Genomic DNA, 64602 nt, shown 5'->3' with positions numbered 1-64602 from the left:
AAAATGAATTCAGTTACAATATTCTTGCACCACCGTTTAAGGTTAATTTAGCCTCTAAATCATAAATCTTGGTCATGATTTTCCGGATATTTCTGGGTCTGATTTATATTTCTTTGTAGTAAGTTACGTTGGCTGATAGGGTAAATGCTAGGATAGGCAACATTAGTTTTAACTTCGGAAGTTTGCGCGGCACTGGAATTTGATCACCACCTTCTATAGGTATATGTCTTCCCTCAGAATACATTTGATTGCAAAAATGATAAAATCATTAATACACACAACACTATTAGTCCTATGATTTGGTTCGAAGTTTTCCTTACGAATGCTCTTAACCCAATTTTGCCTTAATACCGGTACTAGGTCTTTTGGAAACGGGAACACTGAGCTCTTACTTACATCAGGCACACAGCACGTTGAACTATAAACATATTGCATAGGTAACTAAAAATAAAGAAAGTACTTTCGGAGAAGGACACGAGAATCAAAATTAACCTAATCACCACCGACATTTTTGGAATAAATAAGCTCTTTGAGAACAAATAGCTTCTTACGGCACTGAAAGAGGATCTATAATCTTCTTAACACCATAAATAAATATAATGCACGATTAATAATATTCAAATTTCCGTATATATTTGGTAACAACACGGCTTACACAAATCAAAACAAACGCATGCTAGCACTCCAGCTGCCACCATTATGGACAGTTCGATAGGTCGGTTAAGGTCTGAGATATTGTAGTTGGTCTTGTGTCCACTGACTTCAACTCAGACGGCACATTGTCTTCTCTATGTTATTCTGTGCTCACTGGTACGTCACAGTCGAATGTTGGCAAATACTTTAATATGATAATACCGGACAGCTTGCAGTTTTCAGCGAGAAAGTCGATAGTGCTGCTACCTACATGGCTTGGTGTGACTAACTCTTCAGTAACCACGGCCGACTTGATGCGTCGCTCTAGCTAGCTCCTTACCGGCCTTGACAATCGGGTCCACGCACTGTAATCGGAGTAGTTTCACAACTCGACACGTGGCGCTGGCGGCCGACCTATTTGCGGTAGAAATGCATACTTCTTTATGGAAAATATATTGACTTTGGTTGCCGGTTTATCGTAATTTAGAGCTATGGAGAATATTACATGGGTTAATACTGTTCAAATGATTAATCTTAAAGGTTACTTTCGTTGATATTTGCCAAAATGATGTCGTGAAATGAAACTGCGTGGAGATGACTTAGTCCAGCTGACGTTCTGATATTGACTCTGATTGCCGATGTATCTTAATTTAGGGAATAAAATAGTATGTTACATTGACTAATATTGTTAAAATTATTAATCCTAAAGGCTACTTTCATTGATATGTGCCAAAACAACGTCGTGAAATGAAACTGCGGAGGATGGAGTTGTCCAACTGACGTTCCTTAATTGTGAGGAATAATAGTAATCGTTTTTATTATCATGGCATTTAGATATATAGCAGAACTTACCACAATGCTTTTGTCTTCCGATGTTAATATTGAGATTAAGAGTCATTGTTCAATTAGAGTTTTAAAATTCTTAAAGCGCTGCTCTCAGGAAGGGGGCTGGACAAAACATAAGATTCTTACCTTTTCCATATTGGTTGTATGCAGAACATAAATATTTTGACTCAAACATGTTTAAATGTTAATTTCAATATATATAGTTTCAGATTATATTTCATTCATACCTTTCACTAGAATATTAAATACCGGGCAAGCTGGCCATGCTAAATTCAGAAAATAAATTTTACTTGAAATGCAGTAGGGTGGAACAAGTTGGCCGCGCGGCGTGGAGCTGTGAGCTTGCATCCGGGAGACAGTGGGTTCGAACCCCACTGTCGGCAGCTCTGGAGATGGTTATCCGTGGTTTCCCATTTTCACATCAGGCTGTACCTCAATTAAGGCCACGGCCGATTCCTTCCCACTGCTAGCCCTTTCCTATTCCACCGGCGTCATAAGACCTATCTGTGTTGGTGCGACGTAAAACAAATAGCGAAAGAAGAAGAAGAATTTTAAATAAAAATTCAGTGAGAGAAAAGTATTTTGAGTAAATAAAATGTAAACTGTTCTCTGCTCGATGATGATGATGATGATGATGATGATGATGATGATGATGCTTGTTGTCTAAAGGGGCCTAACATCTAGGTCATCGGCCCCACTGCTCAGGTAACAACACTTCATACGCTGGCCTTACCGTCATAGCAGTAGTGATTCTTACTTGTCAGTGTTTAAATGTTAAAGTTCAGATTATCTTGAACAAAAATGTGTTGTGTTGCTGTCATATGGCAAATACGACACCGCCTAAAGGATTATTCTATGAAAGAAAATTCATGGGTAAAAATACCTGTGATTAGCGGCCACTCACGGAGGCTCGGGTTCGATTCCTGGCCCTGCCACGAAATTTCAAAAGTGGTGCGAAGGCTGGAACGGGGTCCACTCAGCCTTGGGAGGTCAACTGTGTAGAGGGTGGTATCGATTCCCACCTCAGACATCCTCGAAGTGGTTTTCCATAGTTTCCCACTTCTCCGAGCAAATGCCGGGATGGTAACTAACTTAAGGCCACGGCTGCTTCCTTCCCTCTTCCTTGGATATGCCTTCCAATCTTCCCATCCCCGACACAAGGACCCTGTTCAGCATAGAAGTTACGGCCGCCTGGGCGACGTACTGGTCATCCTTCCCAGTTGTATCCCCCGACCCGCAGTCTCACGCTCCAGGATACTACCCTGGAGGTGGTAGAGGTGGGATCCCTCACTGAGTCAGAGAGAAAAGCCAACGCTGGAGGGGTAAACAAAGTAAGAAAAGAGAAAGAACGAAGGTAAATACCCGACATAGAAACGGAAAATTAAGACGAGGGTGTAACCTGCTTTTAGCCACTCCGAAGTTTTGTCCTGGTCTACAGAGAATGCGTGAAATTATAGTGTCCCTTTGCTTTTTTTTTCCCTGTTCGGAATACAAAAAAGGCACACAGCAATATATATTCGAATATTTCCTAACACAGTTAAAAACCGGGCGAGTTGGCCGTGCGCGTAGAGGCGCGCGGCTGTGAGCTTGCATCCGGGAGATAGTAGGTTCGAATCCCACTATCGGCAGCCCTGAATATGGTTTTCCGTGGTTTCCCATTTTCACACCAGGCAAATGCTGGGGCTGTACCTTAATTAAGGCCACGGCCGCTTCCTTCCAACTCCTAGGCCTTTCCTATCCCATCGTCGCCATAAGACCTATCTGTGTCGGTGCGACGTAAAGCCCCTAGCAAAAAAAAAGCACAGTTAAAGAAAAGCAAATCAACACACCATTAAAAAACGAATTAGCACATAAATTAAAATCCTTGTTCAGGACGAAGTTACAGCGAGAAATCACTTTGTTCTTGTTTCCATAAAATTTCTGCTCGAAGTACGAAAAGGTGCACAAGAATGTCTCAAATTCCAAGATTTGTAAACACAATTTAAAAAATATAATCACCAAACTACACAATAAAAAATAAACTCACTAGCGCATAACTATCAGATTTCATTATTAAGCCAACAAGCACCTCATTGCGAACACATTGCCAACATTTACGACAGCAAAACCAAAAAATAAAACTGGAAATGCGGCAATTTGCGGTATACAGCTTCCTGTCAGTGGGTAGTAGGCCAGCGCTCCAGCGGCATTATGGTGAAACTTTCCAATTACAGCTTTATGCAGGGCTTCACAAGCGATTGTCAAGGCCGGTATAAGGAGCGCAGCGAGATATCCAGTCGGCCGTGCAGTAACATATTGCCATCTGTATGATTCTTGGCGCTTTGGCGTGTTGTGTATAATGTATCAGTGTTTGTCACTAAATAATCTTACATTGCAGTTAAGCTTATATTCCAAGAAAAGCGTTATGCGCTGAACAAATTAACGAAAATGATAATGGTATGGGAACTGATCAGGACCGCAAGTATTAGAAAAAGTAATGACCTCGCATCTATATTGACGTTACATCCTATGCCCCTTACATTAAGAAATCAATCAGATACTCTACTGAAATATTGGTGGGACGTAAAACCAATAACATTTACAAATATGGAACTCTAGTACACTCAAACTTGAGGGTCCACATTGTTAAATAGTAGGCTACCATAAATTTCACAGTTGAATACTTGTGGGCCTGTAGCGTAGTGATTATCGTGGTAGTCTTAAATTGAAGGCCATGAGTTTCGAATCCAGTCGGCTCTTTTTACTGTAAGAAAATAATAATAATAATAATAATAATAATAATAATAATAATAATAATAATAATAATAATAATAATAATAATAATAATAATAATAATAATGTCCGCCTCTGTGGTGTAGTGGTTAGCGTGATTAGCTGCCACCCCCAGAGGCCCGGGTTCGATTCCCGGCTCTGCCACGAAATTTGAAAAGTGGTACGATGGCTGGAACGGGGTCCACTCAGCCTCGGGAGGTCAATTGAGTAGAGGTCGGTTCGATTCCCACCTCAGCCATCCTGGAAGTGGTTTTCCGTGGTTTCCCACTTCTCCTCCAGGCGAATGCCGGGATGGTACCTAACTTAAGGCCACGGCCGCTTCCTTCCCTCTTTCTTGCCTATCCCTTCCAATCTTCCCATCCCTCCACAAGGCCCCTGTTCAGCATAGCAGGTGATGCCGCCTTGGCGAGGTACTGGTCATACTCCCCAGTTGTATCCCCCGACCAAGAGTCTGAAGCTCCAGGACATTGCCCTTGAGGTGGTAGAGGTGGGATCCCTCGCTCAGTCCGAGGGAAAAACCGAACCTGGAGGGTAAACAGATGATGATGATAATAATTTTCTTTACGCCCCACTAACTACTTTTTGGGATACGCCGACGTACCGGAATTCCATCCCACAAAAATCTTTTTACGTGGCAGTTAATCTGTTTCCACGAGGCAGGCGTATTTGAGCACCTACAAATACCAGCGGACTGAGCCAGGATCGAACCTGCCAAATTCGGATCAGAAGGCCAGCGCCTCAACCGTATGAGCCACTCACCCCGGCGTAAGAAAATTATTTCAGTGTATTATTTTCATAGGCTTGAGCACCACTCCAACTAATTTAATAACTATATAGGGTAATTCTTCATGCATAAATATGTAAAAGAGACTTTAGGAAATTATGAACACTTCTTAAATGTCAGGCACATGGTAGGTCACTCACGTAACCCAAATATGTATTATATATATACAGATTAGTATTTCTGTCTTCAGAGGTGAAACAGAACATTCAAAGTCCAGCAAAGGTGAGACAGCAGCTGGTGGTGAGTTCTTCTGTAGAGTTCGGGAAGATTGGCCGGGTACCGAAGAAGAAGAAGAAGGAAAATGAAAAGGGGAAGAAGAACAATGGACCAAAACTCCTGTTCCTTAATTACACCTTCTCTTTCCCGAAATCTTCATAAACCATGGATATTGTTAAGGTATCTGCCTCCTCTGGCGCTTTGGTTGAATGGTTAGCGCTTCGTGGCCCTTCTCTTTCTTTTAATGATACCTTCATTCTTCGGAGTTTTGGTCCCCTTCCATTTCCCTTCTGAGAGGATGTTTGGCCAGTTATACTTCCTCTTAAAATAATAATCACCACCACGGAATGGTCAGCGCACTGGCCTTCGTTTCAAAGGGCCCTGATACGATTCCCGGCTGAGTCGGAAATTTGAATCTCTTCTGTTAATTCGTGTAGATCGGGGCCTGCGGGTTTGTATTCGTATTCATACGCCTCTTCAAGTATATACAACATATCACACGAAAAACAACCACCGAAACACGCAATAGTAAATACATATATCCTTCCACATAGGGTTGGTGTTAGGAAAGGAATCCGGCCGAAAAATTAGGCTAAGTCTACACAAAGTGCTGCCCGAGGTAACTGGGAAAAGTCTAGAAAGAAGAGAAGAGAGTAGTAGGTGAATATTCCTCCCAGAGGCTAGGCGGATACTCAAAGAAATTCTGATTTTAATTTTTAAGACATAGCGAAACGCACGGCTAACACAGTGCTCGTTTGGAGTTTATGAAGGAGGCATTTCATATTTTAAATTTTAATTCTTAATTATTATGATTGTTCAGTTATTTTAACAAAAATATTTCCAATGTGTGTAGAGGCATTCCTCTCAACTGTAGCATAGATTAGTATGCAGTTCCTGGGCTTGTCACACCTGCAAGCTAGATGTCCACCATCGCTGTTCGCACTCCGCTCAATGCTGTTGAGATAGAGCTGCCCGGTATTGGTGTGTTGAAGTGATGTTGGCGACCCTACATATGGTAGATGCATTTAACAAAAACAAGAGAAAAACAAGTTTCGCGATTTGTACCAATATTTTGATCAACTCCAGTTTTGAATAAACATGCTTAATAATATTGTTATACGAAGTGCTGGGCTAGATGATAATGCTGATTTTTAATAAATGAGCTAACTGTCGTAGAAAAATAGTGATTAGAGTGTTGCTTTCTTATATTCTTCATAGATTGGGCTGGTGTTGTCATAGTAACCAACGATCAAACTCGTTAGCGCGCTAGGTTCATCTGTTCGTGGTTATGTGTTGAGGAACAACTGTGCTCTGTGACGAATACATATAAAAATGAAGATTGAGGAAGTAAAAAGTACTGTTAAGACGCAACGAATCTCAGCTCATAGCCACATTAAAGGACTTGGTTTAGATGAGAATGGTAACGCTCTTGCAGTTTCTGCCGGCTTGGTCGGCCAAGAGGCTGCACGCGAGGTAAGTTATAATAGTTGTTTTAACCAGTGGCGGCTGGTGGTATCTGAAGCTGGGTGTTGCACCAATATTCTCAGTGTCACATTTTAATAGCTTTCAGAAATAACAAGAAACTCTGTTATCGTTAGGGAATGAACTATTATACATTATACATTCCTACTAAAACTCAAATATATCTGGCAATTACAACCTAGGAAATTAGAGGCTAACTATACACTGCAACTGCAGTTACTCTTAATAATAATGTTATTGGCTTTAATTCCCACTAGCGACTTCTTACGGTTTTCGGAGACGCTGAGGTGCCGGAATTTAGTCCCGCAGGAGTTCTTTCACATGCCAGTATATCTGCTGACATATTTGGGCACCTTCACATACCACCGGACTGAGCCAGGATCGAACCTGCCACGTTGGAGTAACAAGGCCAATCGCCTCAACCGCGTGAGCTACTCAGCCTGGCACAGTTACTTTTGCCTGACTTGAATTGAAAATTTGCTCTCTTGTTTTTCATTGAAGCAAGATATTGGTAATATTGTGGGTAGTCTGGTATGGACCGAGCTCGATAGCTGCAGTCGCTAAAGTGCGGCCACTGTCCAGTATTCGGGAGATAGTAGGTTCGAACCCCACTGTCGGCAGCCCTGAGGATGGTTTTCCGTGCTTTCCCATTTTCACACCAGGCAAATGCTGGGGCTGTACCTTAATTAAGGCCACGGCCGCTTCCTTCCAACTCCTAGCTCTTCCTGTGTCCCATTGTCGCCATAAGACCTATCCGTGTCGGTGCGACGTAAAGCTACTAGAAAAAATAATTCTGGTATGGTGTGTGAAAGAAATTACCCAGTAAGTTGGCTGCGCCATTAGGGCCGCGTAGCTGTGAGCTAGCATTCGGTGGATAGTGGGTTCGAACACCACTGTCGGAAGCCCAGAGGATGGTTTTCCGCTTTTTCCCATTTTCACACCAAGCAAATTCTGTGCCTGTGCCTTAATTAAAGCCACGGTCGCTTCCTTCCAACTCCCAGCCCGTTCCTATCCCATCGTCACCGTAAAACCTATCTGCGTCGGTGCAACATAAAGCAAAGATTGGAAATTAAATTACTTTTGGTAGAGGAGAGAAAGTAGGAATGAAGTAATCTCCACAGAGTGGCGCAAGCTAACGTGGACATTTAGAACTGTTTCTCAATAGGGGACTTGCAGGTCTTGTGCAGCTCTCTGAGACTGATACTGGCGAGCATACTACCTGATGCTATGCAGGCTTAGGCTCGTCCCTGTTGAGGTACATTGCGCTGCACTGTCCCCTAGGGAGTTGCCGTAGGAAAGCAAACCCCCTGAGTTTTATTCGAAGCCAGCAGAGTTTATTGGCCCGTTACGAAGCATTAGTACAGCGAACGACTGAAGATGGTTGCTTTTAATATTTTTTCGAATATATGTTAGGTTTATTAAACTAAAACATTTTAAGAAAAGATTACAAATAATAATAATTTCGTGTGGCTATTTCTAGCCGGATGCAGCCCTTGTAAGGCAGACCCTCCGATGAGGGTGGGCGGCATCTGCCATGTGTAGGTAACTGCGTGTTATTGTGGTGAAGGATAGTGTAATGTGTGGTGTGTGAATTGCAGGGATGTTGGGGACAGCACAAACACCCATCCCCCGGGCCATTGGAATTAACCAATGAAGGTTAAAATCCCCGACCCGGCCGGGAATCGAACCCGGGACCCTCTGAACCGAAGGCCAGTACGCTGACCATTCAGCCAACGAGTCGGACTGAGATTACAAATGAAGTGTCAAATTATTGGGAGTTGTGCAACCCTGCAACAATACCACGCACCACCCCTGGTTTTAACCCTAGAATACTAACATTATTCACTAGTTGCTTAATACTAACATACATAAAATTTACGTGCACGTGCATATCTACGCTATATCAATAAGTAATCTCCACATTGCTGGCAGTTCCTTACTTTTCTACTGTAAAAAAAATATAGATATCATAGTCAAATTTATATGCTCAACATTACATTTATAGGCCTAATTCAAAACTCATTACTATACAAACATTTCCTGGAACAAAGCATATGATTTAACACTTCACTAAATGATGCCTGCAGAAATGTTACACCTAACACTGAGGGCACTTTTTTTTTCTGGTACTCACCGCAGACAGGCTTACCACATTTTCAGCAGTAGGTCATAGTCATGCGTCTCTTCTTGTAACTGCAGAGGGAGCAGTATTTCCTCTTCCCCGTCTGTTGTTCAAGTGTTGCAGGGGCTCGCTCCTGACCAAGGGCAGTGTTTATAATGCTGCTAAGATGCTGCGACAATCCAACACTGGATCCGGAAATTCTTTTCTGTTGCCATGGTGTCACAAGCATCCTGTGTAGGTTGATAGAGGAACTGCAATCTGCTCATTGGATTTACTTTCCCACCAGGATTGTGTTTGTTAAACTGGTGCATGTAAACTACAAAAGCATTGATTCCAGCTATGTTTAGCATATTATAAAAGAAGCATAGTGGCCATCGTCTGGTTTTCAGGCCACAGTCCCTGTGTTGACACGTTTGATCAAGTGTGTCAACACGCCCCTTAGCGTCATTGTACGTGTGTACCATTTCAGGTTTCCTTGAAGAAGTGCGGATGCTTTTGCCTTCATGCATGCTTGATACAAGGGTTACAAGCTTGTTTCCCCTCGACTTGAAGGAAACACATGACATATCATATTCCTCTGAATGTAGAAATAAAGACGTTCTTATAGCTCGATTTTTGTACTTCAAGTCAACAAATTCTCGAGGTGGCTCTATCCGTTTCTTTTTTATCATCTTCACAGCTGTTAGCTGGTAGTCATCCAGAAGCTGCTTCACCAGCGGTATACTGGTAAACCAGTTGTCCATGGTGATATTTCTGTAAGTTCCTTTTATTGTTTGTACCAACTGCTCGACATGGTAGGAAGCCACGGCTTCTCCCGTTGGAGTACTACCTATACCCAGCTGGGGTATGGCGTCTATCATGTAATGTGTCCCACTGTCACACATCATTATGATTTTGATTCCATACTTATTAGGTTTATTAGGATTGTAAACCTTGAATGGACACTTTCTGCTGAAGTCTACAAGCTGTTCGTCTGTTGTGCAGTAAGAACCTGGTTTATAATTCCCTGCACTTCTCCACAAATGCATCCCAAATCTCCTTCACTGGAGCAAGCTTGCTTGCGTTTTTTCGCTCTTCCCTGGTTGCTCGTTCATCAAAACGTAAACAGTTGACTAAAAAATTTAATCTCTCATTCAACATGTTAGCTCGGTATCTAGAGCCACACAGTGAGTCATCAAATAACATGCGTGAGGGCAAATGATTGTCCTTGAGAGCTGCCACAAATATCAAGAGACAAATTAGAGCTTTTAGCTCTTCCATAGATACGTCACATATTGTTGGGCTATGGACTGTATAGCTCTCCCTTTGTCTAGATATTTCTTCGTTTGTTCTTAGAAGAATAGTTTCCATTATGTTGTTAGTAAAGAATAATTCAAAACACTTAAGTGGATCAGCTTCTACGTTCAACTTAGGTCCTGGTCGGATATGAACTATGTTCTTTTATGGGTATTTTACTGTGTTTGAATCAGTTGTTGTTCTCAACATACACCCATCCTTACCAAAGAGTTTATACACTTCACAATGAACAATAAGCTATTTTAGAGGTTGAGAGACTGAAGGTGAGCTGTTTGAAGTAGTCATTTCTGTTACCCTCTTCTTAGTTCCTTTTTGAGATTTCCCTTTCAATGGCCGCTTAATTTGCTGATTTTCAACAGAAGCTTGTAAATCTGGAACACAGTCGAAATTATCTTTGGAACCATTGTCACTGGGCGAATAATTTGGATCATCATCGGAGTCTTTGTGCTTTGATTCACTTTCTAAACAGTTCTCTTTCCCGCTCTCATCTTCCTCCAATTCATCAAGAATACTCCTGTTCCTCTCTTCATTTATCCATTGTGTCCTGGAAAGTCGCATGCCTAATAACTATAAGCAGCCATCCGGAATGAATAACCTACCCGCATATGAAAATATCCAAGTACCTGTTACATACTAATAATACGTAACTTTTACGTACGAGCAATAATGCGTTAATGCTAACAATACGTTAAAGAAAGCGCAGTGACTTACAGAAAATGAACTCTTCCGGCATCCGTTCCTCACTCATGCATCTAAACGCTGTGGTGACATCAACCACACTGATCAGTGAAAGCACTGCAGGGAGGTCGTTTGGTGGGGGTAAGGTGGGAAGGAGCAGTGCGCAGTTATATGACGCATGCACATAAATTTTACGTATGTTAGTATTCTAGGGTTAAATGAGCAATGGGGTATGACGTTTGTTACGCATATAATTGCAAAAGTAACTAAGGAGAAGTTTCACTAATTCACTGTGGTAGGTGTCTAGGGTAGTTTCCTATCCTGATGCTTGATGTCTTGAAGAACTTTGTGTGGTTCATCAAATACCTTTCAGCAAATCATATATGAGCAAAATGTAATAATACAAAGAGCTACTTTTTTTACCTTTACGATGAACTGAACATCAAAATCTTCACGGCTAGTCTTAGATCCTTATTGTTAACATTATAAGGAGAGTTAGAGGGCAATATGTTTACAAATAATATGAGTTTTCACACATTTTTCATTATACTTAAAAATGAGACATTATCACTCAAATATTAAATGCTTTTTTACATGGCAAGAAAACCTTATATGTACAAAATGGTAAGCAGGTTTGAATTCACACACAAAAATTAGGGTTACATACCCTTTAATCTCTGTACTGCAAGGGGGGGAAAAATATTTTGCAGGCCTTCGTTATTACTGAGGTAGGGTTGCTATTTTAAAATTGTAGAAAAAAAAAAAAAAATGGATATGTAAAAGAAAACTGATGTGAAATACATGTGTAAACGGAACTGATGGGTATCTGTATCATGCAGGCAATTTAAGTAAATAATACAGATTTTTAGCCTTAAAATTTTACTAATTTAATAATAAAATAATAATGAGTGTAGCATAGAATAAGGTAGAATGACAAAGAATTTTTAACTTTGACTTTTCATTAAAAACCAAGAACAACTGGCTTAGTGAAATTGAAAGAGACTTCCAGAAAATCAACATCACTGAGGAAAATATATAGGATAGATGTAAATTCCAAAGAGTAATTGATAATCACCAATTTGCAGACAAAACCAACACCAGAACCACTAATGCCTGTACTGAAGAACGCTGGAAGAAACTCAGTAAGAGGATGAGAGATTTTGGGAGGAGGAGAAAGCAAAAGCATCGGCTAAATCAGTTCAGCTATGCTCCTTAGTTGGGCATACTAATGTAAAAAAAAAAGTTAGTGTAGCATATTACCAGGAAACAGATCTTGTTGGCTAGATTGAAGGACCGGGCTTAACCTTCATGATTTTGATGTTTGCAATAGAAGTACTTCAGTTATGGATTTCATTTTTTTTTTTTTTTCAGCAATGGATAACGGAGTTCCTTTCCACTTTTCTCAGTCGTTCCACCACTCCTCATTCACAACTGTGATCCAGTCCATGTTGCGTTTTCAAAGGCCATTCTTCACTAAATCCTCCCATCTTGTTCTTGATCTTTCTCGACCCATCTTCCTTTCCAGCTGCAGATCCAAACTCTATATTGTCATCCTTGCACTGCTCATCCATTTGATGTTTCCAAACCATATCAGCCTGTTCTTCTCTATCTTGTAATTCAGTTTCTCCGCTTTAATTGCTTTCCTTGTGTCCAAATTTTAAATTCTTTCCCTTCTTTTCCTTCGAACCACACTCCTCATAAGCTTCATTTCAGCTGCCTGGATATGGTTTTTATCTCTTTTTATCTCTTTTTGTCGTAGTTTTTTCCCCTTATGACAATGAAATACGTCTTGTACATTATTTATTTAGCCTTCATTGGTATATTTCAGTCCACAGCAATTTCTTACATTGTGGTAGAAAGTTGTCTTCTCCTGCTGACTTCCACATCTAGTCTAGCATTTGCTATTAGTTCAGTTCCTAAGTACTTAAAAGTGATCTACTACTTCTCGATCATTGCCTCCTGTTCTTATTCCTGCTCTTTCTTTCCACTTTCCTCTGGTCATTACCATAGTTCATAAAAGATTCCGTTGCTGGGTTGCCAAGGGTAAGTTACAGATCCAACATGGTGCAACTAGGACGAAATTGCTAAGAGAGAGGTGCAGCTTGAGAATAAATAGTAAGAAAACCAAGGAATTCAAATATCTAGGAAGTCTGATAACATCTGACAAAAAATATACGAGAGAAGTAAACGCCCTGATAGCACAGGTGAAGGGAGCATTCTCAAAAGAAGAAATCTCTTACTAACATCTAAGACCATCTGTACTAAGGTACGAAAACGCTTCGTGAAAAGTTATGTATGGAGTGTTGTAAGCTGTGGCTCAGAAACATGGACACTGCGAAATGCAGAAGTGATGAAAAACAAGGCCTTTGAGATGTGGTACTGGCATCGACTATTAAGAATACCTTGGACCAAGTCTCAACTAGAACATTCTGTTATGAGCAGACGAGATGTACTGTGGTTGAAACCTTGAACAAAAGAAGAAATAGTTCTGTTTGCCACTTGCTTCATCATTCTGGCTGGTGCACCAACCTGTTTGAAGGATAAATGGGAGATAGACCTTGAGTGCAATTTATTGATAACATTAAAGGCAAGCACACCTATTACCACTTGAAGTTACTGGCGAAAGAATGGAAACGCTTGGAAGACATGCATGTTACCCCCCAACCTTAACGTTGAAAAGAATAAGATGATACACTCACCAGGAAAAATGTGAAACACTATGTATTTCAGACAAAATTTAATGTTTATCCATTTGAAACCTGGTATAAATTAAATGTTATGACATTACACCAATATGGCAATTTATCATAGGTTAATTAGTCCATTTCAGAAGTTTCAGCACAGTAATTGATAAACATTATCAATCGTGACAATCACAACACCAATATTGCTGTGAATTCTCGTGCTGCGTATTTTTGTGGACATTGCGGCTTGTGTACAACAGTTAATCTCGCTTCTAGGTCAGGTCATAATGGCTCTTTCACCTGAAAATGCAGTATGCTGTAGTGCTCAGTGCAATGAGCATTAAATCTATCAAAAATAAATAAATGTTGGCTGCCCTGAAGATGGTTTTCCGTGGTTTCCTATTTTCACACTAGGCAAATGCTGGGGCTGTACCTTAATTAAGGCCACGGCCGCTTCCTTCCAACTCCCTGGTCTTTCCTATCCCATCGTCGCCTTAAGACCTATCTGTGTCGGTGCGACGTAAAGCCAGTAGCAAAAAAAAATAATAATGATATAACATTTCAAGTTTATTTACTCTTATCAATTCTACTTTTTATATTCGGATACCTTCATGTACGACAAATACGAATTACTCCTCCGTACTAAAAATGTTACAATATTACATTCAGCTAAATTACGATCACTAGAAATATTTATCTTCATTACGTCGTAACTACAACGTGTTTGTTTTATCTACTTTCTACAGAACAATGGATGCTCGAGAGGAGGAACGTATAAGAAAGTTGCTTGCTGAAATTCCAGACGAATCAGATGTTGGAGGATCATCAGATGTAAAAGATGACATTGTTGAATGGAGTGACCATCTGTCAGAAAGTCTGGTGATGAACTGTTCCAATTTTTTTATATAAACAAGGCTCAAAGGGGATTTCTTCTTGGTAGAGATAATGTAACAAAATGGTATACTTACTGCCCACCGAACAATGTGAGAACCAGAGCTCATAATGTAATCAGAAGCCACATCCCTTGTGTTATAGGACACGCATCTCGCGCAGAAAGTGCGCTAGAAGTCTGGAGTCTCTTTTTTGATTCAGATATGATTGAAGAAATTGTGAGCTGTACTAATATTTGAATCGGGCTTAACAGTGGTAATTACACGTGTGAAAGGGATGCTGCAAAGACTGATATTACGGAGATGAAGGCCTTGTTAGGCCTTCTTTATATGGCCGGTGCCTTGCGTTCATCTCATCAAATTCTAGACGACTTATATGCAAAGGACTTTACAGGTGTAGAATTACTTTCAACCACTATGGCTTTACAAAGAGTAAGGTTTCTGTTGTGTGCTATAATGTTCGATAACACTGTGACATGAAAAGACAGCAGTATGATAAGCTTGCTCCGTTACGATTTATTTTTGATAGATTTAATGCTCATTGCACTGAGCACTACAGCATAGGCAAATATGTAACCATTGACAAAATGTTAGAGCCGTTTAGAGGCAATTGCAGGTTTCGATAGTACCTGAAATCTAAACCGACAAAATACGAAATGAAAATATTTGCACTCACCGATGCTCCAATCAACTTGTTATGCTCAAAATATGAAAGAGTACGTTGGAAGCCAACCAGATGGATCTTACCAAGTGACCAATTCCCCGCATCAAATATTTTTATGATTGATCCAACCAATATCTGGCTCTGGACGGAATGTTTTTGTTGATAACTAGTATTGTTCAATACCGCTGGCAAGAAGGTTCGTCTGACACTAGTTGGTACTCTAAGAAAAAATAAAAGTGAAATTCCAAAGTTACCTTACAAATGAAAGTTATTTACAGAACCCAGAATACAGTTATTTACAGAAACCAGATTACGTGAAGGATTTAGTAGTCTTTTTGGTTTTGGTGACAATAGCACCCTTCTTTCCCACATGCCCAAGAGAAACAGACTTGTTCTCCTCCTTTCAAGTTTCCACAACTCAGACTCCATTGACGAGGACTCAGGAAAGCCGAGATGTTGACATTCTACAACGTGACAAAAGGAGGGATGGGCACTCTGGACAAGTTCAAAGGTACGCACACAGTAACGAGACAAACTAAAAGATGGCCATTATCACTCTTCTTCGCTCTCATAAATATTGGAGGAATAAATGCCTACATAATATTCTTGGCCAACACAAAGTAAGATCTGAACCGGCGCACATTTCTGAAAACATTGTCTGGAGAGCTTTGCTTGGATTTCCTGAAGAGGAGGCACGCTACAGAACTGAAGATGAAAATAGCAGGGCTTGCAGGCATAGTAGAGGAACCACAACCCTGTCGAAATGTTAATCTACGAAGTGGACGCTATGCGTTTTGTTCTTGGAAACCGAACTGTTCATGTAAGGTCTCATGTTTTTCCTGCCATAAATTCCTTTGCCTTGAACACAGACGGACATACTGCCAAGGTTGTGTAAGCACTACCTGTGATGAAGACGTCTGTTTACTCAGATGACATAATACTAATCTTGTATTCATATCAGTGGAGAAACATTGCTCTTAACTTGAAACTTCAGAGATTTTATAGAATTATTACTCACGTGTTAAAATCACACATTATGAATATACTAATTTTACTTTATCTATAATAGTTTTATTGGCTGATACACGTTCCGTGGGTTCAAATTATTTTTCAAATTGTCACTACACCAGATAAACCGTTTTCATCCAAGTTAAGTAAATTGCCTTTTATTTTAGTGCATACTTTGTGATTTTGGAGGTCGATGGCCTTGTTGTTTTGTTCTTCTAAACTTCTTTTAGAAAAATATTATTTTATATTTCATATGATGTGATCGTCATAGGTAATGACGAATCTCACGAATTTAATATCATAAGATCATTCGACATTGTTAAGGTCTACAGTATTCTGCTTTTAGAAAAATAAATTGTGTAAAAATAACCTACAAGTACTTAAAAGGGCTTATTTTAATTATGCTGAAGAATACTGCAAACGAACATGCCAAAACACCATCTCAAAGGATGAAAACGACGCGCATTTTTAACCCCGGAGATTACCTCTGTGCGCGAATAGTAATGCAATAATTTTCGTGCAACTAGACAAGGGTTAATCATAGTATTACACCATATTTCAGTGAGTTATTAAGAAACAATTTGAAAACTTGTGAGGACTATGTAGTTTATTTTGATCAGTCACTCAACACAGTAACACAAGAGGGACAAATGGATCTCATTGTCAGATAATTTGATATCAATACTCGTAAAGTGGTTTCTAGACATTGGAAAAGTGTTTTTCTGAGTCGGGCTACTGCCCAAGATCTGCTGCAGAAATTTAATCATGGACTGCAACCTCTTCAAAGAAAAAACTTGTGTCAGGTCTCAATAGATGGGTCTAATGTGAACTTGAGCTTTTTCAGGAAGCTTGAAGTGGAAATGGAGACAGAAAATTCTGATGGGAAAAAATAATTGAACCTGGGAGTGTGTGGTTTGCATGTCATCAATGGAGCTGTTAAAACAAGTTTAATGACTGTAAATTGGGTGCTTAACATGTATTATTTAATCAAAGACTCATCAGCTCGTCAGGCCCAGTTCACTACAGTGACTGGTAGTACAGTGTTCCCACTGAAGTATCGTACAGTACGATGGCTTGAAAATGTTCATTGTCTGGAATGAGCCTTAGAAGTATTTCACCATATCAAGGCTATATTGCAAATGCTAAGTTGCCAGAAAGTAAGTCCTGTAAATATATTAAAGAATAAATCCAAGACCCTTTAATAAAATGCAAACTAACATTTTTCAAAACTATTTATTTGGAATGTGATCCTTTTCTCAGGCGATTTCAAAGTAATGAACCGCTTGCTCCATTTTTATACTCCCATCTGAATGAACTATTAAGTTGATGAATCGCTGTGTCAAGCGTAGTAAAATAGCAAATGCCATTGATATTAGGAGTGTGATTTTGCTTGGTCTACAGGACCCAACGACTTAATTTAGGTAGGTAAAGTTGATGTTGGATTTAGTATGAAAAAGGTACTTAAACTAAAATTGTCAGAGAGAGAAATTCTTGATTTTGAACACAAATGCCAGAAAATATTAGTGGCAGTCAGTGGCGGCTGGTGGTATCTGAAGCTGGGTGTTGCACCAACATTTTCAGTGTCACATTTTTATAGCTTACAGAAATAACAAGAAACTCTATTATCGTTAAGTAATGAACTACATTCCTACTAAAACTGTAATATATCTGGCAATTACAACCCAGGAAACAAGAGACTAATTATTCACTGTAGGCTTAACTACAGTTACTCTTAATAATAACGTTATTGGCTTTAAGTCCCACTAACAACTTTTTACATTTTTCAGAGACGCCGAGGTGCCGGGGTTCTTTTACATGCCAGTAAATAAACTGACATGAGGCTGATGTATTTGAGCACCTTCAAATACCACCGGACTGAGCCACTCAGCCTAGCACAGTTACTTTTGCCTCACTTGAATTGAAAATTTGCCATCCCGTTTTTCATTGAAGCAAGATGTTGGTAATATTGTGGGTGGTCTGGTATGATGTGGAAAAGAAATTACCCAGCAAGTTGGCCGTGCGCGTAGCTGCAAGCTTGCATTCGGGGTATAGTGGGTTCGAACACCACTGTCGGAATCCCTGAATATGGTTTTCCGCGGTTTCCCATTTTCACATCAGGCAAATGCTATGGATGTGCCTTAATTAGAGCCACGGTCACTTCCTTCAAACTCCGAGACCTTTCCTATCCCATTGTCGCCGTAAGACCTATCTGCGTCGGTGCAATGTAAATTAAATTTGTAAATTTAAAAAATGGAAATGAATTACCTTTGTGAGAGGAGAGAAAGTAGGCATGAAGTAATCTCCGCAGCGTGGTGCAATCTAATGGGGACATTTGGAACTGTATCTCGGTAGGGGACTTGCTAGTCTCGTGCAACTCCTTGAGGGCGAGTGTACTACCTGATGCTGTACAGGCTTAGGCTCGTCCCTGCTGAGGTACATTGCTCCGTGCTGTCCGCTAGGGAGTTGCCGTAGGAAAGCAAATCCCCTGAGTGTGATTCGAAGCTAGCAGCGTTCGTTCGTCCATTACGAAGCGTTAGTACAGCGAATGACCGGAGATAGTTGATTTGAACATGTTTTCGAATACATATGAGGTTTATTAAAGTAAAACATTACAAGAAAAAGATGACAAATGAAGTGCAAAATTATTGGGAGTTGTGCAACCCTGCAACAATACCACGCACCGCCCCTGGTGGCAGTTATGACAAACAGTTGGATAAAAGTCCTTTAAAGTATAGATTAGTGATAGATCTTTTGAGTTTGAACCCACATACAACATATCAGCAACCAAGTCTTGGTCAGACCCGAATGGAATATGTCTTGGAAGTGTTGCATAAAGCTAAAAGAATAATTGAAAATGTGGGCCAATAGGGCTAAAGCACAGTACATTTCTCTGTGTTATAAATCAAAGGAAGCTTCGGAAACTAAATTCAAAGAATAAATCTCAATATCTGATGATAGTATGGGTTTAGACATTTTCTTTGCTGACATTTTAGCAGAAAACAAACAGTACAGTGAGCTTTGGCAAGTAATAAAGCTTTGTCTTATACTGTCTCATGGAAATGCTGCAGTGGAGAGTGGCTTTTCTATAAATGAATATTGGTAGAAAACATGCATAAGGAGTCATTTATTGCACAAAGACAAATGTATGATTCCATTTTGTACTATGGAGGTGTCAGATGCGTACCAATTAATCATAGAATGTTGTTGGTGAGATGTGCTCATAAGAAATACCAGGATTACTTGGAGAAGACATGCCTGAAGGTCAAAGAAGAGGACAGAAAAAAAAAAGCTGAAGAACAAAGAATAAGTGATGAAATAAAGTTGGAAGATGAAAAAAAAGTTAAAAGAATGCAGTCACAAGAATGTGAAGCCAGAATTGAAGATAAAATATGCTTACTTGAAACCAGAAAAAAATGTGTGTAATTTTGTTATTATGCTGCATTTTTTTGCATTATTACCGACATTGTGTGTTCATTAGTAATTTTAATAGTAATACTTTCATTATTCATGTATAGATAAAATGTATTAACATTTATTATTATCTGGCAGATCATTATTAAATTGTATGTACTTTACTATTCGAAATGTTGTATTTCCCATAGAGTTAGTAAATAATACACTAGACGTAGCATTGGCGCTGCAGTTATATGCGAAGTTGAGCGAGCGCGCACTTTGGCAAAAGCTGGATTGTTTGGCACTCTCACTACTGAAGCTTCCCGATAAATTGAAGTATATACTTCTCTGAAGGAAAATAACAGTCTCCTGTGCAGCTTATGGCTATATAGAGAGGTTCATAAAGGGCAATGGCGTATCATTTTACAGTTATGTTTCCTTGAAATTAATTTCCGTGCATAGAAAATAATATTATGCGTGACACTTATTGTCACGTGTATTGGCCTACTTAGGGTGACTTTGTGACTGATTCCCCTGTCGGCGTGAATGACATTCTTTGGATCTAATCATGAAGGCTGAAATTAATGTTTTAGGAAATATAAGCGACGACATTTTCCTTTCACCGGTCCATTCTTACCATGTGTCAAACAAACCATCAAAACAAAAGAGCAACGGCGTAATAAAACTGGCACAGTGACACATTGAAGTATGTACATAGCCTCTCACTATTCAAAGATTAAAAGAAGGTTCCTTGATATGCTGTCATAGCACAAAAGTCTTTGTACGCCCATTCACATCCTGTGTTAATTAAACAACAATAACCAGATCCAGCGTAGTGACACACTGAGATATTTACATGGTAAAAATTGTATACCAAGTGATTCCAATAAGTTCTTGACGTTTTGTTTGACACATAGCGTATATGGACATTTTAATGACTTTTAACTTGGGAAGTGTGTCGGAGCCTTCTATTGACTTAGATTCGTGTGTCACTACGCCGGATCTGATTATTGTTGTTTAATTAACATGGGATGTGAATGGGAGTACAAAGACTTTTGTGCTATGACAACATACCAAGGAACCTTCTTTTAATCTTTGAATAGTGAGAGGCTATGTACATACTTCAATGCGTCACTGCGCCAGTTTTATTATGCCGTTGCTCTTTTGTTTTGATGGTTTGTTTGACACATGGTGTGAATGGACGTGTAAAGACTTTTAATGTACATATTTCAATGTGTCACTACACCAGTTTTAATTAATGTGTCCTTGCTCATTTGTTTGTGATTTGTTTTATAGCTGATGATGACATTTAAATGTCGAAACCAGTCCATGTTGAATAAATGTTGTGAACAACATCTATACAACCTATAATTAGTATTGAATAGGTTGAACCTTATAAATAACTCATCTCTGTGATTAAGGCCACAGTCGTTTCCTTTCCACTTCTAGCCCTTCCCTGTCCCATAGTCGCCGTAAGACCTATGTGTGTTGGTGCGACTTGAAGTAAATTGGTACAAAAAAGAAAAGAAAAGATGTGTATGGTAGCCTGGAATGGTGCTCCGTTTTTCACTTTGTGTGTGTATTTATAGTATTAAAGTCTATTGAATATATTTTCTTTATACACAGTTTGTTGCTTTGCCTTCGTACAACATGTGTAGCAGTCTCCATTCATACCTTACCAGATGTTACAATTTAGAGATTAGGGATTATTATTCCTTTAAATGTAATATAGGACTATATACAAGCATAATAAATTAATTGAGCGAGTTGGCCATCTGGTTAGGGCCGTGAGTCTGTAAGCTTGCTTTCGGGAAATAATGGGTTCAAATCGCACTGTTGGCAGCCCCGAAGATAGTTTTCCATGGTTTCCCATTTTCACAGATGCTGGGGCTGTACCTTAATTAAGTCCACGGGTGCTTCCTTCCCACCCCTAGTCCTTTCCTATCGCATCGTCACCATAAGGCCTATCTGTGCCGGGGCGATGTAAAGAAAATTGTAAAAAAATATTGTAAGTACTTTTTCAGTTCTCTTCAACCATATAATTTACCACTCTCCCTTTCCATTAATGGAAATCAGTTTAAAAGTTAAAATCTTAAAGCAAGTCATACATTTCAGGACAAGCTAATAAAAACTCAATAATAGGCTGAAACCAGAACCGAGTGTCATATTTCCACTTGTAATCACATTTAGAAAACATTGTCAATAATAATAATAATAATAATAATAATAATAATAATAATAATATTGGCTTTATGTCCCACTATCTACTTGCACGGTTTTCGGAGACGCTGAGGTGTCTGAATTTTTTCTCACGGGAGTCCTTCCATGTGCCAGTAAATCTATCTACAAGAGGCTGACACATTTGACCACCTTCAAGTATCACCGGTCTGAGCCAGGCTCGAACCTGCCAATTTGGGCACAGAAGGCCAGCATCTAAACCGGCGGTGACAATATATTGTCTACTTTACACCAAAATCTTGCGAATGCTTTTAGGCGTAGAAACTCGCTCATTCGCTTCGTACGAGAGAGGATATTTTTGATCGCTGGGCAGAATTATACCAAAGTCCTAATCATTTACACAAAAAAGAGCGAAATATACATGCCCTTCTTCTAAACGTATGTTGTTAGAAGACTTAATATCAACAGTAAATTTATTTTTGTGTTACTTAACTGCACCTGAACACCACCCTCCTTTATTACGCATTTCGCCTGTATTTATGCCTTTTGGGCTTTCTTTTTTAGAGGAGAGAAACATCGCAAGTATACTGTTGTATCTGAGTATGTTTACTTGTAAGAATTTTAAACCATATCAATATCCAGACAGTTTTAAAAGTCCCCTATTTACATTGAAGTGTACAGCGGAGTGAGCTTTTTGCCAAACAGCTGCGATTTCAACATGCTCCGCTCGCTACGGTGGTTCTCTCGCAGACGGTGGCGCCGCTGCTACCTCTAGTGTATTATTTACTAACTCTATGGTATTTCTTATTTGAGTGATAAATTTTGTGTACAGGTGTGTGTGGGACAGCCAATGGGGGTGGAGAAAGCTGTTAAAATTGCGCAAATGCCAAATTTTTGTCAGGAAAATTAGTTTGACTTCCTGACTGGGAAACCTGAATGAGTAGAGAGAGGGAGGGAAAGATGGAATTTAAAGGGGGTGCAAGAGATTTTATGCTCCTGAAGGGGGGGTGGGGGCGTCATCAAGTGTTTGTGGAGAGCTGCCCTACATCATTATCATCATCCCACATTCAGACACGCAGGTTGCTCCCCATGTGGGTGGGGGCAGTAGAATAACACCCATGGTATATCCTGCCTGTCGTAAGAGGCGACTAAAAGGGGCTCCAAGGGCCCTGAACTTGGGAGCATGAGTTGGCGACCATGGGGCCCATGGCATTGCTTCCACTTACTTGTGCCAGTCTCCTTACTTTCATCTATCCTATGTGACCTCTCTTGGTCATCTCTTGTTTTTTTCCGACCCCGACGGTATTAGGTTTGCAAATCCTACGGAGTCTTTCCTTTTCACGTCCTTCGTGGCCCTTGTCTTCCTTTGGCCGATACCTTCAGTTTTTGAAGTGTTGTATCCTTTCCATATTTTCTCTCTGATTAGTGTTAATAGAGTATGATTGCCTAGTTGTACTTCCTCTTAAAACAATAATCACCACCACCACACAGGTCACCCATGCGCGTCATATAGAAAGTCCTGCACCAGGCGAGCCAAATATGTCTTTGGACACTCACAGCACTAAAAGCCATACGATAAATAAGAATTCCATTTTATGGTAGCATCCGTGTAATTGGTGTATGTTTCTCAATCTGCTTTCAGTTGCAATAAGGTTTGGGCTGGGATGGAGATAACTGAAATCTGAACTCCAATTTTATGGATTTATGGGCGTATGCTGATATGGGGCAATTCATCAGGCACTTGTCTCCTAATATGAGAAGCTTGTGACACGAGAGATGAAATAGAGATCCAATGAGTAGGGCCTAATCTTATTTTTCACTGGGCTGAAGGAAATGTACCTATGTTTTTAGGGTCATATACCTTCTTCTTCTTCATGTGCCATGTCCTCGCAGAACGTTGGCGATCAGTAGCATGATCTGTTGTTTGTTCATAGCTGTTCTGAACAGAGTAAGCTTTGTCACCCCAAACCACTGGCTCAAGTTGCCGAGCCATGATGTCCTACTTCTCCCCAGACCACGTTTTCCATTAATTTTCCCTTGGAGTATTACTTGCAGAAGGTGGTATTTAGAGTTCCGCATCATATGACCAAAGTATTCTAGTTTCCTTCTCTTGATGGTAGTGAGAATTTCTGGTTCTTTGTTCATACGGTGCAAAACATCTATATTGGTCATTTTAGCTGTCCAAGGTATCTTCAGCATCCTTCGGTACGTCCACATTTCAGATGCTTGCAATCTCTTGCACATGGTCTCAGTTAGTGTCCATGCCTCAACGCCGTACAACAGAATGCTGAAAACAGAGCACCGGAGTAGTCGTGTCTGTAGTGAAATGGAAAGGTCACGGCTTGTCAAAAGTTTCCTAAGTCTCTGAAAAGAAGTTCTGGCCTGCTCAATTCTGCATCGGATCTCGTGGGTAAGGTCCCAGTCATCATTGATGTGATATCCCAGGTATTTAAATGTTGCCACTCTCGCGATCTGTTCCTTCGCTGTTGTGAGATTACCTCGAATGCCATCTTCTTTCCTACTTATAACCATCCACTTGGTCTTCTTTACATTAAGCTTCAAGCCCATTGCGCTGCTGGCTTCAGTGACAGCATTAAGTAGTTCCTGTAGATCCTGGAGATTGGTTGCAAGTAGCACAGCGTCATTGGCGTACCTGATGTTATTTATGATGAAACCATTAACCACAATTCCTTGAGTCTTTCTGTAAAGAACATATACCAGCATTAGATTATTTACTTCTGCGTGTCCTATTTATTCCATTCCCATTGCTTTGATTATAGCCCCAGGATGTATGGTGACTATCGAAATTCCTGATTAATTTTTTTCTTTGTAGGAAACATTAGTGATGAGATCTTGATGTAAGTGTGATAAACTGATATAACTTGAAAACAATATTCTCTCACCCATGGATAAATAATGCAAGTATTGAACTCAAAATTATTATTATTATTATTATTATTATTATTATTATTATTATTATTATTATTATTATTATTATTATTATTATTACTTGTAATGTATGGCTATGAAGTGTTTACATCCATTTAGTATTAGTTGTTGTTGTTGTTGTTTGAGTCAACAGTCCATAGACTGGTTTGATGCAGCTGTCCATGCCACCCTATTCTGAGCTAACCTTTTCATTTCTACGTAACTATTGCATCCTACATCTGCTCTCATCTGCTTGTCATATTCATACTTTGATCTACCCCTACCATTCTTACCAACTACACTTCCTTCAAAAACCAACTGAACGAGTCCTGGGTGTCTTAAAATGTGTCCTATCATTCTATCTCTTCTTCTCGTCAAATTTAGCCAAATTGATCTCTCACCAATTCAATTCAGTATCTTTTCATTCGTTATTCGATCTATCCATCTCATCTTCAGTATTATTATGTAACACCACATTTCAAAAGCTTCTATTCTCTTTCTTTCTGAGCTAGTAATCGTCTATGTTTCACTTCCATACAATGCCACGCTCCACACGAAAGTCTTCAAAAACATCTTTCTAATTCCTATATCAATGTTTGGAGTGAGCAAATTTCTTTTCTTAAGAAAGCTCTTCCTTGCTTGTGCTAGTCTAAATTTTATGTCATCCTTACTTCTGCTATCGTTAGTTATTTTACTACCCAAGTAACAATATTCATCTACTTCCTTTAAGACTTCATTTCCTAATCTAATATTTCCAACATCACCTGCCTTCGTCCGACTGCACTCCATTACTTTTTTTGGACTTATTCATTTTCATCTTGTACTCCTTACCCAAGACTTCGTCCATACCATTCAGCAACTTTGAGATCTTCTGCAGTCTCAGATGAAATAACAATATCATCAGCAAATCTCAAGGTTTTGATTTCCTCTCCTTGGACTGTGATTCCCTTTCCAAATTCCTCTTTGATTTCCTTTATAGCCTGTTCTATGTAAACATTGAAAAGGAGGGGGGACAAACTGCAGCCTTGCCTCACTCCTTTCTGGATTGCTGCTTCTTTTTCAAAGCCCTCGATTCTTATCACTGCATTCTGATTTTTATACAGATTGTAGATAATTCTTCGTTCTCGGTATCTGATCCCAATCATCTTCAGAATCCTAAATAGCTTGGTCCAATCAACATTATCGAATGCCTTTTCTAGATCTACGAATGCCATGTACATGGGCTTGTCCTTCTTGATTCGATCCTCTAAGATCAGACGTACGTGTTCCTACATTTCTTCTGAAGCCAAATTGATCTTCTCCCAACTCAGCTTCAACTTGTTTTTCCATTCTTCTGTAAATATTACGTGTTAAAATTTTGCAGGCATGAGATACTAAACTAATGGTGCGGTAGTTTTCACACCTGTCAGCACCGGCTTTCTTGGAATAGGTATAACAACATTCTGCCGAAAATCGGATGGGACTTCTCCTGTCTCATACATCTTGCACACTAAATGAAATAACCTTGCCATGCTGGTTTCTCCTAAGGCAGTCAGTAATTCAGAGGGAATGTCATCAATTCCAGGTGCCTTATTCCTATTTAGGTCACTCACAGCTCTGTCAAACTCTGACCTCAAAATTGGGTATCCCATTTCATCAGCATCAACAGCCTCTTCATGTTCCAGAACCAAATTATCTACATCTTTACCTTGATACAACTGTTGGATATGCTCCTGCCATCTTTCTGCTTTGTCTTCTTTGCCTAGAAGTGGCTTTCCATCTGAGCTCTTAATATTCATACACCTAGATTTCCTTTCTCCAAAGGTTTCCTTGATTTTCCTGTATGCAGCATCTACCTTTCCCAGGACCATACAGCCTTCGACATCCTTGCACTTCTCCTTCAGCCATTCTTCCTTAGCTACCTTGCACTTTCTAGCCACTTGATTCTTTAATCGCCTGTATTCTTTTCTGCCCTCTTCATTTCTAGCATTCTTGTATTTTCGTCGTTCATCAATCAGGTCTAGTATCTCCTGAGTTATCCACTGATTCTTAGTTGATCTTTTCTTCCTTCCTAACATTTCTTCAGCAGCCCTACTGACTTCATTTTTCATGACTTCCAACTCTTCCTCTATAGTGTTTCTTTCAGTCTTTTCACTTAGTCCTTGTGCAACATGTTCCTTGAAACAATCCCTCACACTCTTTTCTTTCAACTTGTCTAGATCCCATCTTTTTGCATTCTTTCCATTCTTTAATTTCTTCAAATTCAGATGGCATTTCATGACCAACAAGTTGTGGTCAGAGTTCATGTCTGCTCCTGGGAGAGTTTTGCAGTCTAACACCTGGTTTCTGAATCTCTGCCTAATCATAATGAAGTCAGTTTGATACCTTCCAGTGTCTCCAGGTCTCCTCCACATATACAGCCATCGTTTGTGGTGTTTGAACCAAGTATTGGCAAGGACTAAATTATGATCAGTGCAGAATTCAACCAGCCAATTTCCTCTTTCGTTCCTTTGTCCCAATCCAAATTCTCCTACCGTATTACCTTCTCTTCCTTGGCCTACCACAGCATTCCAGTCTCCCATCACAATTAAATTCTCGTCACCTTTTACATATTGTATTAAATCTTCTATCTCTTCATATATTCTTTCGATTTCCTCATCATCCGCTGAACTAGTAGGCATATAGACCTGCACTATTGTGGTGGGCATTGGTTTGGTGTCTATCTTGACGACAATAATTCTTTCACTATGCTGGTCGTAATAGCTTACCCGCTGCCCTATTTTCTTATTCATTATTAAACCAACTCCTGCATTTCCTCTGTTTGATTTTGTGTTGATGATTCGGTAGTCGCCTGACCAAAAATCCTGCTCCTCCTGCCAACGTACTTCACTTATACCAACTACATCTAACTTTAGTCTATCCATCTCCCTTTTCAGATTCTCTAACCTACTACAACGATTCAAACTTCTAACTTTCTACCCTCCGACTCGCAGAATGTCAGTATCCATCTTCCTGATGATCGCCCCCTCTTGTGTAGTCCCCACCCGGAGATCCGAATGGGGGACTAGTTTACCTCCAGAATATTTTACCCAGGAGGAAGCCATCATCAGTACATCATTCATACAGAGAGAGCTGCATGTCTTCGGGAGGTAGTTACGGCTGTAGTTTCCCGTTGCTTTCAGCCGTATAGCAGTATCAACACAGCTAAGCCATGTTGAGTATTATTACAAGGCCGTATCAGTCAATTATCTAGACTGCCGCCCTTGCAACTACCGAAAGGCTGCTACCCCGCTTTCGATGAACCATTCCTTAGTGTGGTCTCTCAACAGATACCAATCCGATATGGTTGCACCTGCGGCTCAGCTATCTGCTTCATTGGGACATGCAAGCCTCCCCACCGCAGCAAGGTCACAGGGGAGGTTAGTATTAGTATTATCATTATTTACGTCATAAGTACAGACGATGCGATCGGATTATTTGTGAGGTTATGTCATGAAACATGTGCTGTACATATATATAAGTTTAGTTAATATAAGGACCTGTAATTAATAGTATATAATTTATTATTACCTGTATATATGATTTGTAATCCACTACAGTATTGTGAAACACACTGTAAAATCCAGAATGGCAGTAGGTAAGACGGGAACTATGGAGAATATTCTTTATATTATATCTGGGCTTTAAGCACTCTCGAATTTACAAGAAGGTCTGTTGTGGCATATCTTTCTAGAAGCCTAGCGAGGCACATATATAAGGAGTTGGTCTTTATGGTAGAGACGAGTTATTGCTTAATTGGAGTTATGGTTTAACAGGAATATACTTGTGACCTCGTGTCGTGTTGTGGACGACATGCTTGTAAGCAGTCAAGTGTGTTAAGGTTGCAGTCTCCATGTGGCATGTGCTTAGTGATAGGCAGTTGTTAGAAATGGTGGATTGTTGATTTTTCCGATGTGAGTGTTAGGTTATATGTGTGATTAATGTGAAAATAAGTTCTAAATAAATAAGTGTACCAACTGACAGCATTTTGTTTGCGTCTTTGTAGATACATCAATTTAGCCAGGGGATGGACGAAGGCTTTTGTAAACATCTGTGATTACAGTACTCTATATGTATTGATGTTATTTCTGTGGTTGCTGGAGCCACCTAAGCTTATTTTCATATTGGCCAGAAGTTTAAGGCTCGATGCCTTTCCTGTCATCTTGTGATTTTTGAAATGAAAATCTAAATCTGGCTCGACCAGGATTCGAACCTCAGTCTTCTGGGTGTGAAGCCAGCAGCTAAACCACTGAGCTAATCACGCCTCATATGTATTGATGTGGAGAAATAGTTTTGATATTCAGTAGATGGAAGAATGCTGTGCTGAGCTACATTATTCATAGCAATAATTTTATTTTGCCTTGGGCTAACAGCTGTTCATCACTTTGAGTTTGTATTTGTTACAGTAATGCGACATAAGCCAAATGTTTGTGTAAGATCTTAGCAATGTATTCACTCTTAGCTCTTTATGTATTTCCTGTCCGGCTCCGTGGCTAAATGGTTAACGTGCTGGCCTTTTGTCACAGGAGTCCTGGGTTTGATTCCCGGCAGGGTCGCAAATTTTAACCATAATTGGTTGATTCTGCAGGCACAGAAACTGGGTTTATGTGTCGTCTTCATGATCATTTCATCCTCATCAAGATGCACAATTTGCCTAAGGGCGTCAAATCAAAAGACCTGCACCTGGCAAGCCAAACTTGTTCTTGGACGCTCCCAGCACTAAAAGCCATACGCCATTTCATTTTTTCACATATTTACTTGGCTAATTATCAGCTACTGAGCGAGTTGGATGGGCAGTTTGGACCATGTAGCTGTTAGCCTGCTTACAAAAGGTGGTAGGTTCAAACCCCAGTGTTGGCAGCCCTGAAAATGGTTTTTCATGGTTGCCATTTTTCACAGCAGGCATATGTTGGGGTTGTATCTTACTTAAGGCCACAGTCACTTCCTTCCCAGTCATAGTTCTGTCCTATCTCATCGTCGCCACAAGACCTCTGAATTGTGATGTGACATAAAACCGGTAGAAAAGAAACTTGCTAGTTGTTGGGATTGCTACGGCCATGAGGTCCAGAAGAGTACCTGATCAATGTCACCATTTAGCACCATCCAGGGAGCATGTGTAGCATTAAGAAGTGCAACGGACATGGGTAACTCCATTTCTAACTGGACTAGTTTGTTCCTTGAATGTATTACATTTCAGTGCATTATTTCTGGTAGATATATTTCTTAATTGCATGGCTGGTGTGACATATTCATTGTATAAGACAGTGTCTTCTCTATGCCTGGTTAGGCTGCAGGAATTGTTGTGGATATGATCCGATCGAAGAAGATGGCTGGACGTGCTGTTCTGTTGGCTGGCCCACCAGGAACTGGGAAGACTGCAATAGCCCTTGCAATTGCTCAAGAACTTGGCAACAAGGTAAGAGATCTTTATCTAACATACTAATTCCTTCCAGAGATCATTACAAAAGTTGATTACAATCACAATGTCTTTTTGCTCCAGGTTCCGTTTTGTCCGATGGTTGGCTCAGAAGTGTTTAGTTCTGAAATAAAAAAGACTGAAGTATTAATGGAAAACTTTCGTCGTGCCATTGGTTTACGGATTAAGGAAGCCAAAGAGGTTTATGAGGGTGAAGTCACCGAGCTTACACCAGTTGAAACTGAGAATCCAATTGGAGGTATAAACTTCATTTGAGTAGAGGGAATTTGTAGAATTAAGGAACTTAATTGTGTTGCGTGGCTCTGCAGCGTATTATTTAAAATAGGGTTTTAATAAAGAATAATATATTCAAGAGAATACACCCAAAGGTCAGATGACAACACTTTTAGATGGTACTGTACACGATTCTTCGTGTTTGCTTTTTACCTTTTCTCACTCCGGGTCTCTTATTGCAATGGTTAAACAAATCACCTTTCAGTAACTCCCTCTGTTTGTCAGTCTGGGCTATTCTCACCTCACTTTGTCATCTGCTACCTTGAAAAGATAACAAATTAATAACTATGGACTCCTTCAAAATTTTCACCTGTAGGCTCATAACTGAAATAAGTTTCAAAGTATCTTACCCACTGTTGATTTCATAATTGTATGTTGGGGATATTAGGCCGTGTTGTGAAGGTTGTAAGCTGATGTGTTTTTACCATACTACCAAGATAATTTTAAGAGCAATAACAATGAAATGGCAGTTGTCACTCCGCAGTAACTAGACTCAAGGTAGAAAGACCCTGTCAGAAGTGTAGTTCATTCCATGGCCTCCATAGTTATGGAGAAAGATATTGAAGACTTAACTATGGCGGGCAGCCATCCTCATTTTAAAAATTATTGGGATATTAGGCAATTTCTGTTGCCTCACAAATGTTTCTTGGCACCTGTCATTGCTAATTTTTATATGCAGGATTCTGAAGAGTGCTCTCTTCATTCTTGCACACTCAAGCCTTGTACGAGGGTAATCACAACAATAAGGTCTCCTATTTTTTGATAAATACAGAGCTCTGTTCATGTGGCTGTTGGTCACAATATTGTGAAGAGTGCTTTCCGCGCTTGCATATAAACATGCGTACACCACGCCGAGGCACTCAGTCTTGGCTTGGCAGCTGTTGAGAATGGAACTCTCGTTGGATGTTACCGCCAAGTGCGAAGTGCGTGCAGTTATTCGGTTTCTGAATGCAAAAGGCACTGAACCGATTGAAATCCATTGCCAATCAATGGAAGTGTATGGTGAGTCGTGTCCAGCCCCGCGGTGTAGGGGGCAACGCATTCGCCTGTCACCCGGCGGTCCTGGGTTCAATTCCCGGTTGGGTCAGGGGGTTTTTAATTGTAAATTATTAATATCTCTGGCCTGGGGACTAGGTGTTTGTGTCGTCCTTAACGCTCTTTTTCTCATATTCAACACTACACTTCCACAATTTCCAAATACGCAGGCTCCTGACATGGTGCAAGTAGGGGCAAAAGATCTTTCTAGGTCAACGCCCTGAACAAATAGCATTTAAAAAAAGGTGAGTCATGCATGGATGTCAAAAATCTTCGTAAGTGATGTAGAGAGTTTGCAGCCGGTATAGTGCTACCGTGACAGATTAATAGTAACTGTAAGACATCGTATCGGCAAGTAGGGTTCCTAATCTGTATGGTTGGCGACACTGAATCAAACCCAACAGTTAGAAAATATTGGATATTGTTTACCGTCCGCACGAAGGGTGGTGTCAACCTCATGCAAAGTATCTTTTCTGATCAGAGATGGCGAAGTAGAGTGTGGGTGTCTTGAACATTCTCCTGACCTTCCTTGAATAGACTTGCCCACTTACGGACTTCATCACTTATAGCGTTGGTATTAACAGGGGAGAAATAGTAAGGTTGTACACCTAATGTGTAGGCTTACGTGCCAGGAAGTAAAACTCTCCACCTTCCGTTCTCATCAGCTTTGTATAAACTCATTCTTTCCTATTACTTTGTATAATTTCACACAGCATTCTTCTATTGCCACCTGCATCTGTTTGCAGGGACCTACTCGTGCAATATACCTGAAAGTTAAGTCTACTCAGCAGACAATTTCTTTCTTTACAAAGAAACGTGCCTCTACTCCATCTCCATTAGATGATGTGCAACTAACACCTAACACTTCAACCACAGCTACAAAAGAATCTGTAGTTCCAGGAACAATTCACACTAGTTTAAAGACTTCTGGTATGAATGAAGATGGTGTTACGACGGCCAAAGCAATATGGGTTCTCCAAGTCTTCACTGGGTAGATGTTTGTGAACTCTTTGTGATGAAATCTCCACAGTATTCAAAAATATGTTCCCAGTCAGTAAAATTGCTCAGAGCTTCACTATGGGCAAGACTAAGGCTTCCTATGTAATAAATAATGGGTTAGTCCCATATTTTCAAAACATTTTGCAAAATGTCCTAAAACAATTCTCTAGTTATGTTTGTTTTGATGAACCATTAAACAGATTTGTTCAAAAAGGGCAGATGGACTTGTGTGTAAGATTTTGAGATGTAAACCTTAAAAATTTTCAACAAGATATTGGATTTTTAGATAGGGCAACTGTATATCCCTTATTAGATGAGTTTATTCATGGACTCTCCTTACCTTTATAAAATATTGTGAAAGTCTAAATGGACAGGTCAAATATTAACCTCAGTTTTGTGAAAAAATTCAAAAGTTGTTTGCAAGTACTAAACTCAGAGGGCTAATATCTTCTTTGGCATGTGCAGTTTGTGCATACAGTGAATGGAGCCATGAAAATGGGGTTCTCCAGAACTGAAAGCTTGGCGTGCTAAATACACAGAAATAACTACTAGTACTGCTTTTCCTTACAAGTTCACTGCAAGAAGGCAGAAGATGAACACTGTGTTGATCAAGCTCTTAACCTGGCACTAGTGGATCTCTTACCACATACAAGAATGGTGGTGCCGGGTCACAGTGACATAAAATTCTGGAAGTGAATACTTTCATACACATTTACAAATTTCTCAAATGGAAATCAAAATTAAATTTGTTTATTAACCAATCTACAACATTAAATCAGGAGCCTACTGGCAGAACTCCATGTCTGCTGCAAAGCACGGTTGTCATAATCTTGCGAGTTGAGAAAGTTTGCTCGAATATCATTTTTGTTAGAGGTGATGTGTGTCGCCAGTCCATTGATTGCTGCCTGGATTCAGTGATTACGTGGGGGACACCCATGTCTTTTCCCCCGTGACATTGTTACGGTAAGCAATAACATGTCAATTCCTCATGGTACCAGGTCAAAAATATCAAAGCACTGGTACATCTCTTCATTTTGTGTTCTTCCGTCAGTATCTTCCGAGCCCATCGATTGCACAACTTTCTGTAGTCAAACTTTTCTGACACAATTTTGTAGATAACTGACCTCAAAACTTGTAGAAAGTGAAGTGACGGAGAGGATATTGTTTACCATCTGCACAAAGGGTGGTGTCAACCTCATGCAAAGTATTGTTCCTGATCAGAGATGACCAAGTAGAATGTGGGTGTCTTGCACATTTTCCTGACCTTCCTTGAATAGCCTTACCCACTTACAGACTTCATCACTCATAGCATTGAGGTTGTACTCTTAACAGATCTGGCGACAGGTCTCTGCCGGTAGCACATTCCTTGCTGTCAAGAACCATATAACTGACCATATCCCACATGTGGTGAGTTGCTTGATCATCTTAATTAGTTCCATTGCTCGGTACAAAGCAACAACACAGTACCAATGCGGCAACAGGCATGTGTTTGTGCACAAAGGATGCTGGGAGTCAGAGCACATGTGCAAAATAACAAACGCGCTGGATGTTAAAAGAAATGAACAACTGGTCCTTAATTAAAAGACAGCCTGTACACATTCATAACACTAGCCTGCAAAATAAAACTTTTTTTTGTGCGGTAAAAACGAAACTAGGTGGGTTTTATGAATTTATTAACGCAGAATTCGAGAAAAAAATTAGTTTTGGCGAATCACGTCTGGTTTGGTGGCAATTTTACAAAATATTATTTTGTTTTTACGTAAAATTGTTGATACTTAGTATTGATTAAATTTGATGTATTAATGTAAATTTCAGCTTGCAAAACATAATCATATTTTTCATGCATTGAATACACATAAATGCTGCTTTGTAAGCGAGTAGATAGTATGTATTGTATTTTTAATGTATATTGAAATTCGTGAAACTGAAGCATATAGTGCTTATTTAGTTTCGACTGTACAGTTGCTTTTAAATTAATATAACCGCACCTTGAATAAAAATTACATGGTTAAACATACATAGTTTTGTTACTTACATTATGTGCAGGTTAGATTCACACCTCCGTCTTTTCCCGTTTTCCGTGAAATTTCCGGGTTTTTGAAGTTCTTGAATGATCTCTAGAAGGGTCGTCTCGTGCAGTCGACCAACAGTAATTGGCCATCATATTCACATCCCAACGTCCCTGACAGCGTCGTTCTGCATCTTTGAGATCCTGGTGAAACCTTTCACCTTGTTCTTCACTGACAGCTCCTAAATTTAGAGGGAAATAATCCAGATGCAAAGCTAAGAAATGAAGCTTAAGGTTCATATTACAACCGAGTTCCTTAAACTTTACCAACATTTTCCTTACAATTTCTTTGTATTGAGGGTCCTTAATGTTGCCAAGGAATTTAGTCAGTACATCTTTGAATGCGTTCCATGCCTCTTTCTCAATTTTGGTCATCGTGTCTGTGAAAATTTTATCCTTCATCTGTTTACGAATCTGTGGTCCATCAAATACGCCTTCTTTGATTTTTGCATCTAATAATGAGGAAAATTTAGTGGATAAATATTGGAAGCATAGGCTACTTTTATCTAATGCCTCGACATACAGTTTCATCAATCCAAATTTGATGTGCAAAGGTGGAAGTAGAATTTTTTACATTCAAGACATTTTTGGATTCTGGTTGTAGTTGTTTCCTTTCTGTCCAATTCACTGTATCCCAATGTTTATCCCGTGCCCTGCTATCCCATTCGCATAGGAAACAGGGAAATTTTGTATAGCCTTTTTGTTGTCCCAGCAACAATCCAATGATCTCCAAATCACCGCAAATTTGCCACCCATGCTCATGATATTTAATTTTTTCAAGCACCAACTTTAAGGTCTCGTATGTTTCAGACATTTTTGTGGAGTGTGCAAGTGGACGGATTCCAGAACATTTGTATTATGAAGCAAAACAGCCTCTAAACTAATTTTGGAAGAGTCAATAAAAACACGCCAGTTACTAGGATCATACTCTTTCTCTCCCAATCGACGTAGAAGATTTGAAACATCCGTACAAAATACAAGTTCATCTTCTTGACTATAATATTTTCGGACTGTTATCTTTGAAAGGAAACTGCTTTATCAGTCCATCATAAACATTGCATAAGGGCTGGGGCTTTTAACACGTCTGATTATTCAAGTGGTCTAAGATGAAAGACAAACAATAACAAATCAAATTACATAATTGTTTTCTAAAAATAGTTGCGCGAGAACATCTCTCAACATTACATCTTACGAATTCATGCAGATACTAAAACACCGAATTGCGTCAAAACTAGACGTGATAGGGAAAAAATAGCATCATTTTCGAAATCAGGGCAGCGATTTCCATAAGAATTACAAATTTTCTATTTTACTGCAAAATCATGTTGGCTAGTGTAATAGACTGCAAGGAGTGTTGCAGTGTTATTGCTTTAAGTCAGCGCTGACTCACACACTGAACTAGTTAAGCACTGCAACTTGAAATTTTCTAATTTTAAAATACAAACTTGCCACTTACCTTTTACAACACTCACCAAACTGCACAGTAAATGTATGAGAAAACAGGTGTGTCAAATATATACGGAAGGAAAATGTCCTGACTTTGAACTGTAAAAAAATACAAAAACAGGGTGCATCAATTATGTGATGATGAGAATTACATGAGTAGATATGGTACAATATGTATATTGAGTTGTTGAAAAATTATATAGTATTGTGATAATATTTGAAAATAACATGAGTTACTACACTTTCAGGGTATGGCAAGACTGTGAGCCATGTTGTCATCGGACTTAAAACAGCCAAGGGCACTAAGCAACTGAAACTTGATCCCTCAATCTACGAATCTCTTCAAAAGGAGAAGGTAGAAGTTGGTGATGTTATCTATATTGAAGCAAACAGTGGTGCTGTTAAAAGACAGGGTCGTAGTGATACATTTGCTACAGAATTTGATCTGGAGGCTGAGGAATATGTGCCACTTCCCAAAGGTGATGTCCACAAAAAGAAGGAAGTTATTCAGGATGTTACCCTCCATGATCTTGACGTAGCTAATGCTAGACCTCAGGGAGGTCAAGATATTTTATCCATGATGGGGCAGTTGATGAAACCCAAGAAGACTGAAATCACAGGTAATAATCTAAGATCTTGTGCTTTAAACTTGACTATGAGAATAAGATATAATAGAATGATCTGCTATTATCTTAGTGTATAATGTGTGCATTTACAGGTTCACAGGTTCACACAGCTTCTGTGTACTTACAGTACAGTTTGAGGGATGTGGAAGCATATATACTGTAGTTGCAATATTGTTTTCTCGGTATACTGTATTTGCATTCATACAAATGAATCTTGAATCATTCCTGCTGATCTAAAGCAGACAGTTTTGAGTTGATAAATAGTAGACAAAGATAAATTTACCTTCACCGAGCGAGTTGGCCGTGCAGTAGGGGTCGCGTAGCTGTGGGCTTGGATTCAGGAGATGGTGGATTCAAATCCCACCGTCGGTAGCCCTGAAGATGGTTTTCTGTATTTATCATTATCATACGAGGCAAATGCTGGGGCTGTACCTTAATTAAGGCCACAGCTGCTACCTTCCCAGTTCTAGCCCTTTTCCCACCCTTGCATTGTCAAAAACCTTTAATGTTAACACATTAAACGTTAAACCACTAACAACATTTATCTTCATCAATATGAGTGAGTTCTGGAAGGGCAGAAAGCTGGTCTGTAAACTTTGCAGGGTTGGAAAGATACAAGGTTTTATTGGTTTAAATCATCTTTTAGTTTTGTTTAAACTAGGTTTCATTTAAAATACAGTAATACCTTATTAAGACATTTCTGCAGGGGACAAGGAGAAGTGAGGAATCGTACTACTGAATACATGAAAAAAACTATCCAACAGGGCTGTGGATGCACTCGATACAAAATTTTCCTGCACGCCGACATTTTATGTTATGTACCAGTGGGTGCAGTGAAAACTATATCTACCATTTCTAAGCATAAGAGGAGAGTATTAAAACGTGTGAAAAACACAACAAATATGAAAACCTTTTCTGCTGTGGCTTATAAAATAACAGTGCACTGGAAGATGTAAAAAACACCAGACAACAAATATGAAAACATTTGCACTGGGGCCCATTAAAATATCAGCGTACTACTGTATTGCAGATCACACTCTTTCTAAAACAAATGTTATTAGAAGTCTTCCATTTTGGACCAAAGGGTTATTAAATATTATTTTCTGGTCACACACTTAGGCCCGGTTTCTTCAACTCTATGTTAAATTTTGCTTAACAAATGTTAACTAACAATTGTTATTAATTTAACACTTCGTTTAAAAGTACCCTGTTTCACGAACATATTTCCAACATTTGCTACGAAACAATTGTTAAAGACAAATTAACACATTTCCGTAAGATTTCTGGACGCGTTTGGCAGTGAGCGTCTTTTGTTTCTTTACATATAGCGCTCCTAGTGGCGTGTTGAAATAGTATTTTGTCACACAGACACATGGTTGACATTATTATAGGAGACTGCTAAGAAGTAAACATGTCAAGTAAGAGGCAACAAAAGCGTTATTATGATGAACGCGAGACAAATGTTGTTATAGTTTTAATTTACCGAGCTCGATAGCTGCAGTCGCTTAAGTGCGGCCAGTATCCAGTATTCGGGAGATAGTAGGTTCGAACCCCACTGTCGGCAGCCCTGAAAATGGTTTTCCGTGGTTTCCCATTTTCACACCAGGCAAATGCTGGGGCTGTACCTTAATTAAGGCCACGGCCGCTTCCTTCCCACTTCCAGCCCTTCCCTGTCCCATTGTCGCCGTAAGACCTATCTGTGTCGGTGCGACGTAAAGCAACTAGCAAAAAAAAAAAGTTTTAATTTAAAATTATGCGAGAGTGCTTAAAAAATGAAATAACGGACTGTTATATCACAACATTCTATATAGCCTATTCTTGTAGGAGTGCAATCCAAGGTTCCTACATCACCGGGAAAATGTGATAATTGATATGTTTTGAATGATTTTCGGGCATTATTTTATTGCGGGGAAAATAATGTAGTGCCTTGTTAATGCTGCAATGGCAGCAAGAATTCTTTGTAGAATTCTACACACTCTTTTCTTGCCCTCGTGAACATAGTCGCCTACAATTAGGCCTTTTTTTCTTTTAAAAAAAATACTATTTGTTCAGGACGTCGACCTATGAAGATCTTTTGCCCCTACAATTAGGCCTACATGGAAAGCGTCTCGAGGTCAGATATCATTACAAACTTCCGCTTCGGATGAAGTTGAGGTGATAATAACACTAAAGGCGAACAAATTTTACTTAAACATGTCAGGTCCACAACGTAATAACTTCTGAAAAATTGATGAAACCCCGATTCCAATGCAAGGCGTATATATTTACTAGTTGTGGCATAATGGTCATTGTACTTGTCTGCGAGCGTCGTAGACGTGAGTTCGAGTCTCGTTTCAGGGAACGTTATTTAAAAATTGGAACAAAAATATTACGCAAATTGCAGTGCCGGTACACTTCGTTTTCTACCTGAAATTAATATAGGTCTAAATGTTCTCACAGTTACTGCTGGATCTCTTCTTAATCTGTTTATCCTCCAGGGTCGGTTTTTCCCTCGGAGACTTTGGGTCGGGGGATACAATTGGGGAGAATGATCAGTACCCCCCGCAGGCGGCCTCACCTGCTATGCTGAACAGGGGCGTTGTGGAGGGATGGAAAGAAGATTAGATAGGACAGGGAAGGAAGCGGCCTTGCCCTTAAGCTAGGTACCATCCCGGCATTTGCCTGGAGGAGAAGTGGGAACCCACGGAAAACCACTTCAAGGATGGCTGAGGTGGGAATCGAACCCTCCTCTACTCAGTTGACCTCCCGAGGCTAAGTGGACCCCGTTCCTGCCCTCATACCACTTTTCAAATTTCGTGGCAGAGCCAGGAATTGAAGCCGGGCCTCCGGGGGTGGCAGCTAATCACGCTAACCACTACACCACAGAGGCGGACTATATTAATTTGAGGTAGGAAATAAAGTTCCACTGCAATTTGATCATTACTTTTATTCGCATTTTTACCTTCACATTCCCTGAAATAATTAATTAAATTTGTATTTTAAAAAAAAGTAATTTAACGCGGGACTCGAACTCCCATCGTCGTGGTTTGTAGACAAGTATGATGACCACTCGGCCACTGCTACACTTGACTAATGTGCAACTTTTCAAGTATATACGCAGTGCTTTACAATCGGGAATTCGTAATTTTTTCGGAAATTATTAGGTTGCGGACCTAACAAGTTCAAGTTAAATGTGTTCGCATTTTAGTGTTCTATCCCCTCCACGTGGTCCAAAGCGGATCCTGCCTCATGACATTCGTCCTCATTTATTTCAAAAACGAAACTGTACGGTATTGACCCAAACCCTTCTACACGAGTTACTGTTGAGTATCCCCCAGCAGCTACATTAAGCTAGTTGAAATCGATTGGACGCAGGGTCTGATCCATCCTTGTAAAATCTATAAGCAGCTGCTGCACTGGAGAGATTGGTAAGTTGCAATCTGTTGGAAACTCTAACCTATATCGTCTAGTAGGTACCTTGTTCATTATGGCTTCGGTAATTAGAAGTCTTTCTTCTGACCACTCTAAAAGGTCGTTATTTCTTAGTAGGGGTCATCCTTTGCCTTCTTCAGTTTATAAATAGTCCTCATACAGTAGTAAAGCTTCAAACTTACGTCTTCTACATGTCTCCATTTTGAAATTTTAGCAACTGTTAAGGGGTTTAACACAGGAGTGCTGCTAGGTTAATTTAACACAAGATTTAACAATTGTTAGAGTTAACAATTCTTGATGAGACGACCATTTTGTTAAATTGTGTGTTATGTCTCCTTAACAGCAGTGTTAACACATAACATTCGTTGAAGAAACCGGGCCTTAGACAATGAATTGGAGTTTACACTCGACCCTGTGCGACTGCGAGAAAATGGGCCGATTGCAGAAACGATGACTAGTTTTAAGCCGTAAACAACGTCTAAATTGAGCACGATCTTCTATTGCATAAACAATGTTTAGCCGATGTTTAACTAGACATCATTTAAAGTTTCAGTATCGGTTTGAAAATGTAGATAGAAGTATCTTTCATTCAACTCTTTGCTTGTCGCAACCAATGAAATTCGTCGGTGCGCACGCCAAACGCCAGATTTAACAATTGTTAGAGTTAACAATTCTTGATGAGACGACCATTTTGTTAAATTGTGTGTTATGTCTCCTTAACAGCAGTGTTAACACATAACATTCGTTGAAGAAACCGGGCCTTAGACAATGAATTGGAGTTTACACTCGACCCTGTGCGACTGCGAGAAAATGGGCCGATTGCAGAAACGATGACTAGTTTTAAGCCGTTAACAACGTCTAAATTGAGCACGATCTTCTATTGCATAAACAATGTTTAGCCGATGTTTAACTAGACATCATTTAAAGTTTCAGTATCGGTTTGAAAATGTAGATAGAAGTATCTTTCATTCAACTCTTTGCTTGTCGCAACCAATGAAATTCGTCGGTGCGCACGCCAAACGCCAGTCAGCTGTTTGTCTTCCTACACATTACTCAAATATGGCCAAGCATGATCATAACTTGCCCACTGATAAGAGTATCGCTTTCGGTGGAAATTAAATCTCATAATATTATCGACACTAAAGCGACACGCCACTGTACTGGGAAGTGTAGCTTTGATTATAGCGTTGTTACAGTGAGTGTAATCTACTCATAAATGCAGTAGCTTCGACGAAGGGAAGATGAAAAAATAGTAATGTGTAACCGAGTGTGTTGTACGGGACATATAGATGTGGCTTGCATTCTGGAGACCGTAGGTTCGAAACGCATCATTGGCATCCCTGAAGATTGTTTTCCGTAGTTTCATTTTTTACACCAGGCAAATACTAGGGCTGTTATTATGGCCTTGGCTCTTCTTCCCTAGTCCTCCTCTTTAAACAATAATCACCCAGTATCCAGTATTCGGGAGATAGTGGGTTCGAACCCCACTGTCGGCAGCCCTGAAGATGGTTTTCCATGGTTTCCCATTTTGACACCAGGCAAATGCTGGGGCTGTACCTTAATTAAGGCCACGGCTGCTTCCTTGCCACTCCTAGCCCTTTCCTGTGCAATCGTCGCCATAAGACCTAACTGTGTCGGTGCGACTTAAAGCAACTTGCAAAAAAAAAAAAAAAAAACAATAATCACCACCACTTGCCTTTTCCTATCTGATAATTGCCAAAAACGTATACGATTATATATATATAAAAAACCACATACAACCTACTTTTTAGTTTTCACTATTATGTGTGTTTACTATTACTATTATTGTTCGGCGCTACAGTCCATGTAGGTCCTTGGCCTCCTTCATCACTTGCCTCCATTCGTCCCGGTCCTTGGCTTTCCTTCTCCAGCATTTTTTTCTCGCCGGGTCGTCACCAAGTTATCAGCTTTTCCTGTAGTATGTCTTAAGGTATCCGTAACATTTGTCTTTTTACGAGGTAGGGGAGTTAACCCTACGCCCAACCCTCAACCTGGAGGACCAGGGTATCATTCTTAATCTGGATCATCACCTTAGACCGGTCCGGCTTGGGTGGCCCTACCAGGAGCATGTGCTCCCGCCGGCATAGCTCTAAGGATCATTTGAACACGCAAGCCTCCAAACACTCAGCAAAATGTATTTTGCCTTCGTCACGGTGGTGATACCATTATGTGTGTTTACTTGGCAGTAAATATAAGTGAATCCCTCCCGGTTGATGTATGTGACAGCCCTCTGACGATCGGGACACGTAATTCTGATATGTATTTAGTCGAAGTGACCAATAATTCCATGGAAATTACCCCATGTATACATTAAAATATATCGGTTGCCAAGAATTGTATTCAAGTTGACAGTTACTGGACTGTCCCTTTGTCAGTCTCAAGAAACAAGTCTCCTGAAAAGTGAAACCTTATTTTAAGATCTATCTCCCTGTACATGTCAAATGAATTGCAGCGATTTAGCAGCGGGCGACCCACAGAGAGGCCGTCGGACTAACCTTTCTTCCCGGAATCGTCTTAACATGATAATACAAATTACATGTTTCATGGTAAATAACCTCTGATTGTTATTCACTCCTCTCATTTGAGGTTAAACAGTGCTCTTAGCAGTGTTTAAACATGGCCAGTTGAACATCGATTTTAGACAGTGTCTAAGTGATAAATAACATCTCTACAATACGACAGCCATACTCAGGCATTTTTTAACCATATACATCGTCTAAACACAGTTTCTGCAATCGGCTCTATGTCTTTGGCCTCAATTTTGAATCCGACAAAGCTTCGGCCAACTCGTGCTCAAGTCAAAATTTGAAGGTGCGAGTTTCAACATTTGCACCACCTCCGTGCCCTTAAAGATGCGGGTGCTAGTCCACTTTCTGAAAGATTTTAATTTTGTTTTTATTAGTAAGGAATTTCACTACTTTTTCCGTATAAATAGCTAGGCTATCTCAAGACAAATATCCACCACGCTAGTCAACCAACCTCATAATCCAGATTTAGGCTACCATACGACAAATATTCGGTACCATTCACCGTACCACTCAACACAAAATAAATTTCTAACTTCTGAACGGAATCAAAGGAGCGGTAATAAATTTCATATTATTCTGTATTGAAAAGCAATATAATGTAAAACAAAAGCGAAAGGTTTCCACCTATTCAATACTATTTATTGTAATCTTTTAAAAAGTTACATATATTTGATGAAACTAGTTTCAGTCTTGCTAGAGACCATCATCAGTCAAAATTAATAAAGTTAAGGCAAGAAATGAATTAAAGATAAAATTTATGAAGGAAGTGTGTGTTGTTGATATTCAGTGTAAGACAGGTAAAGATTTGGATGTTAAACACTCATTACGATCCACATGTCTTGTGTAAGTTGTCAGTTTTATTCCAATTTGAAGAATGCACTTCACTGAAGACCAGGTGAAACACTTGAAATACTAGCACTTGAAAAATCTTCTTGAATTCAGTTCAGCTGAAACATGTGAACAGAATAATGTTGATGGGAAAGTGTTGAGATGTTCATTTGTTTTCAGTATGGATCACTGAAACAGTTGAAAGAGCAAAAACAAAGAAATAGAACTGAGCTGTAGATGGAAGGCGTAGTGAATAGATTAAAATGAAAAAGGGGATCACTTCAGTCAACTATATGCTACCATTTTATTTCAAAGAATCTATATTCTGGATGATACAACAACATATCCTAACAATGCTCCTAGATGTTCCGAGAGCACAAGTCACATTCAGAGAGGATGGAAAAATGGATCAGTTTCAAACTCCCACATCCTCCCCACCCTGGTCGACCTCTAGTGGGATGACCAGCTGCACTGGACGTGTAATCTGATGTCTGTCAGTCGCGTGGAGTATCAGCGTCCTGATGTAGCTGTCTTGTCCTTGTCGTAACTCTTGGATGAGTGCTTTCTCCCACATATGATGGCGGTGTGAGTCATTTTGTAGAAGAACTACATCTCCCACTCGTAAGGGAACTGATCTTCCATGTGTCTGCTGGACATGATGATAGTTTCTCATTTCCAAGATATTCTTTGGTCCATCTTTTCATAAGATCGTTTGTTGCCTGTTGCTGAAGTCTGAATTGTCGTTTCAAGTCTTTGCGCAGAAATGGTTCAGATCCAGTAGGGATATAAGTCAATCGTCTTCCGAGATTTAGGAAGTGAGCAGGAGTTAAAGTGGTAGGGCCTTCAACCTGGAGTAATGGACGTGAATTTATTGTGGCCTCCATACTGGCCAGAATTGTGTTAAGTGCTTCATGGTCCACTTGTCTGCATCCTAAGACCTTTCTAATACATCGCTTAACTGTGCCAATCATGCGCTCCCACCATCCTCTCCACCAAGCAGCACGTGGAGCAATGAATTTCCAGTTAATTCCATTGATTGCAAAGTATTGGGAAGTTTCGTTTTGTTGAAGGATAGTAGTTACTTCTCTGAGTTCCTTATTGGCTGCATGGAAGGTAGCAGCATTGTCTGAATATTCTGTGTGTGGAATTCCTCTACGACTGGTGGAGCGTTGAAAGGTGAGTAAAAATTTGTCTACAGTCATGACGGAAATAAGTTCCAGGTGAACAGCTCGAGTAGTGGCACAAGTGAGTAATAAGACATACACTTTTTGTACAGTGTTGCCTTGCCTTGCATACAGTGGGCCAGCGAAATCCAAACCTGTGACTTCAACTGGAGTTGCGTACTTAATGCGGTCTGCTGGTAATGGAGCTTCGGGAGCTTGCCCGTGAGGGTTATTCGTGAGCTTGCATGGTAAACACATTTAAAGAACTTTTTTGATGGTTTGTCGTGCTCGAACGATCCAGAATTGTGACTGAAGTTCTGAAAATACTACTCGCAGTTCCAAGTGATGCAGTTTAATATGAATTTGTCTGATCAATAAATGAGAGAAGTGATGATTGCCGTTAAGAAGGAGTGGGTGTGTCTCATTAAATGATGTTTCAGTGAACTGAAGTCGACCTCCTAGGCGGATCATATTGTCTTGCAAAAATGGTTGGAAACATTTAATTTTAGAGTTCTTCGGCAGTGGTAAATGCTCCCGTAAAGCTTTACACTCCTCAGGAAAGCTTTCTTGTTGGGCCGTAAGAATTAGATAATGTCGACTGGTTTCCATTTCAGAAGCCGTCAGTTCGCCATAATGTATTTCTCTGTTATGTATGTTTTTCATGAAATGAAAAATCCATCCTATTATTTGGAGTAGTTTGAAGTAGGAACTGTACTTGAAAATATCAAGAAGGGGGTTTTGAATGGTAATGGCAAGTGTTTGGTGAGTAGTTGTCCTAAATGCTGGGAGTGTATTGTGTTCAGATATGGAATCTTGAAACCAGTGTTGTGGTGAAGCTCAAAGCCAGGTAGGACCATACCACCATGTTTCAGTCGAACATAGGTCTTGGGCTTGAATTCCTCTTGATAAATGATCTGCCGGATTATTAAGTCCTGGGCAGTGCATCCACTGTGATGGTGAAGTGTACGAGATGATCTCAGTAACGCGATTGCAGACAAATATTTTCCAACAATGAGGTTTGCTGCGAATCCACCCAAGTGTAACAGTGGGAGTCCACATTGTTGCCTTTGTAATATCATAATTTGTGGCATTACAGAAATATTGTAAAAGTCTCACTCCCATTAACGCTGCAAGCAGTTCTAGACAAGGTAAAGTGATCTTCTTTACCGGTGCTAATTTAGCTTTGCTGCATACTAGTCGCACTGTCATGTCATTGTTAAATTCCGTACGCAGGTATATAACAGCTCCATATACTTGTTCCGATGCATCACAGAAAACATGTAAAGTAGAAGTCTCATATCGTGAATATACAGCTCCTATCCATCGTGGAAGAGAAATATCTGAAAGATGGTGGAGATCGGAGCAGCATAATGACCATATTGCACCAATGTCGAAAGAAAGTGTTTCTAGCCATCCAATACCTCTGTACCAAGTATCTCGGAATAGTAATTTGCCAATTATTAAGACTGGTGAGAACAATCTGAGGGGTCGTAGAATTTTGAAATAACCCGAAGTACTAGGTGTTTGGTACTAGGTTTTTCTAAATAGCCAATCAAAATATCACCAGCAATGTGAGAGAAGGCATCAGGCTCAGTATTCCAATCAATACAAAGTATGTTACAAGTGTTATTTTAATATCCACCTATTCAATACAAAGAGATCTAGTAAATTGAGAATTAAATCTTATCATAAAAGGTTACGAGTGACATATTTCGCCCATTTTTAGGGCATTATCAGCTTCAAACTCAAACCTGTAAGGTGAATAATCAGGATCCTGATTTTTTCCTTTTTGCAAGTTGCTTTAAGTCGCACCAACACAGTTAGGTTTTATGGCGACGATGGGACAGGAAAGGGCTAGGAGTGGGAAGGAAGCGGCTGTGGCGTTAATTAAGGTACAGCCCCAGCATTTGCCTGGTGTGAAAATGGGAAACCACGGAAAACCATTTTAAGGGCTGCCGGCAGTGGGGTTCGAACCTACTATTTCCCGAATACTGGATACTGGCCGCACTTAAGCGACTGCAGCTATCGAGCTCGGTAGTCAATATAACTTGAGAAACCCCAATTCACACTGTGATCAATCCAATCCACAATTGGAAGTCTAGTCATTATAAAATAAGTTATAAAATATTTGTTCAACTCACATTTTACTAAGGGAATACTTTGCATAAATCCTGGCAAAGTTAATGCACATATTGTACATACTGTACATATTGTAAACTATGTAAATACCATAAGACAATTGTATTTAGTATTAAGTTAGTTTACTATAAGTTCCAATGTTTGGAGTTTTAATTCTTGACCTTAAGATTAATATAGGCTGAAGATGTCCATAACTAGGATGAAACATGTCCCTAACTGGTGTTTTTAATTCATGAAGAATTTAATCACTAAAAATATATATTTGTATTGAAAAGGTGGACACAATAATTTTAATCTTGAAAGAGTTTACTTATGGAAGGCAATGGCGGACAAAGCTGAACGAGGGTTTAAAAGTGCTCTGAAAAGAGTGGAAGATATAGCGGACGCAGGAGGATACTTGTAAAAGGAAATGAAGGAACAGCTACAGGAAGCGGTGAATATCATTCGTGAGTATTTTCAAATAATTAAATACGCCTTTGAAGATAAGAATAATGTTCAAGAAATAAACGTTGAAGAGGTTATGAATGTAACAAACGCAGACGCAGACCAGGAGGCAAACGGCAGTTTCGTAGCGTGACAACTAGCGACATCTCCCGGCCTCACCTATGAACCTCCAAGTAGCAAGCTGGTAATGGCACGGACTCTTCCAATTGGCAGCAATAGTTTCACAGTGCAACAATTAGTGACATCTCTCGGCTACAGCAACAACGACATCTCCGAGATACAAAGAGATCAGCAGGCAACTAGCAGTGATGAACAAAGACTGACTAAGGGAAATGATGACTAAGTGGTGACACGTAATGGTCAGATACCTGACCTGGCTAGAAACACACAGCACCAAACAAGAATGGAAGAAGATATAGAAGTAATAATAATAGAAAAGATGAACCAACAGATAAAATACATGTTTGGAAATCTAACATACGTATAATATAAAGATGATGATAAAAGAGGAAATAAAAATAATGGTGACACAAAGACAGGAACCAGCTCAAACACATGGTGTAGCAGAGACAAAGGTAACAAGACAAGAGCGCAGGGGCCAGCAAGAATGACCCAACGATGCTGAAATAAATATAATAGAAGATGAAGAGTGGAAGCGAACAACAGGGCAACCTAGAACACCAGTAAATGATGAAACTAAACTAGCAAACCAGGATAGGGAGTGGACAACAGTAGTGAGAGGCGGGAACAGACAACGGGAATACGAGACAGGAAAAGAAATGAATGGAAGAAAAATGGGAATGAGACAAGGGGAAAGTAAAATAAAGGCAGCAGAATGATATGCCTGGTTATACGTGGGAAAACTGGACAAAGATAGACGGAGGAAGCTATCATAGAATACCTGAAGGAAAACAGAGTAAAAGGAAAAATATATTGTGACCTAGTGAATGACAAAATAGGGAGCAGAGCTTTCAAAATAGGCATTCCAATGCAAGACCTAGAAACAGTCTAGATGGAAACTTCTGGTTAGAAGAGGGAATGTGTCATCTTCAGCCATATCGCGTGTAGAACAAAGTATTTGAAACACAGTTTGTTTTAAGATGGTCTTGAAACCTATAAGTTTGACACTATGAAAAATTGTTTATAGAATTTCCTGAAAACACATTTGCTGTAAGAAGTTAGTTCACTTAGTTGTAGGAATATATGAGAAGAAGAAGTCTTAAAATATTCTTCGTAGTTTTCAAGAACGTAGATACAATTCAAAATTCACAGACTTGATGAGATGTGGAAATGGGCATATATGCATAGTGTTGTTCTGGCAGAGGAGAAGAAGTCTTATGATATTCTTCTTATCATTCCAAAGTGTAGATACACTGTAAAATCATACATATTTATTAGATGTAGAATTGGGCATATAATAATGTAATAGAATTGAGCAAATAATATTTGTTCAACTCACATTTTACTAAGGGAATACTTTGCATTACAGAAATCAAGGAAGATATGGATGAACTACAAATTACAGTGGAAGACCTAAGAAACAAAATCAAGAAACTCACAGACAAGCAAACCAGACTGCAAATCAGAATCAACAAACAGACAGTAGGAAGGGTGATTTCCAATGAAGAAGAAAGGATAAGATCAGAGAGAATGAAGAAGTACTGGTCTAACAGGAAACTGAAAATTCTTTTTATAAAGTTGGCTAGAGTGGTCCAATGATGGCCGTAAAATGTAAATAATAATAAAGTTCAATACGGACCCATAAAATGAAATTCATTTCTCTAGATGAATTTGACATGCTAATATTCACAAGAATTACATAAACAAGCCTGCCTCTCAAACACACACTCTTCATTTCCGCATGAACCGTGCGTACTTTCCCGCCCATTTCACAGCTGAGAGTCAACGATGGCGCCGGCCCGGGTTATGTAGGAATGTAGCTGTGTTATCAATGCCTTGAAAGAAGAGCTCTCAACTTATGCTCATAACAACTATATTTTATGCTTATAGAAGCTTTTTTTTTTTTGCTATTGTCTTAATGTCGCACCGACACAGATATGTCTTATGGCGACGATGGGACAGGAAAGGGCTAGGACTGGGGAGGAAGCGGCCGTGGCCTTAATTAAGGTACAGCCCCAGCATTTGCCTGGTGTGAAAATGGGAAACCACGGAAAACCATCTTCAGGGCTGCCGACAGTGGGGTTCGAACCAACTATCTCCCGAATACTGGATACCGGCCGCACTTACGCGACTGCAGCTATCGAGCTCAGTAGCAGAAGCATTCAACAGTATCCTAGTGAGGTCACAGATCGCTGAAACGGCAGCTAATATTTTTTAGCTATAGTGAAAACGTGCCCGTAGATTCTCTGAGCTCCGTCAACAGCAACAAAATAGCAAGCCCGTAGTTCTAACGAGCGGCGTCTCCAGTGTGTTAAATTGATTATCATAACACGACTTCTTGAGAGTCCTTTTCAGGGTTGTAACTCTATTGCAGTAACTTTTATATTTTTCTTTAATTATACCATTGTGCAGGTGTTTTTTCAATTTACTGTAGAGAAGTACTTTATGCCTGCAGAGCGATGCAGGTTCTGGTGTGCACCATGCGTTCAGAATGGTGTTTGTATTTCGATGATGAAATTTTCTAACTGTTGATGTATAGTCAAGACCACTTTGAATGTATCTGGTTAAAGCAGAATATGAAGCATTTATGTTCCTGCCATCTACCCACTGGAATTGGTGTGCCTCAAAATATGATCTAGCCCTTTCATAATTTCTATGTTTATATGAGTGTAGTTTTGGCTCACTGGGAGTATAAATAATGTCTTTCAGATATCTAAACAAAAGAGCAAGAGATTATGCTGCATAGAAAGTGGTCAGTTAGTGAATTGTTTGAACTCAGTCTGGTAGGGTATATTGTGTTACAGTTTTTAAGGCCTTAGTTCTGCATTAACATTTTATGTTCATTAGTTAATACTGCATTTGAGAGTAAATTTATATTAAAGTAACCAACAACAATGATATTCCTATGATTTATTTTGTTTAGTATTATTTCTATGTCATCACATAGCTGTGTCCAGTTTGAAGTTAATGGATTGTAAATAGCCATAATAAGATAATTGCACCCTGACTTAGAAATCCCCAAGATGAGAATATTATGATGCTTTTGGACATTATAGATTACATTGCCACGATTTGTTTTTAGCATAAATTGATTCTTCCCCATCCGTGATTGATTTTTCAGAAGGAATTTTAAATGAATGGAATGCTTCATAACCTGTGATATTATAGAAGTTAGACTCATCACCGTGTACAGACAACCATGTTTCGACAACAACTATAAAATCGATATCTTTAATTAACTTTATGCAATCGGCGATCATCTCTAACTTACCATTTGGTTATTGAGAATTGAGCTACATTATTCACAAGGATGGAGCAATTGTTCCAAGTGAGGTAACCAAGTCACTGTATTGAATGTATGAGTTCCATTGTCTTTCTGTTGTTAGTGTAGTTTAAAAGAAGAGGCAGAAAAACATACAAACAAACAAACATAAATATAAAATATAAAAGGAAACAAGAGGAGATTGTGAAGGCTGACAGCTCATTTAAGTCTAGATGCTGAGAGCCCAATCAATTTTTCAATATCGTGTTCACATTTTATTGTAAACACTTTGAGGGAGGTGGCAGCATTTTTGCCAGAATCCTCTCTTGTCTCACAAATGCATGTTCAATTCCCTTTGTCCTAGTATCACGAGCCTTTTTGAAGAGAGCTTCATTGTAGGGCGTAAGGCCTAGGAGAGAAGTAGTTAGGATCTTCTGGCGTCTTGCTGATTTCAAAAGGGCTTCCTGTTTTTAATGTTGGACAAATCTGATGATTACGGGCTTTGCACTGTTTTTGTTGAAAGAAGAAACCCTGTGTATTGGTACATCCAGGTTGTCTCCAATTTTCTGGACAAGTTCAGTCAAGTTTTCTTCTGAATGGTATGGAATTCTGGATATTTTCATATTATTTGCTCTTGAATATTGTTTTAGTTCTTCAGTGTTGAGTTTCAGCTGTGTTGTCACTTCTCCAGAAAGGGTGCAGTTATTTGATTTTAAGTCATGTACCATGGTGTTCAGCACTATCCGTTCAGATTGCATTCTGCCCACCTCAATACTAAAATCGTCAAATTTGTCACCTACAAATTGGACAGAAGTCTTTAGTTCCTTACACACTGACTCTAGTTCACCAAGTTTGCTTAATATAACGTTGAATGCTATGGAAATGGAGTCTTGTACATTCGAGTCTGGTGGAATGTTAAGATCAGGTTCGAGTGCTACCGAGTTGCAGGTCAAACCTATCCAAAGTCTATCCTTATTTGGAAGACTAACCAGGTGACCTATTTCATGTTTGGTTGACCTCATGCGTTCTTTCTTCATGTGAACCCACTTAAGGCACTTTTTACACTTTACATTCATATTATTATCTTTAAATTTCTCAGAGCACTTCACATGTCTATCCGCCATGTTCAAATATTATGCCTTCGTATATAAAATAAAAACCCGACTATACTCGGGAATGTCACTCACTGATCAGTACCTAATTTAAAGGCCCGAATATACTCGTTTCTTGTTGTTTTTCAGTATTTCCGTCAGATATTTATAGAAATATTATTTTAGGTTCCTATTTTTGCATAACAAGTTACTGCAACTCATTCATACCTGCAACCATACCCTCCTGGAATTCCCTACTGGCTGTAACTAGAGACATACGAAATAAACATGTGTTTAAAAGGAGATATAAATGGTAGGTCTACATAGAATAAAGAAATTAGTATATAATGTAATGTTTCTTTATAGTAACTCCAAAATTTACCTTTCGTATATGACTATTATTTAAGTTTAATTTCATAATTAATTATATGTAATTAGGAACATTAAGACTGTAGTTTTGTACAACGTAGCAAAGAAAGTTTAGCATAGCCTGAGACACGTCATATAAAATAAGTCATTAATAAATAAATAAATAAACACATTTTGGGTAGTAGTGTTAGGTATTGCTAATTGCAGGCTCCACCGCACATTAGAGTTCTTGGGACTTCTAACACACGTGAAGTGAATGCACTCAACATTTTCCTCTTATGTTCCTGGCTATACTGGTGATTTTGCTGTGGTTGCACATCCTGTTTCTCTAAATTGATTGCATTATCAATGAATGTCTTTATGGTCCAGCATATTGTGACACTGGTGACTGCTGACCTTATCTATATGGAGAACCTGATGATGTTCCTTGATTAGATCCAGTAGAATGTAGAAAATGCAACAAAAGTTGGAAAGATTGCTTTTGGTGTGACATCAAGAAAACCAAATAATTGTCACATTCACCCATTTTAATTCTTTTCCCTTGTTGCCTCTGATACCAAGATGCTTCTGTTGTTGTTCATTGATGAGGTGCATATTACGGATATTGAGACTTTCACCTACTTGCACCGAGCCTTGGAAAGTGCTATTGCACCAATTGTTATTTTGCAACTAAAGTCCTGAAGTATGCTGCTAATTTCTGTTTTGTTAATCATGTCAGACATTTTTAAAATCCATCTGATGTATGTTACAGAGGTACAAAAGACATTATATCTCCACATGGGGTGCCACTAGACTTGCTGGATCGTCTTCTCATAAATCGCACATTACCTTATAACCATGATGGTGAAGGGTCCACTTCTTCTGAGAGCAGCTTCATAACTTATAATATGATTACATGATGTTAATCTCCATTCCATTGAGAGCTTGCTCATGTTTTGCTGAAGCAAATTTTTGAACTGCAAAACATCACTTGTTGTTCTGTGAGAACCTAGCCTTCAAGGTGGATGACCATCTTCTCATTACTCAGTACTCCATTTTAGTCACAAGGCAATAACTTGTGCTTGGGCATCCAGAGATAAGGATATTGATTGGGAACTGAAGTAAGGGTCCTGCAGGGCAGAATATCACACACTTTCTGAATCTAAAGAATGTAAGCTCATGGGAAGCCAATGGATAGAAGGGTTTCCTAGATAAGCTCATGTGGTACCCTACCTATGAATTGTCCACACCCAAAAATTATAGATTTTTACTCTTCTTTCTGTAATTCCCCACTTTTTACATTTCAGACAAACTGCGCAAGGAGATCAACAAAGTGGTAAATCGTTACATAGACCAGGGTATTGCTGAACTTGTACCAGGAGTGTTGTTCATTGATGAGGTGCATATGCTGGATATTGAGACTTTCACCTACTTGCACCGAGCCTTGGAAAGTGCTATTGCACCAATTGTTATTTTTGCAACTAACCGTGGTCGCTGTGTCATTAGGTAAGTTCTGAAGTATGCTGCTAATTTATCTTTTGTTAATCATGTCAGACATTTTAAAAATCCATCTGATGTATGTTACAGAGGTACGGAAGACATTATATCTCCACATGGGGTGCCACTAGACTTGCTGGATCGTCTTCTCATAATTCGCACATTACCTTATAATCGTCAAGAGATGGAACAAATTTTAAGATTACGTGCCAACACAGAGGGGATTCACGTAGAGGATGATGCTCTTTCTTTGCTGGGTGAAATAGGCTCCCGAACAACACTTAGGTACAGTACTTTAGCCTATATTTGTTTCCTTTTGTGACTAAATATAAGGAAACATGTTAAACGTACTCGAGAAGAAGGATCCACAGTGTTTCAGAAATTTCTTAACTTCTTTTTTCTATTCCCAGGTATGTTGGCCAGCTACTGACCCCAGCATCTTTGACAGCTAAAGTGAATGGTCGATCTGTTATTAGCAAAGAAGATATCCAGGAAGTAGCAGATTTATTTCTGGATGCTAAAGCATCTGCAAAGATTCTCACGAGGGAGCATGAAAAGTACATGAAGTAATATTGTTCATGTACAGTCTTATATATATATATATATAAAGGAAACTAAATAAACCTATCTCTGATCCAACTACTGTAAATATGTTATACTCTTGATATTAAAGAGAATGCTACTGAAGAGAATTAGATTGAGGCTCATTTTTGCTTGCATTTCTCTTTTACTGTAGATTAGAGTAATAGGTGTGATAATTCACATACCTAAGCAATAGTATCATGATAATTCACATACCTAAGCAATAGTATCAACTTTTTTTTTTTAATTTAGCATATGATGTATACATGACAACCTCGTACAATCTAATGATACAATTGATGTGAAATTGATCAACAAAAGAAAAATACATATAACAAAACTTATCCACAAGTAGAATGAAATTTTTTTTTTTTTGATCCACCTTGTCAGTACTCTCAAGTATAATCTCTAATTTATTATATACATCATTTCATGAGTACATGTTTTGAGAACATTACCATTCTCTTCATCAGCCCACAACTATAAAAACTCTCTTAGCATATCTAGACCTGTTAAGTTATAAAATATCTATAACTACTTAAAATAATCTAAAAGCTATGGTTGAAACCCTTCAGCTTCACATTTTGCTTGACCATAAAATGTTTTCTTAATAGTATTGCTCTATGTTTAATAACTACAAGTATGGCAATTATTAAAAAAAACAGTGTAAGTTATTTATATATAAAATGATATGTTGAAATTTCAGGATCTTATGGTTTCCTTTCATTTGAAACTGAAAATAGATTGGTCTCTTGATATGATCTAAAATGTCCCTTTGGTGCATCAAAGTCCTTGTTGATGGAAGCAATCCAATAACTGATTAGCTTCCCCTTGTTTACATTGTAGTGACAAAGTGTGTCAATTAACGTTCTAATTGTAAAAAGATTTTGTCTGCCAGATTGTCTTGTCGCCTTCAACAGATGCAGTAAGTCCACCACATGACTCATAGAAGCTGCCTCTCTTGAATATACCAAAGAAATACACACAACCTGGCAGGCAAAATCTTGAATTTGGAAAGTAACACAATCTTTTCCAACAAGAATTTATTTTGCAAGATATTAGCTGATACTATATGGTATCACTGGTCAGTTACACTACTACCATTGTACTACAATAAAGTGTTAATATTGTTCCAACCTCTTGACACAGCTCACTGAATATGGTATTTAGCAAAACATGCCACACACAAGCCTACATTACACTTTAGACATATTGTTCTGCCAAATGACTTGCACCCTTCACTGGCACGTCTTCTTTTATTACATTTTGCGACAAAGTGATTGTGTCCATCAAACTTTGAAACCTGGCAGTGTATTTTGGCAACACTTACTGTCCCAGTAATTATTTTGTGGGACCCCATAGCATCTTAAGGCCGGTCTCCACTGATTAACATTTAACAACAACATGTTAAATGTTAAAAGTGCTAAATGTTAACTGGTGACACCATGTTTCATTTAACATTGTGTCCACACTTAATAAACATGTTAAACTTGACTTCCTTTTTCTATATACAGCTGTAGTTCATTATATCAGTTTGTGTTAATACATTTAGGTGGTGTCTAGTATTTTCAAACAAGGACAATGGATTCAGATGAAGAGGATTACCGGGCGAGTTAGCAGTGCGGTTAGGGACACGCGGCTGTGAGCTTGCATCTGGGAGATAGTACATTCGAATCCCACTGTTGGCAACCCTGAAGAAGCTTTTCCATTGTTTCCCATTTTCACACCAGGCAAATGCTGGGGCTGTACTTTAATTAAGGCCACGGTCGCTTACGCCTTTCCTATCCTATCATCGCCATAAGACCTATCTTTGTCGGTGCGACGTAAAGCCACTAGCGAAAAGGAAAAAATAGATGAAGAGTATTTGGCCTTTGTTATTGCCACTGTGTTTCTTGTTATGATTTAGAAATGCAGTTTTATTAGGCTTCGAAAGCAAACCACTTTGAAGTATAAACATTGTCCGCTGTGCCCCTGACTTTTCTGAACTTTTTACAGTTCTCGGCTGTACCGTACTGGGAGCGGAGGGACGCTAGTTTTTCAATGTACTTGTGGGAACAATTTTAGATAATTTCAAGTTGCTGGAAACTGTCGGCTTTCTTTGCTTTATCTCTGTATTCCTGTGATGAGACATCCCACAAACAAGGCCTTTCTATTATATCATTAATTAAGTCCAGAGTAATCTCCTTGCTCCACTCCATTTCTGACTATAAATTTTAGTACCGGTATAGTACAGAGAGAATGGCATACGTGCGCGTACTGTATTTGTAGCTTATAACAAAGAGAATGAGTATTGCAGAGTGTTGTAACTATAATCCTATTTCACGAGAAGTACGACATTTTTTGTGTCATTTAGGCTATCTGTTGGAATGGAAACAGCACAGAAGTTGCCGAAGCTGTGCCGACATCTCACGAACAACGAATTAACTTGACATGTTTTCCACTTGGAGCAGAAAACACACCAACATGTTAAAAGTGTTAACCTCAACATTTTGAGTTAACATGCAAAGTCAATCGGAAGTCACAATCACAATATACATGTCAATTGTAACATGTTAAATTTAACATGTTGGTGTTAAATGTTAATCACTGGAGACCGGCCTTCAGATACACTTGAACAACTTCTCTTCGGAAGTCAAGTTCTGATGTGCCCTTGTGATTCTTACTGTAAACGAACCATGTGTTCATAATGGTCATATCCAACAGCCAAGTGAGAATGGGCCAGTACCATTTTTTTGCATGAATACCACCACGGTATTGACCAATACCCTGGTCCATTATGTCTGCTCCTTCCATACCGGTGTTATATTTTGCAATACAGGGAATTCATCGTCATTTCGTATTGGAGGTGATGGTGACAATAGCATTATCCTTCCATTGTACAAAAGCAATACCATTGTTGCGTTCAATAGTTTGATGAAAAGTCCTGCGAGGTTCATTAGAGAAAGCTTTCTTGTCTGGCAAGCGACATGACTTAGGTATGCGATTTTCTCTGATGGTACCAATTGCTCCTTTCCTAATTTTTAAAAATTATTATTAACAAATACATTGCAATTGGGAAATATCCCAGGAGCAATGGTCCAATCCCTTATGGTCCTGTTTGCGAAGGATAACTTGCCCACATCTGTATGCTGGTTTCTGGCCCTAATTTTATACAGTACTTATGATCATTTCTCGATAAGTACGAGGGAGGTTCAAACCTCTTCCTAATACTACTCCATGCAGCACCGAGCTCGATAGCTGCAGTCGCTTAAGTGCGGCCAGTATCCAGTATTCGGGAGATAGTAGGTTCGAACCCCACTGTCGGCAGCCCCGAAAATGGTTTTCCATGGTTTCCCATTTTCACACCAGGCAAATGCTGCGGCTGTACCTTAATTAAGGCCACAGCCGCTTCCTTCCCACTCCTAGCCCTTCCCTGTCCCATCGTCGCCATAAGACCTATTTGTGTCGGAGCGACGTAAAGCCACTAGCAAAAAAAAAACAAAAAACTCCATGCAGCCCTTCCCGTGTAGCTCTTATAAAGACCACACAGACGAGCTCTAGTTCTTCTAGACTCAAGACTTTCCCAATTAATGGTATTCCTTCTATTCCCATTTACAAAACGCTCTTCTTTGAACTTTTTCTAGGGACTTTATTAACCTACCCTGTATGGATCTCAGCACGCAAATTCATATTCGAGAATTGATCTCACCGACATTAATAAGCTTTACTTTTGGCACTAGAATTAGCTTTCTTGTGATTCCGCATAATGAAATGTAACAATCTCCAGGATTTCTTAACTACATTTTCCACTTGCACTGACCAGTTCAAGTCTTTTCTAAAAGTAACACTGAAGTACTTACAACTATCAACTTCAACAACATCCCTCCCCCCCCCAAGTTTGTAATCCCTCTTTCCTGCCTTTTTTTATTACTGAAACACAATTTCTTCCTTTTTCCACTGTGGATTTTTGTTTGATTTTCCCACACCCATTTTTCAATCATATCTAAATCCTGCTGAAGCATTAGTTTGTCCTCCTCTGTCTTTATCTCCCAGTATATGACGCAGTCATCAACAAAGAGGCGCACTTCCAATTTTATCGAATCAGGCGTATCGTTCATGTAAAGTATGAAAAGAATTGGCCCAATAATGCTACCATGACAAATAGAATACCTAATGAGATCACTCACCGAGTTCAAGCGCGCTCCCGCAGAGTGGTGCTAGTGGAGCCGAACACCAACACTACATGGTCAGCTGTTTTACACTGATATGCAAAAAACCAAATACAACACTCAATTCCTTAGACTTATGAATAATACTGTCGGAGAGTTGTAAATGCTATTCTTAGTCTCCACAAAGAAATATCTTTGTATTTTTATAAGAGAACTATGAGATAAAATGGAACATTACAAAAAGCAAAAGCAATGTTGTGCTCTACATACTTCAAAGAAAGACTTTTTAAACAGTGCACATTAAACATACACCAGGTTGCAAATAACTCTGACACTTTTCTCAAATAAAGTAAATGACTTAAATTGCTCACCAAAACTAGTCTGAGGCCACTTTTGATAGTTTATAAGTAGACTTTGCAGATTGTCGAGCTTGAAGATCTCTGCGAATTTCTCTCGCTCTGAAGAAGAATTGGCACTTTAAATAGTGGTAGACCTGTTTAGGAATAATGTCCAAAGTGTGTTCAATATAACAGCCAGCTCCTGATGACACAACTGAAATCGCCTCAATCGAGTCAAGACACTCGTAAAAAATATTGCCCCACATCAACCTAAAACGAGCTCAGTTTTTCATGAATTTCCCTTTCAGTCTGGAAAAGAATGTCACACACACTTTTAGATGGACGTGTTAGAAACTTCGTGCTACTGCCGGATCCGTAATCTTTATCATTAAATTTGCGGGAAAATCCAGGTTACATATTCTGCTTTTGGCCGACAGTTGCTTATATTTCCGCAGAATAAGTCTCGCTCACTTCGCAAACTTTATTTTCTTTTGGTGGTGTAAAAAATCTTCTACCATGAAGCTGCCTTCCGTCAGCTGATTTACAACTAGGAACGAAACAGTACAATATTTTCTGGAAATAATAGAAAACTTAGTTTATTGCAGACACTTAAGCACTGCACAGATACTAACACAGACTTTCAGAAAAATATTAAAACAAGCACATTCCCTCGATAAGCGTTAAAATGATCACCATGACTTTACGCATGCACACCATACTACTCGTCGACAATTTGGTACACATGTTGTTGCAGTTGTGCGCTGCGACATGCTCCAGTGGGGCCACCAACGGCAATGTTAAGAGAGCGGAGTGATCCGGTCATGACGCTACCATAAGCCACACTAGACGTTACATTTATTGGGGAAGATAGCGTTTCTCTCATGCGCACACACTGAGATCTTCCATTGAGGAGTTCTCGTATCCATTTCACCACTCTGATATCAACGTCCGTACAAGCTAACTTGTTAAGGAGGATGCTATGTGGTATAAGATCGAATGCCTTCGAAAAATCAATTACTACTGCATCATTCCTTGACCCATTGTCAAGCTTATCTGATATATCTTGACGTGCGCAACAGAGCTGGCTCTCACAGGAGAACCCTTCTCTAAAACCATGCTGTCCCTTAAATATCATTCCAGGCGAGTCCCATTTTAACCTCAAATAATCTACTATTAATTGCTGCATTTGTTTGCATACGATTGACGTCAAACTTTTCAAGTCGCTCTTGTCACCCCCTTGTGAATAGGAACTACAATGGCGGATTTCTAATCTTCTGGAACCTTTGTATTGTTCAGTAATATATACTGAGTGGCCAAAAGTCATGGGAAGACTGAATGTGATGTTAATAACAAGTTGCTCCTCCGTTAGCCCTCAAAACAGCAGCAATACGGCGAGGCACTGAATCTACAAAGTGTTGGAATCGTTCTGGAGGGACATGAACCCACGCATCTTGCACTGCTACCCGCAATTGGTCTTATGTAGTTGGTGCGGGGTTCATGGAGCATACACCAGCATCAACAGCATCCCATAAATGTTCGATTGGATTAAGATCAAGGGAGCTGGAGGGCCAATCCATGGTCATAACTTCACTGGAGTGCTCCTCCAACCACCTGCTTGCCACCACAGAGGGGTGACATGGCACATTTTCCTGTTGATACGTTATCTCCATCAGGGTACTTCTAGGACCAGAAAGGGATGCAGATGGTCTGAAAGAATGTCTACATAACATGCACCTGTCAGTGCTCCCTGCAGCCGGACATTGGGGCTTAATTGCAACCATGAGAACGCCACCCACCAGAACTGAGCCACCTCCCGCCTGGACACAACCTTATTGACATGCAGGATCCATAGCTTCATGAGGCATACGCCACACTCTCACATGCCCATTAGATACAACTGGAACCGGGATTCATCAGACCATACTATACGCCGCCACTGTTCCATTGTCCATTGCCGATATTCGTGGTCCCATGCACATCGTTGAGCTCTGTGTGGAGGTGTCAGCAAAGGGACACAAGTTGGTCGTCAGCTGGTGAAGCTTATGCGGTGTATTTGCCTCCTTACAGTCCTGGTAAAAATAGGTTCCTGTCTCCCAACATTCAACTGGGCGGTGATCTCGCTCACAGTAGCCCGCCGAGCGCCCAGTATAGTTCTGCAGAGGCGACATGATGTCCATTCGTTAAACACCTGTGGTCTTTATGTGTGGTGGTTTACGCAGGTGGTAACATTCTCTGTGCGAATTTGAACATCCACCCTCGACACTGTGGAAACTCGAATTTGTGTATCTCCGCAGTGCTATGACCCGTGTGCCGATGAACATCCCACATCCAAAGTCAGTTAATTCGCGACGTGTTGCCATCTTCACGACCCTGATGTCTGCGACAGACTGCTCAGCTACGCTGCACCTATCCACAACGCTCAGGGCTCATACACGGCAGATTTTCTAATGGGACACCCCTTTTCGTGACTTTTGGCCACTCAGTGGATTAAAGATTCTTATTAAGTATGGTAGGATCGCTTCACCCGCGGGTTTAAGCGCCTCTCCGGAAATAGAATCTGGCCTACAAGATTTATTTTTTCTGAGTTTGGACCTTCACACAATAATGAAGATTTAATTTGGAATTCAGATTAAAAACCTTTCCATAGTGCTTATTTAATGCTTCCGCTTTATCCATATCTGTTGTCCCCAATAAATCCCCTCTTATACAAAGAGAAGGAACTGATTTGTTCTCCCCCTTCAATCTTCGTATATTGTAAAAATGGATTCCAGGAATTTTTTTCATTTAGGATATTGTCAAGATATTTCTCTTCAGCCACCTTCTTTTCTGCTAGCAAATGTTTCACCAAACTTCTATACTTCACACATCATTAGAATTTCTTCTGTTGAACGCTCTCCTAGTCTTGTTTTAAGCTTCCTAGTGTAGTGCAGCGGATCTGAATTTTCTCTAATTATCCTTTTTGGGAATGAATTTACTCAGTCCAATATTTAAAATGGTTTAAAAATTCTCCCAAATGTTGCCAATCCCTTTTCCCTCCTTTAAACAATTAGTATAGCATAAACTCAAATGATTTTGAAAACCTACGGAGTCTCCCTTTACATAGCAACAAATAGTCTTAGAAATTCCCACATACCTCGTTTTAGGGGCCTACAAGTTCCCCAAGAGAGATCGAGTACCACTGCACTATTGTCACCAATGTCCTGAATTACGTCACAAGATAGAACTATATCGTCCGGTATAACTAGAAAAACATCTAAAAGTTCTTGTTTACGTTTGTTGTATGTAATGACTTGGGAAAAGCCATTATTCCATACTAATAAGTTAACTGCTTCCTGCAATAGTCCTCCCCCCCCTCCTGCGTATTTAACCCAGCCCTGTTTACTGACTGTAGATTTTGATTCCCTGCGATTATAGTTCTTTTTCCGTAGTTTATATTTGCACGTCAATTCTGAAACACGAGTGATCGTGTTTAAACCTGATTTTGGCGGGCAATAAATTCCAATAATGACTATATTTTGTTTATTGGGTGCATTATTTTCCTCCACCCCAATTATTTTGCAGTCATCGAGAACCCATTTTAACGTACTGCTTAGCTCTGACTTAACACTAATGAAAATTCCCCTGAAATAACTGAATAGATTCTTTCATGTGAATAAATTGTCCATGTGAATGTTATACGGAATATGCTTAATAGGCAGTTCATCCAGCATAAGCACTAATGGAGATGCGGCTTTATCAAATAGTTTGTTATAATCAGTGTCACCACACTTTTTTTTAAAATCCTAATACAGGTCAAAGTCTATCAAATATCCATCACCTGTGTTTAGGCACCACATTTTGCAGTCAAACCTTATGGGTTTACCACGTTTAAATTATCTACAACTGTGGTGATGATAGTACTTCATCATTGATTCATCATACGACAGTGACGTAGTTGGAACAAAATTAGTTACGGTATGCATTTTTTCTGTATTCTGTCCATCAGTGGTCGCATCTTCCACATTTTGTCTTCAACATTTGGTTTTGTGTTGTGCGCACAGTGGAGTTATCTCTGTATCTCAAGAAACCTACTTCTCATTGAAGAGTTGACAAGGACATTGTTAACGTGTTCATTAGATTCCCAGTACATCTTCTTTGAAGGCAAAGGGTTGTATCCACTTAGAACCAAATAAATGAGTTGGCTGATCTGTCTAGTACCCCCTCAGGAGCTTGTTTGTCAGGTTGTTGTTTATTTTTCCCTGTAGGCTGCATGGATGACTTAATTCATTAAACTCCTGTTGAGGAGCATTGGGCCGAGACATGGTTTTGACATCTGGTTCTGTGATGTGCCATGTGTTTCAGCTTTCCCCATGTATACCCAAGCTGCTCATTTGATCTCCATGTCATCGTAGGTCTTCCTCTCCTCCTCTGCCCCTGGGGATTCCACTCAAAATCTTATTTTGTTATGCTGTGGTCAGGTTTACGCAGTGTATGGCCAATCCACGGCCACTTTCTCTTCTAAATCTGCTGTTCAAGATTAGAAAGAAATAATAGATTAAAACGGGCATTATTACACTTACACATATCGAACATCCATGATTTTCATTCCAGAGAATCACACCTGAATTCGTGTGACTGCTCCAGCTAACAAACCACTTATAAATATTAGAAGCTTCCTCAGGTGCATGTGTCACTTAAAGCCAAAGAATGTACAAAACCCCAACTAAACCCCTCTTGCAACTCAAGCCAGTACCAACTCAGTTAAACTTCTACTACACTCTGATACCATATGTTGTTGGTGGGTGCTAATGGGTTAAACATAGAGTAATACTATTAAGACAGTCTTTTAAAGTCGAGCAAAACGTGAAGCTGAAGTTTTTCAACCTTAGCTTTTTATATTAAGTAGTTGTAGTGATTTAATAATTTAATAGGTCTAGACATGCTAAGAGAGTTTTTATAGTCGTGGGCTGCTGAAATAATGTAATGTTCTCAAGGGTACTCAAGAAATTGGGCTGACACGGAGTCTCGAGATTTTTCGAGACTAGCGCAGGCACTTTTTCTCGCGAGAAATCTCGAGAGCGTTGTCCCCACATTGTGTGGCGAGCAGCGTGTCATAGGCTTACAGGTAGACAGAGCTGTATGTTGTTTGTGCCGAGAATGCGAATAGCCAACAGCAGGCCTCCTTTCCGTAAATACGTATCAACAAGCGAATAGAGCGTTCGTTTCTACCGAGGTTTGTTTTGATGCAATATAACAATTATAAAGGATACACATTCTAGCATTGTATGTACACGAATGAGTAAGCTAAGTACAGAAACCGACAGCTACTGAGGGTACACCTACGTGAATACTACAGACGTGCATTATTCGAACTCGAGACGGGCAAGATACGCCTTGCTGCATATGCAACAACCATTACACATGAGTGGAACGTGTAGTCTAAAATGCCTGCATTTGCTCCAATTCTTTACAGAGGTTGGTGTACGTCGTTATCAGGCCTCGTATTCAATATCATATGAACCCTGCTTGTGCTTACCGATATTTTGGCGACGAAGGAAACAATTCCTTACAATGTTATAGAGTATTCACGTCATAATTAGGTACTGTACTTCGGTATATGACGGTGCAACGTGTAATTGTGTCTAATTGCACAAGACAACTTCAAGACTCCGAAATGCAACATAAGTCGTGGATGTAGGTATTTTGAAGAGATGCCACATAGCATATGTCAGTAGAAATCCTGGGATGATCCGGCACTTAAAGAAAAAAAAAACATCTCTGAAGGGGAATCTTCATAGAGAACACCACCGGCCCGGCCTGCATCACAAGAAGCTATCCTGTTAATCAACAATATTGCGACGTACCGGTATCCTATCTACAGTTACTTATTCACAAATTATTCAGGGTTATTAGCTAAGATATCCACCTCAAATAACTCATGGACCGTTTAAGATAATGACATTGTGTTTTCACTTCCGTTAATGGTATTAAGGGACTCATAGTTGAACATGCAGTACTTTTCTAGGCTTTTGACAAAACTTATCGGCACACGCTTCCTTATGGGAACGCTGATAGTATACTATGAAGCTTACGCTCATAGTGTCGCACAGATCGCAGCACTGCAGAGAAAGTCTCGAGAGTATTGCCCATCACTACTCTGTCGAAAGAATTGAGCAAACTCGGGCGTTGTAGATTACACGTTCCACTCATGTGTATTGGTGCTTACA

The 64602-nt window shown here is 39.5% G+C and overlaps 1 protein-coding gene across 1 annotated transcript; it reads left to right on the top strand.

Annotated features, from left to right (window-relative positions):
- The first annotated feature begins 6301 nt into the window (after window positions 1-6301).
- pont (pontin) lies at window positions 6302-54151 on the top strand. Its single transcript, XM_067148109.2, has 7 exons — window positions 6302-6724; window positions 29880-30008; window positions 30093-30267; window positions 36099-36470; window positions 53139-53337; window positions 53419-53613; window positions 53739-54151. The coding sequence occupies exons 1-7, from the start codon at window positions 6584-6586 to the stop codon at window positions 53896-53898; spliced, it is 1371 nt and encodes a 456-aa protein (XP_067004210.1). The 5' UTR covers window positions 6302-6583; the 3' UTR covers window positions 53899-54151.
- The last annotated feature ends 10451 nt before the right edge of the window (window positions 54152-64602 follow it).

This window comes from Anabrus simplex, chromosome 1 (assembly GCF_040414725.1).
Source record: "Anabrus simplex isolate iqAnaSimp1 chromosome 1, ASM4041472v1, whole genome shotgun sequence".
In the NCBI taxonomy this organism is placed as follows: Eukaryota; Metazoa; Arthropoda; class Insecta; order Orthoptera; family Tettigoniidae; genus Anabrus; species Anabrus simplex.
The sequence above is the reverse complement of the archived record's forward strand: the minus strand, read 5'-3'. Positions and strand labels throughout refer to the sequence as shown.

Bases quoted from the DNA above. Each gene is read 5' to 3' on its own strand.
- pont (XM_067148109.2), top strand. From the start codon at position 6,584: ATGAAGATTGAGGAAGTAAAAAGTACTGTTAAGACGCAACGAATCTCA. The intron at 30,268-36,098 runs GTATAAACTTCA...CTACACTTTCAG, and splicing joins AACTGAGAATCCAATTGGAG to GGTATGGCAAGACTGTGAGC. The intron at 53,338-53,418 runs GTAAGTTCTGAA...TGTATGTTACAG, and splicing joins CGTGGTCGCTGTGTCATTAG to AGGTACGGAAGACATTATAT.